The sequence below is a fragment of the Balaenoptera musculus genome, chromosome 3 (assembly GCF_009873245.2).
Source record: "Balaenoptera musculus isolate JJ_BM4_2016_0621 chromosome 3, mBalMus1.pri.v3, whole genome shotgun sequence".
Lineage (NCBI taxonomy): Eukaryota > Metazoa > Chordata > Mammalia > Artiodactyla > Balaenopteridae > Balaenoptera > Balaenoptera musculus.
The window spans coordinates 129722728-129792531 of NC_045787.1; the positions used below are offsets into that span (position 1 = coordinate 129722728).

At 49.5% G+C, this 69804-nt stretch overlaps 2 protein-coding genes across 4 annotated transcripts in view; one reads left to right on the forward strand and one right to left on the reverse strand.

Annotated features, from left to right (window-relative positions):
* The first annotated feature begins 2306 nt into the window (after positions 1–2306).
* LARP1 (La ribonucleoprotein 1, translational regulator) lies at positions 2307–57489 on the forward strand. Its single transcript, XM_036849139.1, has 19 exons — positions 2307–2701; positions 35678–35739; positions 36006–36071; positions 37014–37188; positions 38115–38243; positions 38321–38527; positions 38625–38787; positions 39616–39760; positions 43505–43679; positions 43782–43951; positions 46139–46531; positions 47337–47460; positions 47583–47788; positions 48251–48357; positions 49220–49371; positions 51888–52032; positions 53699–53808; positions 53985–54112; positions 55624–57489. The coding sequence occupies exons 4-19, from the start codon at positions 37065–37067 to the stop codon at positions 55831–55833; spliced, it is 2688 nt and encodes an 895-aa protein (XP_036705034.1). The 5' UTR covers positions 2307–2701; positions 35678–35739; positions 36006–36071; positions 37014–37064; the 3' UTR covers positions 55834–57489.
* Positions 57490–60535: 3046 nt separating this feature from the next.
* Positions 60536–69804, reverse strand: part of FAXDC2 (fatty acid hydroxylase domain containing 2) — a 25690-nt gene continuing 16421 nt past the window's right edge. For all 3 annotated transcript variants that reach the window (XM_036849140.1, XM_036849141.1, XM_036849142.1), the window contains 5 exons: positions 69745–69804; positions 64177–64382; positions 63579–63684; positions 63013–63179; positions 60536–62230 (listed from right to left, as the gene is read on the reverse strand). The exon at positions 69745–69804 is cut by the window's right edge and continues 62 nt beyond it. In XM_036849140.1, coding sequence (XP_036705035.1) covers positions 62074–62230; positions 63013–63179; positions 63579–63684; positions 64177–64382; positions 69745–69804 — 696 coding nt within the window. In that variant the 3' untranslated portion in view covers positions 60536–62073. The remainder of the gene's footprint in view (positions 62231–63012; positions 63180–63578; positions 63685–64176; positions 64383–69744) is intronic.

Consider the following 69804-nt stretch of genomic DNA (forward strand, 5'->3'; position numbering starts at 1 on the left):
AAATAAAATAAAAAATAGTGCATTCTGGTGACAATGTACAATAATTTACCTTCTGATTAAGGGTATATATAATGTAATATGAAGAATCCTGCTTTTAATCATCAAGATCCCTTAATCAATTTAATCATTAGCTTCCTTGGTTATCTCTTTTGAAGCACTGGCCTCAGTCTCTATAACATACACAGCATTTTGACTGACATTGTCTCACTTGACTCCCTCACAAAAGCTGAGATGGTAGAAAGCAATCAAGCTTAATTTACCCCCATTGTTTCCACCAGGGAAGGGTGGGTGCCCAGGGAAGTGCTGCAAGCTGGCCAAGGTGTGGAGGCCATGTTATGGAAGAGTTGGGATTAACATCAGATTTGCCTGGCTTGTGCCCAGGAGCACCCCCCCCAGCAGTCCTTGTTACAGCAACCCTACAACTGGCCTCACCTCTTGGGGGGTTTTCAGGAAGCCTTTTAATAAGCTTTATCCTCTATCCAGCAGGTCGTGTGTTTCTAATCCTTCTTTTGGAGATGGCCAACACTTTAGGCTGTTATGTCTTAAGCAGGTGGGATCACAGCCAGCCAGAGGCCAGGACTTCTCCAAGTGAAGTGTGGGACCACAAGCACCCAAGGGGTCTTGCTAGACATGCAGATTTCTGAGTCCAATCCCAGCCATGCCTGATTCCAAATGCTTGGAATCTGCATTCAGGTTTTTCCTCATCATCCAAAGTAGCTGATCTAGGCTTAACCTATGAGACCAGCACTTGTTTATCAGTAAAGTTGTTTTACTGTCTCTTTCTCCACCTTAGAATGTAAATTACATGAGGATAGGGTCCTGTAAGTCTGGTTTTATTTCCAAACCCTGTTTCCTAGAACCCCTACAAGTAAAGATTTATTAATTGAATGTGCACTAAAATTTGAAACTCCTGTCATACACCATTCCTTCATTTTTACACTAGGGAACCTGAGGCCCCAACTGCTGCAGAGTTGGTAAGGGCAGCAGAACCAGGGTCAGGATAAAATCTCAGATCTCCAGAGTCCCAATAGGGCATTTGTTCGTCTCCGCCCCAAGCAAGCCTCGTAAATGAAATCCACTTGAGAAAAAAGACATTTTCTGCCCATAAATACTCGGTTTCGGAGCTTGGCTTGGTTGGGGGTCTATTGGTAATTCCCCGTTCATTTTCGTAGGCGCCCAATGCCCCCAAGGGTTAAGGGCCCGCCTTCCAGGCCGGGCGTCGAATCCAACTCCGGGCAGTGTCCCGGCCGGGGCCGCCTGGGAGGAGCCGAGCACAGTCCGCGGAGGTGAGGCCGGCTGGCCCAAGGTCACTCAGGCGGGGCCTGGAAGGGGCAGGCCCACGGGACGCCAGGGAGCCGTGAGCACCCACCTCCATCATCCTGTAAGTGGAGGGTGACATTAATGGCTCCTTCCTCGGAATCTGGAGCACCCAACCTAAAGAGCGCGAGCAGGCCCGGCCGGCCGCGTGGCCCACTCCCATGTGCTCCACGCGGCGGCCCGCTCTCAAGCGCTGGCTCTTTAAGACACTTCCCCCTCTTTACCATCCCTTCTCTCCTGCCCGGCTCGCTGCCCCCCCGCCGCTCCCGAATTGCATCAGGCACGTGCTCGCCCCCGTCCGGTCTGAGTACCCCTCACCCACCAGCCCCGAGGTGCGCCGAGGAATCGGAGGCGAGGGGCGGGGAAAGGGGCGGGGCTGCGAGGCCCTGCGCGCGCGCTCCCGCCGCCTTCGCCCTCCCGTCGCCCACTGCCGGCCCCGGCGGGCGCGGCCCCGTTGCGCCTTCCCCTCCCCTTGCCCGCTGCGTCGCGAGGCGCGCGCCCGCCCGCCGCCTGCCGCGGATCGCGTGGTCAGCTCGGCTCGCCGCGCCTCTCCCCCGTCCGTCCATATTGCTGCAGCCCCCGAGCCGGGAAGCCCGGGCCGCCCCGGCGGCGGGGGGGAGGGAGGGACGGGACGAGAAGCCTGCCAGGCTCGGGGTGGGGACGCCTTGCGAGGAACGGGCGGGGGGGGACGCGCGCCGAGGAGGCCTGGACCGCATAGTGGGGGGCCTTCGCCCCCCCCCCGCCCGGCCAGCGGGCCTTGGATCTACGGCGGCTGCATCCGACCCGGAGGGGGGCCGCGCCTAGCGTGAACCCCGACCCTTCTCCGCCGGGACTGGGGGCCCAGCGCCCCGGAGGAAGGGCGTCGCGGGCGCTCGGAGAGCCAAGGTTCGAGGCGGGGGAGGCAGCCTCGGGCGCGCCCGGCTTCTCCGGGGGGGCGGGAGCGCAGATGGCCACTCAAGGTGGAGCCGCTGCTGACGGGGGCGCCCCACTCTTGCAGGCCGAAGAGCACGGGGGGCTGGTGAGGGAATAAGCCGCCGCCGTCTTCCGAGGGCAAGGCAGAGGCCCGGGGCGAACGAGACGTCGGAGGGGGGGAGCCGGACGGCGCGCCCGGAGACCTCGGCCGCCTGCGCCAAAGCCACACAAGGAGGGCACAGGGCAGCTGGAGCGCGAGAGCCCGCGGCCGCCGCAGCCGCCTGGCGCCGAGGGCCGGCCGTCAGCGACGGGGAGGAGGGCGGCGGCGGCGAGCCGGCCGCTGGCGAGGAGCTGCCGGAGCCGCGGTCGCGGGCGCCGAGACTTCGTGGAGGCCACTCCGCCCAAGTGAACCCGTGGACTAAGAACGCGTTGCCGCCGGTCCTGGCCACCGTGAACGGACAGTCTCCTCCAGGTGGGTCTTTTTTGCTTGGTATCCTGGGTCCGGGGGCCTCTTCCGGGGACATAGGCGTCCCCTCCCCCAGCGGCCTCCAGGGCCCGGGGGTCCGCACTGGTCGTGGTGACTCGGGATTTTTTTTTTTATTACTCCTGGGCATTCGGGTCGCCGTGCCCTGTCCCCCAGCACACTCAGGAACCTGCCCCTGCCAGAGGGCCAGGCCTCCGGGAGGCTACGGCCACCGCCCTGGGCCGCAGCGTGTTAGTGGGCAACGGCGTGGTCCGGGCCTACCTAGCGGGGAGAGGGTGGGCGCTGGTTTCGGTGAAAAGGGCCCTATATCACTACAGCATGTTAGTGTAAGAGACGGTTTCCAGACGAACCTTCCTGGGGAAGCCCCCTCTATCCACCCGCCACATGCTCCTCGGTTTGGTAGCGTTGGCGATCGTCCCCATGTTGTAAATGTTTAATGAGTATATGTCATAGGCAGCAAAACGCCGGCGATGAGTTCGTACCGCCCCACAGGGATTCGGGATTTAAAGTAACCCGTTTTGTTTCTCGAGTAGATAGTATTAGGCGGTAGATAGAAAGGTTAGAATGGCATTGGCGAGGTTCAGGGGTCGGTTACGGGCAGAATGGGGAGAGAGGAAACCCAACGTGTCATTGAATTCGGTGCTTTCCCTCCCTGTTCCCGGGGACCTTCCGTCTTGAGAGGGAGCCGAAGGGAGAGCGTGCGGGGCATCCAGTGAGGGGGAAATGTGAGGCGAGTAAGGGGGCATGCGGCGACGCGAGGGGCGTGTGGCGGCGGGGGAGGGAGTGGCAGGGCCGGGAGGGCGGGCGGGGGACAGTTGGGCGCCTTGCGCCGCGCCGCCGACCCGCGGGCTGGTCGCGACCGCTCGGCCTAGGCGTTCGGGGCCCGCCTCGGCGCTCGGGGTAGAAGGCGGGTGCGGGCGGGCGGCGCGGCCGGGAGTGTGCGTGTGCGCGGGTGTGAGTGCGCGTTCCTCCTTCCCGGCATTCCTCCGCAGCCGGGACAACGTGGTGCCACCCCGCGCGGCGAGTGGCATGTGACCGCCGACTGGCGCTCCCCGCGCCCTCCCTCTCCCTCCTCGGCTTTGGGTCCTTTTGGACCCGGCCCCTTGGGGAAGGTGGGAAGTCCCCGCAGAGCGTTGTCAGTGGCGCTGGGGGGAGAGAGGCGGTGCAGAATATGGAGGTTCGGCTCGGCCTTCCTTTGCAAAAATAGATCGTCGGCTTGGTAGGGGGCGCGCCCGCCCTGCTCCCTTTGCCGGCGCGTAGAGGCACAGTGGGCTGGATTCTTTGGTTCAGGGTCTTTTTGTAGTGGATCGGTGTTAAAACACGCTTGGAGCTATAACGATGGCCTGTGGCCATAGCCGTATTGCTTTTTCAAAACTCCTCCTCTTCTGTAGCGCTGGTTGAGGCTGACTGGTTTAAACCATCAAAATGGGGAAAGGGAAGCTTAATGCCTTCACATTCAAGGGAATAGAATCCCTTGTAGTTCTAGGGGAACCAGAACAGCGAATTCTGAAAATGGCATGTTGTAATTTTTCTTTCTTTTAAGGTTGCCTCATTTGGAGGAGGGGACATTTGGCGTTTACTAATAGTACCTCAAACCGTGTTCTCTTCCTTTTGCCCTCCTCCCCTTCCCCCTGTTCCTTCCAGAACCCTCTTATGCAAAGGGCAGTGCTGAAACCTCCATTTTCTTGCAAATCCCTCCTGATCCACCCACAGAGGGAGGAATTGCAACTTTAAGACACTCTTTGGTCCTTCCCCCCTCTTTAAACTCAAAGGGGTATAATCATGCCCAGGAGAGAGCACTCCTCAGAAGTTTAAATGGGGCTACTCACTCTGGCTGCTGCTGCTTAGCTAATGGTGAACCTGCCTTGTGGGTTTTAAATCAGCCATGACATCAGGTGGTATTGGGTGCTTGAGCTGGCATTTTGTGCAAGTCCAGGGGCCCTTGATAGGGTGCATCACCGGGGTTATTGATCGTGGGAAGAGGACAGCTTGGCTGGCATCTCGCCTTTACCTCTGAGTTCTTAGAAAAGCCAACTTGCTTTAAAGTGCCCACAGCAAAATTCTGAGTCGGGTAGATTTACTCTGTTCTTGTTAGGTAAGAAAGTGTCTTGTCTACTCATTGGTTTTGAACTTGCAGAATAGTCTTTGACAGACAAACTCTGAATTCAGTAGCTTCTCTGTTTAAGCCAGTTGTTAGGGCTTGGATGCTTTTTGAGGGAGAATTTTGTGGTCAGGGTAGATGGTGGCACTTTCTTTGAAGTTTACATGGGTCACTAAGGCCCTTTTCCAGCCCTGATTTTATTTACAGCTTGGACAAGTTTAAATGAGACACCAATGGAATGACAGTGTGGTCTTGGGAAATTTTGTGTTCTGTGATGCATATGTTTTGGGTGCCTCATAAGCAAGCCAAAAGCTTTCCAAAGCTTGCTGCAAATGCCTATTTTTAGCTCTCCTTTTGGCTCAGATGCTAGTATTTTAGTTCTTTAAGGGACACATGCAGTAACTAGCAATAAAAGATGTTTTGCTATATCCCCCCTTTCTTGCGGGGTTCTCTGGTCTGGTTTAAGCTTCTGTGTCTTAGTAGTTTTAAATCTTGGGATTTGCATTTTGGTTTTTTGTATTTTCCTCCCCTAGAATATTTTGAAAACATTAAATATTTTTTCCTTATCTTAGGCACAACGCTTTAAGTATGAGAGAGGCAAGATGTCTTAGTTAAAGAAGTGATACATAGCAAAGGTTCTGGGGTCAAAACTGCATGGGTTCGAGTGCCAGCTCAACCACTTGCTTAGCTGTGCCTCCTTCTGCAGGATACTTAACCATTCTGTGCCTCAGCCTCTCCATTTGTATTCTAGAAATTAAATTATTTATCTGCCGCATGTGGCCATTGTGAGCATTCACTGTGATGATATGTGTGAAGTATTTAGCTTGGTGCCTGGCATGTGTTTTCTGTTGTACCATGTCTGAGAGACTGAAACTGTGGGATTTTCTGGGACTTTTTCTGGGTCTCCGTTTTCTCCACCTGTAAGATGAGGGGGTTGGAGAGTGTTGTACTTTCCTTTTCTGGTATTGTATTAGTACTCCCTGAAACATATGGGATCTTTCTCCTTAAAAGTGGGCTTTTGCTTATCCACAGACATGAAGGGCATAGTATGGATAATCTTAAAGGTTGATGACCCAAGTAATTGGCTGTTTTTTCTTTGGAATGTGTTATGATGAATGTTTTAAAAATAAGTTTTAATGTATTTGCCTTTTGTAAAGATTACTTTTTGGCGGAGTGTTCATGTGCTCTCAGGGTTTGGGGAAAGGCGAGCCTAACTGAACTAAAAATTTGCTGTGGCTGGTGTACATGTAGTAGGTAGAGACTTGAGAGCATATCATCCCCACAAGCTTCCAGCAACCCTAGCAGGGAATCAGTGGGTTGATTGTCTGACACTTCTAATTTTGTGTAGTAAGAAAACACCAGTACTGTGATCTTTTTCTTCATTTCTCTTTAGAGGAAAGTCGGGGGCAGGGCCTGAGACTTGAATATTTATATTCTGGGCATCATTTTTTTCTGTCTCTTTGAAGTGCAGCTAACTGGTGACACAAAATAAAAAAGGGTTATAATCCCAGCTAACCCATGGCAACCCCAGGAATCTGCCACCACACTGAACTGGCCCCAAATAAACCTCCACTCCCAGTCTCAGTTTTCTTCCTGGGTTTGGGCCCTTTCCCATCTTCCCTCCCCCACCAACCCCACAACTGGTTGTACTCCGCGGGGCATCCATGTGGATCAGTCAGTCTTCATTGCATGAAGACCTCACGGTGTCAGAGCTACTTGAGACCCTGGCTCCTTCCTTCCTCACCACTAGAAGTGGACTGGGTGGAATTACACAGTATGTAATTTTGAGTCCCAGCTTTGCTTCTAACTTGGTGTGCAATCTTGGGCAAATTACTCAGCCTCTCTAAACCATTGTTCCTTCATCCTCAAAACGGGAGTAATGGTAGTAACTATTTCATAGGGTCGTGAAAATCAAGATGTTTAGCATAACCTTTAGCTTAATGCCAGGTACAGAGCATCTAATAAGTGCTAGCTATAATAAATGATCACCATTGTTAGGAGTGTTCATTTCACTTGTAATTCTGCTTGTGTCCAGCATTGTGGACACTAGCAACCCCCATACTTCTGTGTACCTGTGTTTCTTCATCTGTAAAATGAGGGAATTGGAATATGTTTTCAAAGTTTTTTTTAGTATCAAAAACGCTTTTTTTGGGCTTCCCTGGTGGCGCAGTGGTTGAGAATCTGCCTGCTAGTGCAGGGGACACGGGTTTGAGCCCTGGTCTGGGAAGATCCCACATGCCGCGGAGCGACTGGGCCCGTGAGCCACAACTACTGAGCCTGCGTGTCTGGAACCTGTACTCCGCAACAAGAGAGGCCACGATAGTGAGAGGCCCGTGCACCGCAATGAAGAGTGGCCCCCGCTTGCCGCAACTAGAGAGAGCCCTTGCACAGAAACGAAGACCCAACACAGCCAAATAAATAAATAAATAAATAAACAAAAAACACTTTTTCTCTGATAAACCCCTTCCCCACAAAAGAAACCAAAGCAGAGCCTTTTTTAAAATTATTATTATGTAAGTTTCAGGTGTACAACAGTAATTCACAATTTTTACGAAGCAAAGCTTTTTAAATGTGTATATTCATATCTGCCATAGTGGTTAAGAACTCCAGTTTTGAATCCAGGTTCTGTGAGTGCTAGAGACACTCTTCTGGCTTCAGGAACCTAAGCCAGTTGCTTGGGGGTTCATATCAGAGCAACCTGTGTAGCAGCTAGGCACTAAGTGCCTTACAATGAATGTGGTAATAGAAAGTACACAGTGCTGTCTATGAAAATTGCCTCCACCAAATAAAAATTGAACCCACACCTAATAGAACCATAGATCTGTGAGGTTAGAGGAACGCATTGATTGACCATGAGGTAGCAGTTATCCAATTTCTGAATGTGAGAAATTCTACAAGACAGGTTATCTTGTCAATAAATAAGTGGCGTTCAAAAAAATACAACAAACTAGTGAACATAACAAAAAGAAACAGACTCACAGATATAGAGAACAAACTAGTGGTTACCAGTGGGGAGAGAGGGAAGGAGGGAGGGGCAATATAGGGGTAGGGGGTTAAGAGGTACAAACTACTATGTATAGAATAAGCTACAAGGATATATTGTACAACACAGGGAATATAGCCAATATTTTATAATAACTATAAATGGAGTATAACCTTTAAAAATCATGACTCACTGTATTATCCACCTGTAACATAATATTGTACATCACGTTCAATTAAAAAAATAAACATTTTTAAAAGAGGGAACTGTTATGGATGAAAAGAGTTGAGACATCAATCAGATGCATTGTGTGGATCTTGTTTGAATCCTGATTCGAACAAACAGGCTATAAGAAGAAATTTTGGTGACAGTTGAGGATAACTGATCAGTTTAGATTATACTAAGGAATTATTGGTCAAGGGTGATAATGGCATTATGGTTGTTTTTTGTTTGTTTTAAACTCCATAGCTGGTTATATTGTGCACCTCTGGCAAAGAACTGTTAGGTTAGCCTTGATAAACAAGGGCTTGAAGCTCTTTTCCTGTAGTTCAAATCACTTTCTTCTCTTGTGAAGAAAGCACACAATTAGGACACCCTCTGAAGGGGAGAAGGGAAGGAGGCCTTCCCCAGGAACCTTCAGCTGCCTGCCCCCTGTTCTGGGCAGGGAGTTTGAGTTTTAACCTAACCGGGAAATGAGTGCCTGTTAGGGAGGGAGAGGTGCTTTAGAGGTGGTTCTAGGCCCTTGGCAGGTAGGGGGTAGTCTCAGCAGTCCTGAACTCTGAGCCTTCCAGGGTTGGGGGGCGGAGTGGAGGGGGGATTCTCTTGGCTGACCCAACCCCTGTCTGCAGTGGGGCCTAGGCTAGAGTAAGTATTTTAGAGCTGTTACTCAGCACTCTTTCCCTCTCTTTGGGAGTCGGGCAGGGGCAGGGAGAGGAGGCGGAGCAGTGGACCTGAAACCACAAAAACCTCTTTAACATGTAGAGCTTGGCAGGTGGGAGTGCCCCTGTTTGCAAAATCCAAGACAACCTAAAAGGGGGTAATTAGGCTGTTGGGGCCTCCAGAGGGCTCACAAACCTCCCTGGCTGGTCCAGAGTGATCTAAGGGAGTGGCCAGGAGAGAGGACAGTTTTCCTTGCTGGGGGTTTGTGAAAGAAAATAAGTTTTGATAACTGGCTAATGAAAGCACAGGAAACAGCGAGGTGAAGGAGCAAAGGGGTAGGTGATGGGATTTAAATCAGAACATGCTGTTTTTCTTGTTCCCAGAATGGGACTAACCCCTATGCTGAGGTTGTTTTGAGGGTCAAATTGATACCTTGTTTTGGGGTAGCCCAGTTCATGACTTAAAATGTCCCACACAGATAGATGTAAGTGGTTTAGATTCCAGAAGATGCATTCCAAAGCCAGGTTCAGTTGACCCTTGAACAACACGAGTGCATGGGTCCACTCGTGTGGATTGTTTTCAATAAATACTTCAGTCCTACACTCTCTCCACTGTTGGTTGAGTCCACGCTCGTGCAGAACCGCAGATAGGGAGGCACAGCAGATAGCCCGCACAACCCATAACGTTACACGTGGATTTTCCACTGAGCTGGGGGTTGGCGCCCTAACCCCGTGTTATTGAGGGTCAACTGTATATGTAGTTTGAGGTAATTACCCATTCTGAGGGGTTATCCATGCCTTTCCTAAGTGAGGATGGATAATCTGGAGTTAACTTCATTGTCAAGCAGTGCTATGTAATAGTTACCAGGGCCAACTGGCCAATTTTTCGTGGCGGATAGTCTAGGGTATCTCCATGAGGGACTTTCCCAGAATCAGAGGGACAGTCTTGATGTGGCACTTTTCCTTTGACTGCGCCTTTGGACTGGCAAAGCCGGTGTGGAAGGTGAGGTATGTGGGCTTTTATGATGAATTTTGTAAAGCCGGCCACATAAATCTGACCTACAGTGAGGGGTTTTACCACCTCAATTTGAGGTATTATTGGTAAACCCAGATGGCCCCTCCATCGGAGGCCTGTGTACAGGGTACTTTGTAATAACCCTCCAAGCTTGTTGTGGTAACCACCTTCCCGTCTGAACATACATTCCAGCAACTCCAGGTAGCCTTTTCTCTTCCTTCCTTTAAAATGAAGTTCTAAGCTTTTCAGAGGAACTGAATTCAGTCCCACAGTTGCCAGGAGCCATCTGGATGCATGGTCCACCTGAGCTCTGGTTTTTGCTCTCCTTTCCACATACCCTAGCTTATTGAAGCTCCTGATAACCCCACTATAAGTAATAGTGATATTGCAATTATCCTGTGTAACCTGCTCAGCAGGTGCTCTTTTTATCCCCTCTTCACAGATGAGGAAAGTGAGACTCAGGAGAGATTAATAAGCAGCTCTGTCCTTCTAATTGCTCAGACGAAAAACCTTGGGGTCATTCTTGGCACCTCTATTTCTCTGTCACCTTACATCTAATTTACAAGTACATCCTTTTTGGCTCCGAAAAACTGTGACCAAAGCTAAATGCTTTCTTTTTACCGCCTCCTTGGCTGCCAGTCTGGTCCACATACCATTACTACTCAGCTAGAAGGTTGCAGGAACCTCTGAACTGGTCTCCTGTCACTCCTGCTTAAAGTCCTCTCATGGCTTCTATAGCGTAGTAAAATTCAGAGTCCTTAGAGTTTCTTCTTGATCTGGCTCCCCAGACGTCCCCTTGCCCTGACCCTCAGCTCTGACTTCATCTTTTACCACTTTCCCCTTCCAACAACATTGGTCCGTGCTTTTCCTGGAGCATGTTGTGCACCCTCCTGCTTCAGGGCTTTTGTTCTGTGATGCTCTTCCCCCAGATAGCCGCATGGGCCACACCCTCACTTTCTTCAGGTTCCTGTTCCATTCATTGAGATGGAGAGGCCTTCCCCGACCACCCTATATTAAATAGCAAGCCTGCACCCCATACTGTCTATCCCCATCCCTTTACCCTGCTTCATTTTTCTTCTTAGCTTTTATCACCATTGGATGAGGGTCTTTGGTGTTTGACCACTGCTTTATCCCTAGCACCTAAGCATGCCTGGCACATAGTAGGCAGCTCAGTGAACATTTAATGAATTGAGTGAATGAATTTCATACTTTTAACAGCATCATTCACATTTTGAGTCTGGCATAGAGGAATACCACAGTGAATAATAAAAATCTGTGTTGACAAAGAACACACACACTCACAATCCATAATGGAAAGTGCTGTGTAAGAAAGCTGTGGGATTCTTTGGGAGTGCAGCAGGGAGCACCCAGTTCAGTCTAGGTCAGAGAAGTCTTTCTGGAGGAAGCAGTGGCTAACCTGAAATGGGAAGGACAGGTAGGGCTTATCTGAGCAAAGGCCTGGAAAGAGAGCTGTCTTGGTTGAGGAAAGGCCATGAGGTTCAGAGAACTGAGTAACTCCCTGTGGCTGTAGTATAAATTCTCATTTTAACTGGAAGGCAGTAGGGAGCTTTTGAAGATTTTAAGTGAGGGAGTGGCATGGTCAGATTTTTGCTTTTGAAAGATTGCTTTTGCCACGTGTCAGAACCTCTTAGGTTAAGAATAGATGATTTGGGGTTTCCTGTCTGATCCTTTGGGGCAAGGTTCCTGGATTACAAAGGGAGTAGACTTCCGAGTCATTCCTGAAGTGTATGTCTAGGACAGTTATCAGCTGTCATCCTTCAGGGGTAGGGAGCAGCTCCAGTGTATGGGATTTCTCTGACCTTTCAGAAGGCCAGATTATCTGGAATGCGTTTCAGTTCCTGGGAGAATCACAATTGCTGATGGACTGGCCTAGGCTGAGTCCATGCTTAAGCCAAGAGCCCCAGCCTGCTTGTGCTGCTGCAGCTGTTTAGGTGGAAAGAGGAGGCGGCCCTGGTAGGGGGACAGGCTTCCATACGGGAATCCCCACCTCCACCAGGGAAAGCACCCATGTGGTGGGACTTCTAGGTCCACATCTAGGCTGCCTGCCACCAGCCTCTCTGCAGCTTGGCTCTGTGGGCTTTTCCAGAGATAGCTATGTGCACAAGGTTTCCTTCCCATCAGAACTACCTCCCTTCAGCTGAATTCAGCCATTTTTACACCTGTGCTAACAGTGGGTTTGCATTTGCCCATAGATGGGCTGCTGTAGTGAGTTCCTGAGAATACTGGGCTTCAGAGAGCCAGGCTTACCCTGACCAATGCCCATTTATAACTCTGTTCCCATTGCTGTGCCCTCAGGGGCTTGGATTTCCTTTCTCTCCTTTCAGAGGAGAAGGAGTATTTAGAGCTGAAAGGGACCCCAGAGGTCATTGAATCTAAACCATTGATTTACAGGTTAGGTACTTCAGGCCCAGAAAGGAAATAGAGTTGCTCAAGATCACAGTCAGTTCAAGGCAAGGCTGAAACTTGAACCCATGTCTCTTGGATCTACTCCGATTTTGTTTTCACTCCTCTGGAGGAAGAAATAGCATTGGGTGGTAAAATGTCGACTTCGGAGTTAGTCATCCAGTTTGAGTTAGCCCAGCCACCTACCAAGTGAGTGCCCTTGGAAAGGTTGGTAACTTCTGGGCTTCAGTAAAATGGAGTTATATCTGGAGTAAGCACGTCGTAGGATCACTGTGAATGTGAGCTAGGGGAAGGTGAGTGCTCAGCCAGAGCCTGGCAAATAATAAGTGATAATCGTAAGAGTGTTGGTGGTTCTTCTTTCGAGGTCTTGAATTTGAAGGTGGTTCTTCTTTCGAGGTCTTCAATTTGCTAATAGAGCTCAAGTGCTAAAGCCAGGCTTCCTCTGTCTTCCTGGGTCCTCTCTGCCCCTTATCGCTGCTGTTTGGTCCTGAGCATACACAGGAAAGCAGCCCATGTCACTTAGAGCCAGTTCATCCCACCTTGCCCTAGGCTGTTAAACAACTCCATAGTGAAGGGGAATTTAAGGAATCACTGGGGCTATAATCCTGCATGAGAAGCCCATATTGTGGCACTTGGGAGTGCCCTAGTGGTAGAATGTCTGTGAGAGACCAGCTCAGGTGCTTTTTTTTTTTTTTTAATTTATTTTATTTATTTATTTTTGTCTGCGTTGGGTCTTCTTTGCTGCGCGCGGGCTTTCTCTAGTTGTGGCGAGCGGGGGCTACTCAGTTACGGTGCGCAGGCTTCTCATTGCCATGGCTTCTCTCCTTGCGGAGCACAGGCTCTAGGCACGCGGGCTCAGTAGTTGTGGCTCGCGGGCTCTAGAGCGCAGACTCAGTAGTTGTGGAGCACGGGCTTAGTTGCTCCACGGCATGTGGGATCTTTCCGGACCAGGGCTCGAACCCGTGTCCCCTGCATTGGCAGGAGGATTCCTAACCACTGCGCCACCAGGGAAGCCCCTCAGGTGCTTTGAAGTGAAACCTTCCTTCTCCATGTTTGTTATCTTTCTGCAGCTTTGGGTTTGCTTGGGGGAGTGGAGGTCTGCGCTTTTCCTGTTCTTTATATATCTTTACAGTGATACAAGAAAGAGAGGCCAATTATGTGGATGGAATAGCCCAGTTTAGGTTTTGTCCAAAGTGGAGCCGAGTGTAGGGGTGGAGTTTGGACATGGCTGGGTGTGGGAGGCTGGATGCTGCTTCCAGGGAGTGTGGGAGGGAGACGGGAAATCAGGAACGCACAAGAGGTGGCTGCTCACTGGGACGCATGCACCTTACTGTGAAGAGGGGGGGATGGTTGAAGAAACCAGGATTATTTTTCCCAGAGAATCAAAGCTTGGGGTGGGTGGAAATGCCGGTTGTTCTGAACTACAGCATTTGAACAGATCTGCTTCAAGTGGCCCTACAGGTAAAGCTCTGATGGCAAGTGGGAGGTGGAGGGTCGAGTAGTAACTTTGGCTCTGGTCAAGTAGTAACTTTCAGTAGTGCCCCCGACAGATTCAGCTGCCACAGGAGGTACTGGGTTCCTTGACATGGTGGTATTATTTAAAGAGTTTGGATGGCAGTTTCCTGTAGGGCTCTGCAGCTGTAAATTTGCAAAGTACTTTCCTAGATTTGTTCATTCCGAAATTTTTGAGTACTTGTTACATATCAGGCTCCAGAATTCAGGGGTAAATAAGACACAAAAGCCATGATGGGGCTTTTGTCCTGAAAGGTAGAAGTTACAAATGGGTATCCACTCCCTTTACTGCCTCAATTCCAGTTCAGCCTGCTGACAGCGTTTGATTACCCTTCATTTAAAAACAGTTGAAAGTAATCATCTATGTTTTAAAATCAAGAAAATGTATCTGGAAACCTGGAGATTTGCACCTCCTCTTTTAAAAGCCAGACTCTGAATATACCAAAAAAAAAAAAAAACAATAATGAATTGTACACTTTAAATGGGTCAATAGCATGGTATGTGAATAATATCAGTAAAGCTGTTGTGAAAAAAAATGAGAAGACCTGGCCACACTGGGCCTCTGTTCCTTTATGACTACTATCCAATGTCAGGATCTAGCTCCCTCTAGACGAGGATGCCTGCATTGGGCCTATGGGCTCAGTCTTTGTATGTTTTATCATACAAAGGAGAGAGGACAGCAGTCTGTCCGGCCCACAAGCTGAGAACATCCTTATTCGAGAAGAATTTGAGAGGAAAGGGTGGGGAAGACTTTAAGGCCGAGGGCAGGAATTGCATGCAGTCCCTGGAGGGGTCTCCTTACCCACCTCTCTTAGGGAGAGCAGGTGTGATGGGGAGACAGGACACCACTGGGCATTGTGGCCTGAGGCCCCAGAGCAGCAGTAGAAAGCTGTCTGAATGCTAAGGCGTGAGCTTGCGGGTTATGTTAGGCCCCAATGAGACTTCACTCCCCTCCCTGCATCTGTGAAATGGGTGTAACATCCTTGATAGCAATCTCTAAGGCCCTTTCTAGCTCAAACACCCTTCAGGTATGAGAGCAGCTAAGGCAGATGTTAGTGTGCTTCGGGTGGAAAGGGGAGAGATGCTGGCTAGAGGCCTTGTGCATCATGATCCTGCTCTTTGGGCAGTGGAACTAAGGCTCATTGGAGCGCTGAATTCTCTCTGGGGCAACAGGCACTGGAAAGAGGCTTCTCCACGGGTGTGAGCCCTAGGACAGAGAACTCTGGGCAGGAGAATTTGGGACCAGCCTTCTAGTCCCAGATGTTTGGCTCAATTGCTAAGACACCTTGGGTGACTGACTGAACCTCTTTGGACTTCTTTCCCTTTTCTGTAAATGAAAGTGGTCGAGCCAGAAGACTTTTCAAGGTCCTTTCCCACTAGGATTAAGTTCTATGTATCAAATCAGAGGTCAAGACTAGTTTGAGAAAGATTTTATCTAATGGGGATTGCTTTTCCCCACCTGATTGGACCAGCTTTAGAGTGTCATCCCCAAGAAGTTGGCCAAGGCTGTGGGATTCTTCTACCTAGGCATGGGGCATTCTGCCCTAGGCTTCTGGGAAGTTCTGGGCCGAGGTGAACTGCCCCAGAAAGTTGTTGAGTGCCCCCAGCAGTGTGCAAAAAGTGGCTCATTCCTTGGCAGGAATGTTGTTGAGGAGGTTCTGTACCTGGTTAGTTTGGGCAGTTGCTGAGAACCCCCTTCTGGCCCTGAGATTTAGAACCTAGGACTGGTGGAGGCCGGCGTCGAAGTATCAACTAGTTCAGTGAGAGGGGAAGCCAGCCCATCTTGGGAGATGGTGTTTTTTTGTTTTTTGTTTTTAAGAGGTTTATTTGAGCCAAACTGAGCACTATAGCCCAGGACTATTTCATTTAGAGTCTCTGTTTTTGGCAGGGGTGGGGCGGGGGGGTTGGCCACGTAGTATGCGGGATCTTAGTTGCCTGACCAGGGATCGAACCCGTGCTCCCTGCAGTGGAAGCGTGGAGTCCTAACCACTGGACCGCCAGGGAATTCCCCTAGAGAGATTGTCTTGAGTATTCAGAGTCCTCAGGCTTATCTAGAGAAGCACCAGGGCTTGAGCCTAACCTTTGTTTGCCTGGAAGGAACTAACTTGGCTGCCACCAAAGTGAAAATCATTCATTTAACACATTTATTTCAGTAACCTACTGTTAGACCATGGGAATACTGATGGGAATAAGACAGAAGGGGCCTGCCCTCATAGTTTACATTCTAGTGGGATGACAGCGTAAACCAGCAAGGTAGTTCTGCTTATCTATTGCTGCCTAACAAATCACCCCAAAAACAGCCTGGATCCTGGTACGCATGCGACCTTTTGTGCGCCCTCCAAGAGTGGAGTTTCTGTTTCCTCCAGCCCCATGGAATCCTGAGATCAAACCCCGCTGGCCTTCAAAGCCATGTTCTCTGGGGGCTCCTCCCATTGCCGGACTCCCAGGCTGCGAAGCCTGACGTGGGGCTCAGGACTTTCACTCTTACGGCAGAACTCCTGTGGTATAATTGTTTTCCAGTTTATGAGTCGCCCACCTGGCAGGTATGGGATTTGATTGTGTCGTGATTGTACCCCTCCTACCATCTCGTTGTGGCTTCTTTGTCTTTGGATGTAGGGTATCTTTTTTGGTAAGTTCCAGCGTGGTTTTTTGTTTGCTTGCTTGTTTGTTTTTGGTCTTTTTTGTCGATGGTAGTTCAGCAGTTAGTTGTGATTTTGGTGTTTGCTAAGACTGAAGATTAACTAGCCTGTCACAGATCTTTATTTCTTTGCTGGTTGTTGGGCGGCACCCTGCAGGCCTCCAAGGCCTCTGTTGCCCAGCTTCAAGACTGAAGGAAGATCCCGGAGTCAGCAGCAGAGTCATCAGTGGTTTAATGGATGGGGAGCTTACATGTCTGAAGCAAGGTCCTGGAGCGATACCCCACCATGTATGGTGGATGGGGGGCAGGACACATGGCCATCTTCACTGGGGGGGGGTTGCGGGGTGGGGAAAGGGAGGCTACTAGTTATATCAAAAACAGCCCTTTTATTCACTGATTTATGGGGCAGGATTTGGACAGGGCTCAGCCAGGTGATTCTTCTTTTCTTTGTGGTAGTGATAGAGGTGGCAGGCAGGTCCTGGTCTACATACAGGGCCCACCACAGCTTCACTCACATGTTTGGAACCTTGACAGGGATGGCTGGGTTCAGCTAGAACTGGAGTGCCTTCAGGTGCCTTCTCCAGCATGGTGATTTCAGAGTAGTAGGACTTACTACATAGTGGCTTGGGGCTCCCGGAGCGCTGTTCCAAGAGACAGGAAGTAGGTGTGGTCAGTATTCTAAGGTCCTGGGCCTGAGCACTGGCACAATATCACTTTTGGCATGTTATGTTGGTAGAGGTCACAGACCCTGCTGAGAACGAAGGGGAGGGGACATGGGCCCTGCTTTTCAATGGGAGGAATGTCGGTTTGCCACCATCTCTAGTACTACTTGGCAGTTTCTGATAGTGGTGAGTGCTGTGAAAGAAACAAGCTAACAGAGAAGTGTTGGGGGTCGTGTGGGTGAGGGTAGCCTCAATCCGGGCGTCAGGGAATACCTCTGAGGGTGAGCCAGGACAGGGTTGGTAGGCAGCCTGCTGACGCGCACGCTCGCTGGAGGAGCAGCAGGTACTAGGTGGTGATGAATTCAGAGTTCTCCAAGCAGCTGACACGGGAGGCTTTCGGAGGCCAGCTTAGGGAGTTTGGCTGCTGTTCTAAAGGCAAGGAAGGAGGTGACATGATCCGGCTTCTGCTTTAGGGTTTGTCCACTCTGTGGAGAGTGGACTGGGGTCGGGGCGGGAAGAGGCCCGGTGAGTTGCAGGGAGGCCCCTCGGAGACTTCGGCAGGCATCCAGGAAAGAGATGGAAAGGAACAGACGATGGCATAGTGACTTGGGCCATCCAACTAACTTAGTGCCCTGTCCTGTCCCCCCTCCTCCAGACTAGGCCACTTAAAGAGGACGTCTTCTGATTGCTATTTTTTACTTCCTCCTCTCTTCTCGTACTGTCCAGAGGTCAGATCAGTTGTATTGTGTCCATTAATCAGAAGGGTGGCCTGAGGCAGGCAGGTATATCCCCCCTGGATCTGGATCTCTTAGCCCCAGAGCCAGGAGGAGTATGAGTGTTTTCTCTGCTTCCCCTGGCCTCTCCCAGGTTCCATGCTCCGGGGTGGAGGTGGAGGGAGCGTGTGGGTGAAACAGCATGGCGTCAGGCACAGGGAGGCCTGGAGATAGGGAATGAGCCCGACATGGGCTCTCTTGGTCACAGTTTTCCATTCCTGACTTCTTATTGGAAACTTTCAGGTAAGAACTTCAGGGTGGGGTCAGAGCAAGCTGCCAGAGCTGGAAGTCTGGAGATCCATGTTCTGATTTCAGCCCCGCTCTCACATTTCTCCTGGCTGGACATTCATTTCTCACGACTTGTATGAAGGGATTGGATCCCATGCTCATGAGTGCATTGCTCATCCATTGCTGATGTGCCTTTATCTTGTCCCTGGGCTTAGCCAGGTGTCCTAGAGGCTGCCTCATGGGTGGCTTGCCTTGTTGAAGCCAGATGCCCCAGGGAGCCGTGCCAGACTGCCTGAGAGCTTCCACGTCTCCCGCGATTAGCAAACTTCTCATCCATCACACACATCTTGTTCATGATCTTGGTTCATTTTCACATCCCTGTGGGATCCAGCTGCTACAGTCATGATCCTCATTTTACAGACCAGAAAATAGGAGTTCAGAGAGGTTCAGTAATTTGTTCAAGGCTGCATAGTAGTTTGTTAGCAGCTGGGATTCCAGCTCACGGCAGACTGACTTACCGTCTGGCTTTGCATTCTCCCAGACCACAGAAGTATACATATCTCACCTGAAAAACTTTCTGGGGGAGAGAGGACCCACACAAATCTTCAGACAGCAGGAATCTGTGTGGGCCCCAGTGGCCCAGCCTGGAGGTCCCAGCTCTGCCTGCCCTGGCCACCCTCAGTGAGTGTGAGCCAGGCCCTGGAACTTCTGGTCCTGCTGGGGAACCCTGGCCCCTCTTCCCTCAGAGATGTTCCTCTTCAGCTCTGTCAGGCCATGTGCAGCCTGCTGGAAAGAGCCCTGCTGACCTTGTGGTTTCTCGGGCATGGCCTCTGGGCCAGTGGGAGGGGTGGGGGCTGCTCTCTGCTGGCATTGGGAGGCTCTCTGGCTCTGGGTTGTCAAAGCGGATGGAAAATACTATTATGTGTTGGGTCTTATTTATTTATTTACTTACTTATTGGCTGCATTGGGTCTTAGTTGCAGCACTAGGGCTCTTCATTGCAGCGCACGGGCTCAGTAGTTGCAGCGTGCGGGCTTAGTTGCCCTGCGGCATGTGGGATCTTAGTTCCCTGACCAGGGATCAAACCTGCGTCCCTTGCACTGGAAGGCGGATTCTTAACCACTGGACCCACCAGGGAAGTCGTTGTGTTCGGTCTTTTAACTTCTTTCGAAGGGGAAATCTTTTCAACTTATTCAAGCAGCACCAGTTCATTGTAGAAAAAACGTCCAAATGTGTTTTAGCGAAGAGAAAACAAATCCCTTCATAATCTGTTCCACCAGCCACCAGAAATACTAGTAAGCAACCATATCCTTTTAGATCAGTGCTGCCTAATAGAAATACAATGCAAGCCGTGTATACAATTAAAAATTTTCTAGTAACCATATTTTTAAAAAGTAAAGACAGGTGAAATCAACTTAAATAATATAACCCAGGATAATCACAATATTATCATTTCAGCATATAGTCAGTATAAAAAATTATTGTTTCTACTAAGTCTTTGAAATCTGGTATGTCTTCTACACTTAAAGTACTTCTCAATTCAGACTAGCCACGTTCCATGTGTTCAGTATCCACATGTGGCTAGTGACTACTGTATTGGACAACACATTTCTAGATTTTTCTTTGTGAGTCACACACACACACAGACACACACATATGTATATTTTGTATAGATACACACCTTTAAAAAAAATGGGATCATGATATTTTGTGAGCCAAATTTTTTCCCCCACTTAAAAACATAGGCTTTCAAAGTTGCTTATAACCCTCAGAGCAGCCTTGGTAAGGAAGGTTACATTTTCCTGGTGAGAAAGGTTAAGGAGCTGGCCAGTACTACATTGCTGCCTGGCAGACGCACACACCCGCTCTCTACCCGAGGCCCCTGCTCCTCCACTGCACCCTGCAGGCACCTGGAGTTGATCTGAGACCGCTGAGCCCGGCCAGAATTCACACGTACCCTGTGCACATGCGCACGCATACCACCCTTTTGCTGAGGGAAGCAGGCCCACGCAGGGGAAGCTACTGACCGAGGCTGTTGCACAGGGGTGCATTGTTTAAAATACAGGCACTCCGATGCCCGGTTCAGTGCTCTTTCCATCACTCTCGGCTGGTTTCCAAGAGCTTACTGCTTGGGTTTGCGACTAGCCAATGTACAAAGAGGAAACCCGGGAGGGGTGGGCAGAGCCCTCCACTTGGGTTTGTCCTGGGGTACCCCAAAGGCCACAGCACATCCCTAGTGGAAGCTGGCCAGCAATGGGAAAAAGACCAGCAGGGCCAGAGTGAGTGCAGAAAGGAACATGGGTTGGACTGGGTGAGGTCAGAACTTAGAAATCTCTAAATAATTGATTAGTGTGTCAAGCAGTGCTGTCCCCCTAGTGCAGGGACACATGCTTCACACCAGGCGGCTTTTGTGGCAAGAATCTCATTTCTTAGCAGGTCTGAGGTTTGTGGGAGCCTGGTGTCATTTTTTTCCTTCTTCCCCCACACCCAAATCTTTGCCTCAGTTTTTCAGCCTATAGAATGGGGCTGCGTTCTAGGCAAATCACTAGCCCTTCATAGGAGGGCTGGGTTGAGCAGCAGACCTTGGATTGGGCCTCAGGTAAGGTGATCAGATTGCTGATGACTGAGGTTTTGAAGACTGGGTGGATCCAGGGAATCCAGCCTTTCTCCCCCATCACTGTAGCATCCAGCAGCCCTGAGCCAAGTCTCCACAGGCTGGGAGGGGCCTGTTTCAGGTACCAGGGAGGCAGCTGGTTTGTACTCCTGGGTTTGTACTCTATTGCCCTAAGGCGGGACACTGCCCAAGGTGGCCTGCCAGAGCTGAGGAGTCTAAGCCGCCATCCTCTGATTACTCCTGGAGTCTGGTCTACTCATCAAGTCCTTAGATTGGAAGGGTTGGTACTGCCTTTGGGATAGCCCTTAAGACTTTACAGAACACTTCTTTATTCTTATCTCACAGTGCCCTTGAGGTGGGTGGTAATTGGCCCCCTTTTATGGAGAAATTCCTTCTCCATAGGCTCATGGAGATTAAGGGACTGCCCAGGGTCAGAGTTAAAAACTGGCAGAGCCAGTCCCCCTCCCCAACCCCCACCCCTTTAAAGCACAACTAATATGGAAGAAATTCAGGAGAGTAAAAAGAAGATAAGCATCAGTCTTCCTTTCTTAATTTTTTTTTTTTTTGATGTGGACCTCTTTTAAAATTTATCTTATTTATTTATTTTTGGCCGTGTTGGGTCTTCATTGCTGCGCGTGGGCTTTCTCTAGTTGCAGTGAGCGGGGACTACTCTTCGTTGAGGTGCGTAGGCGGTGGCTTCTCTTGTTGTGGAGCACGGGCTCTAGGTGCGTGGGCTTCAGTAGTTGTGGCACGCGAGTTCAGTAGTTGTGGCTCGCGGGCTCTCGGTAGCACAGGCTTAGTTGCTCCGTGGCATGTGGGATTTTTAAAAGTCTTTATTGAATTTATTACAATATTGCTTCTGTTTTGTGTTTTGGTTTTTTATCCCCGAGGCATGTGGGATCTTAGTTCCCTGACCAGGGCGCGAACCTGCACCCCCTTCATTGGAAGGCAAAGTCTTGACTACCAGGGAAGTCCCAAGCATCAGTCTTTCTATTAAGATATTGCAAGGGAGGCACTTAGCACAGTGACAGATCATACTGAAGGGCTCAATAGTAGCTGCATAATCATTTGTTTAGAAAGATACTTGACTTGATCAAGGACCTGTGGGGATAGCAATGTGTCTACTGAGCGGGAGGTTCTCTTGGGGAAAGGAGTGTGAGGGCAGTGGCAGCCCGGGGATGCCAGACTCCTGGCTGGGAATGGAGAGGCTGGCTGCTAAAGTTCTCCATTGGCTGCAGCTGGGCTTGCAGTTGCTCTGGGATGGTCTCTGCCATTCCAGGTCTTCCCTGTCCCAGCCCCTGGCTTGCATCATCACTGTCATTGCCCCTCTGAGGTGGCAGCTTTTTGCAGATCCTAGAGTTGAGGAAGGCCAGAGTCCAAAGGGACTTTTGGAAGCCATCTGGTCGCTACTCATTTTGCAGAAAGCTGATGTCATCTGTTAGCCAAAGTCTCCCCGGTGGCACCAAAGGAGTCAGGATGCCCATGCTAGTTCTCTCTTCCTTCTGCCTTGTTTCTTCAAGGATAGAGAAATGGGAGGCCCTTCGAATGGTTGGTGCTGTAGGAGTGAAGATTAGAAGAGGACTAGGTCTGGCAGCACGTGCCCCAAGGTGACCCGGTGCAGATGCTGTGACTCCTGTTCCTCCAGACACAAGCCTTCAGCTTTCTTCCCTCCCCTACACTGGGCCAGCGGTTGACACACCCTGAGCAGGCCAGGGAAGGCCTGCCCAAATGGAGGAGGTATTGCTCAGAAATGCTCTCGATTTCCCAATAACAGCAGCACCTGCCCCTTTCCACTCTACCTGACTGATGAGCTCTTCAAGATGGAGCATAAAGCGCGTAAAGCATGGTGCTAGGAGGGGTGAGGACACTCACACAGCCAGGATTAGGTAACTAACAGGCTCACCAACGAGTGAGATGGGCTGGAAAAGTTTGCCAGTGGCCTTAATCAGAGATGTGTATGAACTTCCAAATAATAGCCAACAAGTAATGAGTACTTCCTGTGTGCTTCCCCAAGTGCTTTACAAATATCAACTCATTTAATCTGCAGAATCCCAGTAGGTTAGAAACTCTATTCCCATTTACAGAAATCCAGAGTCGCTGAGGTAGTATTGGCAGAACCAGGACTCTGGAGCCCAGGCTCTTTCTTAACCATTGCACTGCCCTGCTGGTAGTGAAGTGGGGTGATCCGGGCTGACCTTGGGGAAGTAGCAGCCAGGTGAGCTTTCCACAGAGGCACCCATTCCGTAATTCTCACTTGTGTTTCTGCAGTTTGTTCTTCCTGAGCCTTGCCTTAATCTCTCTGGGAGAGGCCAGGCCTAAGGGTTGCAGGTCTTACCTGGGGGTGAGGACAGAGTGGTCCCTGGAGGGAAAGTGCATTGAATCCACCACCACCCATGTCAGCTCTCATGTCAGTCATTAGTTTCATGGGCTGGACCCTTGGCAGTCTTACCCATTTCTGTATCCACAATACATAGTATGGGCTAAATGGTTGTTGAGATGAAGAGCATTTTTCAGTTGTTACCAAACTGGAATTATAAATACGTTTGTGACTGCTGCCCCTGCTCATGCCCACAAAAGACATTGCTAATTGATCACAGGCTTTTCCTGAGCCTGTTTACTGAGGATCCTCCGTACAGCACCCCAGGCAGTTGAGATCAACCAGTTACAGGTGGAGTTAAGATTAAGACTTTATATAAACTGAGCCCTCAGAGGATAGGGCCTGTCTTGTTTACCATTACTTCCCCAGTGCCTGGCACTCAAAATCCCTCATGTCAGTGGTGACGTTTCATGATAAGAGCGGCAGGAGCCTCGGGCTGGCATCTTCAAAAACAAGTTGATATTGGGACAAGCCAGGAAGCTCACTGTGTCTCAGTTCTGTCTTATTGTGTCATCTGGGGAGAACCATGTCCACCCTTCCTACCTCAAACTGAAATTGTGACATTTAGATGCAGTGATGGTTGAGGTAGACCTTATGAGCTGATTAGCCCTGGTCACCAACGATAAGGAAAGGTAATTTATCTGAATGGCTGGTTTATGCTCTCTTCAGCTCTCCCCTATGCCCTGGTGCAGAGCCTACATAAAATCTCTGCTTTTCTACCTCCCTTTCTCCCTCCTGTCTGTCCTTTGTCCTATGGGGGGCTCTGCAGTTTCTTCCATTCTGTCCGTTCTGATCTGCTGGAGGAGGCAAAGTTCTCCTGGGCTTGGTGCAGGCAGAGCCCAGGCCTTTGGGTTGCAGGCCACCCTAGAGCGTTGCCTTCGCAATAAATAGTGCTTTGATTGCTGGCTGTGCTTTGCTCCTGTCCCCTGTGCTGAGTGGCATTATCCTCGCCTGGCAGGTGAGCTAATAGGCTCAGAGAAGTGGATTCTGGTGCTGATGGCCTCGGTCCCTTGTAGGGTCAGCTTGAGCTGGAGCCCTTTGGGACCTCAAGAACCTTGTGTCATCTCCTGCAGTGCTGAGAGGGCTAGGGTAGCCTGAACTTTCAGGTCCGTGGTGTCAGCTACCTTCTCACTGTGTGACCTTTGGCTAGCCACCTAGCCTCTGGGTCTCCTCTAAAACTGGGATAGCTCCGCCCTTGCGAGGATTAGAAAATGCACAAAAGGCCTGCAGCAGGAGGCCTGAGGTAAATGCTTAGTAAGTGGTAGCCATTATTATTTAACAGATCCAGACCTCAGGGCCTTGGGTGTGCAAACAGCGATGTGTAGGGGAAGAGTGGAAGCTATTTGCTTGTAAGGAAGAGGCAGACAGGTCCCTTCAGAGCCTTCATTCTTCTGGCACAGCCATAGTCGGGAGCTCACTGTAAAACTCAACCTCAAGCTCAGCCCAGACTGATTTTTTGTGAGCTCACGTCTGTCAAGACACTCTGCTTGTGGCTTCTTGGCCTGACCAATCTTTGCTCTTGACGCTGGAGATTGGATGGTGGTGAGTTCCCCATACATCCCTCCTCAGGCTGCTGTCTGTGTGTGTAATTAAAACACGTTCCCCAAAAAAAAGAAAAAAAATAAAACACGTTCCCTTCCTGCTCTTGTGAGCCGGTTAATTCCCGTCTGCACTTCCTGTCCATAAATATGAGACCCTGGACTGGGGCTTGGAGACCAGGGGGGCCCTTACCACCAGTCTCACTCATTGGCAGCTCAGTTCTCAAACATTAATTGGCACCAGCGTGGCACAGGAAACTTGTTAAAAAATGCAGATGCTCATGCTCTGCCCCTCTTGGCGGCAGACTGCTTTCTGGAGCTTGGGAGAAGGCAGGAATCTGCATTTAACCAAGATCCCCCACCCGCACCTCCTCTGGTGTCCTTAGATTGTGGAAGTGGTGTTGCCAGTCTTCTAGCTTACTGGTCCCAGTTTCCACAGCCCTGAGGTGAGGGCTTTTCATACAGCCTTCTGCTCAGGGACTCCAGCTGAGTGGGAGGTATAGTGGGAAGGGGGCTTGGGTTCCATTTCCACCAGAATAGTTCTTTTTTTTTTTTTTTTTTTTATAACTTTACTTATTTATTTATTTATGGCTGTGTTGGGTCTTCATTGCTGCACGCGGGCTTTCTCTAGTTGCGGCGAGCGGGGGCTACTCTTCATTGCGGTGCACAGGCCTCTCATTACGGTGGCTTCTCTTGTTGCATAGCACGGGCCCTAGGCAAGTGGGCTTCAGTAGTTGTGGCACGTGGGCTCAGCAGTTGTGGCTCGCGGACTCCAGAGCGCAGGCTCAGTAGTTGTGGCGCAGGGGCTCGGTTGCTCCGCGGCATGTGGGATCTTCCCGGACCAGGGCTCGAACCCGTGTCCCCTGCACTGGCAGGCGGACTCCTAACCACTGCGCCACCAGGGAAGTCCCAGGATAGTTCTGCAATTTATTTTTCTTTTCAAGAAAGTATTATTTAATACAAAAATGTAAAATAAAAAGGGAAACATTGAAACGAGGACCCATGTACCCACTACCAGTTCTTACAAAGCACAGCCCTGATTTTAAAATACTAATTGGGTAGATCAGTTTCCCAAGGCAAAAGAAATAAAAGCAAAAATAAACAAATGGGACCTAATCAAACTTAAAAGCTTTTGCACAGCAGAAGAAATCATAAAATGAAAAGACAACCTATGGAATGGGAGAAAATATTTTGCAAACGATGCAACTGACAAGGGGTTAATTTCTAAAATATACAAACAGCTCATACAGCTCAATATCAAAAAAGAAACAACCCAATCAAAAAAATGGGCACAAGACCTAAATAGGCATTTCTCCAAAGAAGACATACAGATGGCCAATAAGCACATGAAAAGATGCTCAAAATCACTTATTATTAGAGAAATGCAAATCATAACCACAGTGAGGTATCACCTCACACAGGTTAGAATGACTGTCATCAGAAAGTCTACAAATAAATGCTAGAGAGGGTATGGAGAAAAAGGAACCCTCCTACACTGTTGGTGGGAATGTAAACTGGTGTAGTAGCCACTACAGGAAAACAGTATGGAGGTTCCTTAAAAAACTAAAGACAGAGCTACCATATGATCCAGCAATCCCACTCCTGGGTATATAGACAAAACTCTAATTCGAAAAGATACATGCACCCCAATGTTCACAGCAGCACCATTTACAACAGCCAAGACATGGAAACAGCCTAAGTGTCCATCCACAGATGAATGGATAAAGAAGATGTGGGATATATACAATGGAATATTACTCAGCCATTAAAAAAAGAAGAAATACTGCATTTTGCAGCAACATGGATGGACCTAGAGATTATCATACTAAAGTGACATAAGTCAGACAGAGAAAGACAAATATTATATGATATCACTTATATGTGGAATCTAAAAAATAATACAAATGAACTTATTTACAAAACAGAAACAGACTCACAGATATAGAAAACAAACTTGGGGGAAGGGGAGGGATGAAGAAGGAGCATAAAATCAACAGATGCACAATGCTATACATAAAATAGATAAGCAACAAAGATTTCCTGTGTAGTATAGCACAGGGCACTCTATTCAATTTCTTGTAATAACCTATAATGAAAAATAATCTGAAACATATATATATATATATATAAAACTGAATCACTTTGCTATAACCTAAAACTAACACAATATTGTAAATCAACTATGCTTCCATAAAAAATTTTAAAAATACTAAATGTGGTGTTGTGGTTCTGAGTAACCCCTATCAAAATTAGCAGGTGAAACTCATTTGGTCTATCAAGATAACTGCAAGTGTGTCCAGAGAAAACCTCCCTTAGAATTACTAAGCAGATTCCTGGCTCCACCATTCCTGAGCAAGAATCTCTGGAGGGTGGGACCCAGGAATCTGCATTTTGACAAGCTTCTCAGAAGATAGATACATTTTTTGCATCCTGAAATCTTAGAGTCCAAGTCCTTTGTAGCAGTAGTTTCAGAGGTAGCTTGTACCCCTGGAAAGCTGGTTTCATCTAAGGTTGTGGTTAGGGTGATCAGTGAGTGTGAGGGTAGAATTAAAGGGCGTTAGAACTAAAGATGACAAGATCCCCACACCCCAAGAACAGACCTCTGAGTAGAGAAACTGAAGGCACCCAGAGGGGAATTCTTCCAAGCTCCAATAGCAGGGGCTGTAGTGCCGGCACCAGGACTGGCGTCAGTCTCCCAGCTACTAGCCCCATGTTCTGGACACTGACTCACTGTCATGGAACATGGGGCAATGGTCCTTCCTTCCTACTGTGGCCAGATTGAGCAATTAAAAATACACCATGCCCAGTTAAATTTGATTTTCAGATAAGTAGCAAATAATTTTTTTAGTATAAGGTGTCCCAAATACTATGTGGGACATAATCTAAAAAATTAGTGTTGTTTATCTGAAATTCGCTAAATCTGGCAACTGTAATCCTTAAAAATTTTTTTGAAGCACCAGACAGATTCAAGAATTGATTCAAAGAGATTTTAAAAAATAACTGTAATGCATTTATGGTACTTTTCTGTTTAACTCTGCCCACATTTAAGCTGTTGAACAACCCTGTTAGCTAGCAGCCGCCACGAACCCCTATCATAGTTTCAGAAAATGAGAGGTTAAGTCTTACTCTAGGATCTTCCGTGCAGGGTGCCTTTCTGCCTCCTGGTGAACCTGCTTGCTTGGCTTTCATTCCTCTGTGGCCCTGTTAACGCCTATCGAGTTACAAGCTGCATGAGGAGTTGGTCAGATAAGACCGTCTCCCCTGGCCTTATGAGTTACTTATTTGACGGCAGCTGGTTGTTAGAGCATTCTCATGTGGACTCCAGAGTCTATGCTGTTAACAGCTGCTCTGTCCTGCCTCTTAGCCCAACAGCCTAATTGGGGTGGGGTGGGGCGGGGAGGGGGGTGGGTAGTGTAGGGGTCACATCCCCTCTACATTTGCTGAAGGGGGAGGGAGTGAAATAGGGCACCAGTGAGCAAGGGCGGGGAGCCTCCTGGTGGGGCAGCTTGTCTCCATATCCATGGCGTCCCAGGGCTCTTCTCTTACCCAGCTGGGGTATAATAAGTAGCACTGAAGGGGCCTCCAAGCCTTGCCCAAACTCAGCAGCAGGGACAAATCAGCGGCTTTTGGGGAGCAAGGCCAATCTGGCTGAACTGGATTGGGGGAACTAGTCTTTACCCAAGAACTCCAATTCCCCATGTGCTTCTGGGACACTTGGCAAGTCTCTCCCATTTCTGCTGGAGTTTTCCCTGTTACTGAGTGTCCCCAGCCTGCAGGGCTGGAGCTGTTAGGACCCGGTCATTGGAGAGAGCAGGAAACTAAGGGTTAGTGAGGGTGCCCAACCTGTCACACTGGATAGATGGCTGGTTAGGACCTCTAGAGCCTGCCTGCCCCACGTCCTCCAGATGCAGCCAAAAGCCTTCCCTGGAGAAGTGCGAAGAAGTTAAGTCGCTGGTGGAAGTGGGGCCCCGCTCCCAGATCCACTTCAACCTGAGCACCCCTCCTTTTCTGTTATGTATCCCAGCTCCATGTGAGAAGCCGTTCTTAAAAACGGGGACTTTCTGGGACTCTGTTATAGGCACCATCAGTGGTTGTGGGGAGTGGTACCTGGAATGCTTGGGTCCCTGAGGCCCTGCCCTCCAGCCTGTGAGTGCATGTAGTTGTGCACAGGGCATATTTCGTTGAGTGAGAAAATTGGCTTCCTGACCTGTGGGAAAAGCTCTGGATCACTAGGCAGAAACTGGGTGTTCAGTGTCAGCTCCACAACAATTCACTGGTCACTTTGGGCACAGCCTGGTCCCTCCTGGGCCTCAGTTTTCCTATCTGTACAATGGCATGAGTTCTCAGGTCCCTTCCAGCCTCTTCACTCCAATAACAGGGATAATCCAAAGTAATTTCTTGGAGATTCAGAAGCCTCATGCAGCAGAGAATGCCTTAGACTTAGGACAGTAAAAATGAGTTTGCATTACCTCAGGTGTGGTGGGTGACCACAGGGACAAGGGAAAACCAGCTTTGATGTCAGCAGCCTCCCACAGAAGGACAGTGGAGTCAGTGGGGCAACAGAGCATTGCAGCCTGCCCGAGGACTGGCTCCGAAATCCAGGGCCCAGCTGCTGGGTGATGAGCCTGCTCCTCCGGCAGGGCTTAGGAGAGCGTGCAGGAGCCCACAAGCTGGATATGGCTTGAAGAAGGGTTTTGTTTTTTAACGTGAATTCATTAACAGTATTTAGAAAGCAGAAAATGTCCCTTCCATGTCAAACTTATTTTTCTACCTTTCTTGAAAACTCGGAAGCTCTGGCAACATAAGCTTGTGTTCATGGGTGGCCTTGCGACTGCGCTTGAGTGGGTGCTGCCCTCTTAGCTGGTGTCTGTGCTTCCCAGCTTGCCATGCCAGCCAGCCAGCCAGCCAGCCTTGTGATTTATGGTGTAGCCCGGGGCCTGGCGGCTTAAGTCTGGGACCTCTGGGGAGTTCCTGTGCTGTTTTGTTTGCTGCACACTCTCTCTGTTCTGTTTTCCACAGCCGACGTCTGGTGTTTGGGTTGAAGCACGCTGATTACAACTTGAAGGAGAACAGGGCATAGGTCTAGACTCCAAAGGGGTTGCAGTTGCCAGACTGCAGAGCTGTGCTGTTCAGACATAATGCAAAGGGGTAATTAACCTCTTTTCCCAGAAAAGAACGCTCTGGAAAGTCCTTCAAGAAGCACCCATCCCGAAGTAAATTTCTTATTTCAGCAAATATTTACTGTGGGCCAGCCATGTACAGGCTGCAGTCCTGGGTTCCAGCGGCCAGTGAGAAACGCAGGAAAGATCCCTCCCCTTGTGGAGCTCCCAGTCGTCGTCCACACATCCAGCACGTTGCCGGCTGGTGAAGCCCAAGGTGGAGTCAGGCTGTACCTGGGTTTCAATCCATCTCTGCTACCTACTAGGCAGGTGGGCTCTCTGAGCCTCAGTTTCCTCATCTTTAAACTGGGAGTCTTCATCATCTTACCTGCCTCCTAGCTCCTAGCGTGGTTGTGAAAAATAAATGAGCTACTGCATGTGAAGAAGAACTTTGGCATTTTGCATGGATAGTGTATGGACTCAGCAATTGATTAGTCTAGTGGGGTTGAGATGCACAAAAATGCAACCATTTCGGGGGCTAATGAGTACTCTGAAGATCCCACGTGATAGACTGAATTAGAACTTGATCCAGAGTTGCTAGTTGGGCAATTAGGGAAGGACTTGAGAAGAATTTATGCTGAGATCTGTGTGTCACACAGAATACATACTGTGTGACCCTGGGCAAGTCTCTTCCGTCAGTTTCATTTTCCGAACAACTGGAATGTCTTTCTGAAACAATTATGTGAAATTACACATAGCAAGTTAAACCAGTTCTTGGCACTTAGTACCCAGTAAAAGGTGGTTATTACGATCACCATTCTAACTAGAACCAGATGTGCTCTTCGGAAAGGCTGGGTTAGGGAGCTGGTGCTCGGAGGCCAGAGGCTTCACTGCCTGCTGATATATTTCAGCTGTGATGATGATTAGTTAATTAGCTTTGGGGTGGGACTTCAGGGACTGGTACCAGTAGTGGGAGTGACCACAGCCACCCCAGGACAGCAGAGTCCGTGTCTGGGCAGGGAGAGTCACTGCAGGCTATAGATAGTTGACTGGGGCCCGAGCCTGAGCTGGGCTGGGCCAGGTGGTATCATGTGACCAGAGCCCGCCGCCCCTGCCCCTCCTCCCAGGCCAAGGGGCGCAGACTCTTCAGAAGCTTCCTTTGAGCGGAGCCTCAAGATGATCGGACCTTCCGAAGGTTTCTTCTCTCTGTCCACTCCTTTCCATAAGGGCACCCTTCAGCCCCCTCCCGTGTTTCATCTGCAGGTCTGGGGGAACTTGGGGTGGGAAGGCTGGATAGAGAGAGGCTTCTGAGAGGTGGTGGCAGCGGTAGGAATCAGTGAAGAAGGTGAAGATGGTTAACACAGCATTTTTTTTTTTTTATTCTGTAAAAGAGTGTTCCTGCTGGGGGTGGGGGTGACGTTGGGATCAGTGAGGATGGGATGAAAAGACCAGGGTCCCCAAGCTCCTCCTCTGTGACTCCACCACACCCCCAGGCTGGATGACAGCTGAAAATACATCAGGCTTTTCTGACTCTGTCCCCAGGCTGTCCTGGGAGGGACGGGCACAGGTGGGTGATGTAATCTAGACTCCTACTGGCCTCTCTCCCTGCCCTTAAATGGTGTCTCTGCCTTCCACAGTGAGGGTCCTGGGCTGTAGCTCAGGCAGTGGTGGGGGCAGAATCCATGTCAGCTGGGGGCTTACCCCCGCCCCCACCCCCCATCCTCACTGGGGCAGATGCTGAAGTGGAGGGACTGGGAAGCGGGCCTGGAAGCAATGCCTCTTTCCTCACGGGACTGGGGGGGGTGCCACATGTGGGGCTTCTTCCGGGCCGGCTTGGTGGCAATTTCCCTTGTCTCTCTCTGGGTGCAGGAGAGGGGATTGTCAGGTTGCCAGTGTCCAATCCTAGGAGTGTCGCTTGCCTTGCTCTGTGACCTTAGGTTTCCCTGCAGTGGGCCTTGGTTTTCTCCAGTGTGTAGAATGATACCCTGCAGCCCAGCCATTGAGGGCCTGCCCTACTGGCCACGATGAGGAGGTAATTTGGACCGTCCTCCAAGTGGCTGAGAGCACAGGATTTAGAGTCCGATTGCTTAGCTTCAAATCCTGTTCTGTTCCTTGCTGGCTGTGATCTTGGTAAATAACCTTTCCACCATGTACCTTGGTTTTCTCATTTGTAAAATGAGACCAATTAGAGAAACTAACTCAGCATTAGAACAGTGCGTGGCATCTAGTAAGTGATCCGTTAATATTAATACTAACAGTGTTGGGCTTCCCTGGTGGCGCAGTGGTTAAGAATCCGCCTGCCAGTGCAGGGGACACGGGTTCGAGCCCTGGTCCGGGAAGATCCCACATGCCGCGGAGCAACTTAGCCCGTGTGCCACAACTACTGAGCCTGCACTCTAGAGCCCGTGAGCCACAACTACTGAGCTTGCGTGCTGCAACTACTGAAGCCCGCGTGCCTAGAGCCAGTGCTCCAAAACAAGAGAAGCCACCGCAATGAGAAGCCTGTGCACCACAACGAACAGCAGACCCCGCTCGACGCAACTAGAGAAAGCCCGTGCGCAGCAACGAAGATCCAGTGCAGCTAAAAATTAAAAAAAATAAATAAATTTATTAAAAAAAATATTAATACTAACAGTGTTAATATTAACAGTGTGTGGCATCTAGTAAGTGATCCGTTAATATTATGACCACGGCTTGTTGCTAGCATCTCTTCTGCTTTCATGAGAAGTCTCATCGGTTGAGATCTTACCTTTTCTTCCCTCTACCTCTAGATGTGAATTCCCTTTGTTCAGTTGAGGAAGGTGAGGGAGGCCCCAGGAAGGGTGGTAGGTAGTGTCTCCAAGGTTATACAACTGGTGAGTATTGGGGTCTGGACTAGGACCCAAGACTGATTTCAGGTGATCAGTTGCCTCCGGAGTCAAGGCAGGGCTGGGGCCTGGGTTCCCCTGGGATCCAGCAGTGCCTAGGATACTTGTTTCTCTGCCGGGGGGAAGGCTCCGGCTGAGGGTTGAGGCCACAGACTCAGGAACTAGCAACTGGAAAGCAAAGCTTCTTTTCTTCTCTAGTGTGAAATCCTAGAGGAGATGGGTGTGTGAACTCTCCATTCATTAAACAAACGTCAGCCGTGTTGCCAGGCCCTGAGCTAGACTCTGGGATCACTGCTATGAAAGCACCCTGGTACCTGCTCTTAAGGGCTGGGGTGGGCTGAATGGTAGATAAGTAACCAGGCACCTAACACAACGCAGTGAGAGTGCAGAGCCAGGGCACTTGGCCTAGGATCTGGTTGGACTCCTCCAAGGAGGTCGACCTAATGGCCAGGTATATGGCAGCAGGTGGGTATGAACTCCAGTAATGCAGCCCCTAAGCCCCTACAAATTACCTTGTTTCCCAAGGTAGAAGTTCTTTGCGATCAGGGTAAATTCTGTCTTTTTAGATACTTTGCTCATCTCTAGGAGATGATGCCAGCCTCACAATAAATATTTGGCCTTCGCCTCTTCTCCTGGCACTAAGGCCTGAAACCTAGTAGTTCCCTCTGGCCAGCCCCATCCTGCAGGCCTTCTCCCATCTTACCCGGCCCCATCTCACTTCACCTGCACTCATCCCTGTTTCATTTCCAGCTTTTCCTTTCCTCTTACCAGTTCTTTTTACCACAACCCGATGAGGTTGACTCACCCACGTGCCTTCTCCCCCTAAACCTCCCCTAGTTTCCCGCTTCTTAGACCTCGTAGATCTGGCCCTTCTAGGTAGCTTTTTTTCCAAAAGATCAGCAGCTTTAGGATCTTTCTGGAACAAGCAATATAGAAAATATAGTTGACCTTTGAACAACACAGGTTTGAACTGTGTGGGTCCACTTATATGTGTTTTTTTTCAATAGTAAAAGCAGCCCCACATGATGTGCGATTGGATTTTTCGACTATGTCGGGGGTGGGTGCCCCTAACCCCTGTGTTGTCACGTTCCCCTGGTCAGCTTGGGATTGTGGGGGAGTAGGGAATCAGTGGGCTCTTTCGGTGGCAGTAGGGCACTCCCATTAATTGGAGACTGAAGTTTTAGTACTTTACCATGTCCCTTTGTGATCTTGGTGAACAGAATGTCAGGCAGGGTGATTACAGGATCTGATTCCTCCCAATTTTGAAGGAGTTTTTATTAGAGGAAATAGACAGTGACCTGAAAAACTTTGCCTTAAACCTTTTCCAGTAGTTTTCAGGAACACCTTGCCCTCTGACTGACCCCCCTTTCCAACTTTGTGTTGATGAAGTTGACGTTGCAGGCCTTTTGGCGTGCTGTTGTACTGGTAGCATGCAGGCGGTGCTGTTGGAGTGTGGAGGCTGGGTCCCTGGAGAAGTGACTGCTGCCACAGCTCGTGTGTAGCCGAGGGAGGTGATCTTCTCGTGGCTGCCCCTGCTGGTCCTAGTCAGGGAACTAGGTGGTATTAGCCTTCTCTGGGCCAAACCAGAATTAGCAAGAAAATCAGTGTGGACTAAGTAGTTCCCTGGGCCTCAGGGCTTCATCCTCTTGGGACTGAGAGGGGTTTTCTGGTTCTCCACTGCCCAGCACTGGGAATGGGGGATGCTGTGGGTTGGGTTACAGAGCCCCAGCTCTCCTGTGGCATGTGGGGTGTCTTGAGGGGGCAGTGGCTCCGGTATGGGGTGGAAGCCAAGAATGCAGTGGCCTCACAGTTAGGAGTCAGGCAAGGACTCTCTCTACTCGTTAAGGGAACACGCGTCTGATCAAGGCGTAGAACATTCCTTTTGAGACCAGACGGACAAATTTCTCTGCTCAGGGACTGGGGGCAGCTCCTGACCCCTGGCATGGCTGGCCAACAATGGAGGCAAAGTGACGGGTGAGCAGTGGGTGAGCAGAGCCCCAGGGTATGTATCTTTTCCCGTGGATCTCTGGGGGAGGAAGGGTTCAGAAACTCTTGGTCTTCAGAACCAAGTTGGAAAAATAAGTGTAGGTGTAGGAAGGATCAGACCTATTAGAGCCACTGCCTTAAAAAAATTTTTTTTTCTTTTTAAAAAGCCCCTGGACTTCTCTGGCAGTCCAGTGGTTAAAACTCCGCACTTCCACTATAGGCGGCGTGGGTTTGATCCCTGGCTGGGGAACTAAGATCCTGCATGCTATGCAGTGCAGCCAAAGAAAATTAAAAAATAAAAAATAAAAATCCCCGTCTGCCCTTGTTGAAACTACTGGAGAACCCCAAACAAAATTAAATCACTGTAAACATACTACTTAACTCCTGGTAATACTCGGTTATATCTCCTTCTAGAGTTTCTACTGTGTGTATGTGTACGTATACGTTTTTTACTTACTTTACAAAAATAGGGTTATAACTTTTCTCATTTATTGTGTTTATCTTTTCATATCAGTAGAGATCATTATCTTTTTATGACCATTCTAAAAGTTGTTGAACTTTTATTTAGCCAGTTCCCTGCTATTGGACATGTATTGTTTTCAGTTTTTTTGAAATTATGAATAGCCCTTTCAACATCTTTGCACATAACCCTAAACACTTGTCTAATTTGTATCTTTAGGATAAATCCCTAAAGGTGGAACCATTGAGTCAAATGGGGGTCTCACTTTTTCTTTAGAAACTTGGAAGGCAGGCACATCTTCTCTGAATGGCTCAGTCTTCTGTTGACCACAGGTCACTGAGGACAGGGCTGGCCCTGACATGTGGGGCTTAGAAGAGGTCCTTGGATTGCCCACTTAGGGTTTGTATCTTGCCTTCCTAAGTCTGCTCACACACAGACTTCTAGAATGTTAGAGCCAGAGAGGGTCTTTCAGATCCCTTTATGGAATCTGGGGCAATTCAGGAGCCCTGAATTACAGAGCAAACCCTGGCATGGACTCAGGTCCCTTTTTCACAAGAGGGTATAGAGCTGTGAGAGTCCTCCGAGTTGAGTTCTTGGGGTTTCGGCTGCTTGCTCCTTCCATGATCGCACTTCCCATGATTTCTTCAGAAAGAGGTGTTTGAGCATGTGTCCTTCCCATCCCCACCACGTCTTCCTCCTTTGGGAAGCTGCAGGTTGCTTGGTGGAGTTGGGTAGTGATGAGGTTGAGGAGCTGGCCGTGGGCCCCTCCCATGGGCTCTGCATAACTATCTCTCCCTTCTTGTTCCTACAGAACATGCTGCTCCGGCCAAGGTGGTGAGGGCAGCAGTTCCTAAACAGCGCAAAGGTAGCAAGGTAAGAAATAGGAGTTGCCAACCCAAGCAGGGACTTCCTGGAGGTGGTAGCCTCTTTTCTGTTGTAGTGAGTGCTTCTGGGCTGCAAGGTACTTCTGGGTTCTCTCTGAATAGCAGGGGCACTTTTTCTGGGTCTCTACATTGTGGATGGTCCTCGTGGACAAACTGATTTTGGCCTCTGATCTCTCGGTGGAGCTGTATTTTGGATGAGGGCCTGAATGGTGGAGGCAGGGTTACCCTGGAGCCCTCATAGAATATGCCTTGCAGGTTGGTGACTTTGGAGATGCAATCAACTGGCCAACACCTGGAGAGATAGCCCACAAGAGTGTGCAGGTGAGTCTGTGGGGAGGGATGGGCAGGTTTGAATTCTGTCTACATGTTCACATTTGGCCTCAAGCTTTCAGAGCCTCAGGTGTTACCTTTCTGTTTTTTTAAGAGGCGTGGTTGGTACAATATGGGCAACATTGAAATAGCTAAGAATCATTCTTTGCACCCTAGCTGTGTGTCAGGGACTGCCAAGTGCTGTTTTTTCATCATTTCATCTAACCCTCAGTGACTCCTAGATAGGTCCTTCAGTAATTCCCATTTTACAGATGAGGCCACTGAGGCTGGGGAAGGTTAATTATTGGCCCTTGATGGCCAAGTGGGGATTGGAAGTCAGGTGTGTTGTATTGTTCCAAAGCCTGTGTTCTCCATCGCTGCACTTGGATTGCCTGTCAAGTGGTCATTAGGCCAGGTACCCGCCTCCAGACCACAGGTCACGGGGAAGCTTATATAACTTTCCTGAGCCCTAGCAGAAGATGGACTCCTGGTCAGTCCTCTCCTTCCCAGCACTTTCATTCTGGGCTGACAGCTAGGTCCCTCACCAGCTCTGGCCACTGGCCTTCAGTTCACAGACAGGGTTGGTGTGGACAGACCAGGGGCCAGCATCTCCTCTGTCCCACAGGTGACCTGAACTATGTGGTCCTGTTGTAGGGAGTAAAACAATTGTTTGTTGCAGGCTGCAGCCCCGGCCCTGGGGGTTGTCTCTGTCATTTAGACTTAAGGAAGCTGGAGAGACAGGTTGTCCTCTACCTCCTGCCTGTTTGACTACTCTTCCCAGCAAAAGCATCTCAGGCATGAAAGTAGGACCTTAGAATACATCCAGCCCAACCTGCCGTCACATGCTCCAGCTCCTCAACCCCGTCCTTCCAGTGACGGGGAGCTCCCTTCTTTCCCATCCCAAGAGGCTCTCAGACTCACATCACCTCCCTGTTCCTCTGCTTCCCGCTGCAGCCACAGTCCCACAAGTCTCAGCCTGCCCGCAAGCTGCCACCCAAAAAGGACATGAAGGAACAGGAGAAAGGAGAGGGGAGTGATAGTAAGGAGAGCCCGAAAACCAAATCAGATGAATCGGGGGAGGAGAAGAATGGGGACGAGGACTACCAGCGAGGCGGGCAGAAGAAGAAAGGTGAGTGACTTGGAGCAGGACTCGGGAGAAGGTGGTAGGGCAGAACCAGGAAATGTCAGAACGCCAGGGCTGCTGGAGCAATCTCAGGAGCCCCCCGCAAGAAGTCCTTGGGAGGCTGATGGGTGTAGGCCACTGGGTCAGCAAGCTTCACTCCAACTATCTGTCCATCAGTTCCTTTTCTTTAACAAGCATTTGGTAAGCCCTGTCCTCAGCCCTGGGGCTCTAGCAGTGCAGAAGACGGGGGCGGGGGTCTCTGCCTCAGAGTGTTCTTTGTGTGTCTTGATGTATTGCTGTCCCATGTTAGATTTCATTTAAAGACAGGAGTTGCCATTGCTCTGGCTGAAATGGCTAGAGTACAGGTTTGGCTGCTCTCATACATATCCAAAGGAACAGTGGTTTAACCAGGATGGAAGGTAATTTCTCTCACCTGAGAGCTGGGTGGAAGTAGGCCAGGTGCAGCTCTTTGATTCCTTTGTCTTGCTGTGTGTTGGCTCTTCTCATTCCAGGTGACTCACTCCACCTAGCAGGATGGGGAAAGGGGGGAGTAGCTCCCTGCCTTTTAGGGACTCACCCTGGAATTGACTGCTTCCACTCAGCTCCCCTGGGCAGAATTTTGGCACGTGTCTAAGGGAGGCTGAAGGTGCAGTCTTGATTCTGGGCTGCCATGTGTCTGGTTCCAGAGGGGGTTCTCTTGACGGTGGAGAAATTGATATTGGGAGTCAACCAAGAGTGTCCATCACAGTGAAGTCCACCACCTTCTTATTTTAGAGATGAAAATGAGGTCCAGTGAGGGAAAGGAGTTTGCCCAAAGTCACCAGATGGTGATTCAGGCCTGAAACCCCAGACAGGGACAGAAGTGTTGGGGGTAGGGATGGCCAGGAGGGACCTCTCCTTCAAGCCTTTCTTGTACCCATGCTGTCCTCCAGGGAACAAACACAAGTGGGTTCCGTTGCAAATAGACATGAAGCCTGAAGTGCCCAGAGAGAAACTGGCCTCTCGCCCTACTCGCCCGCCGGAGCCACGACACACACCTGCCAACCGCGGGGAGATCAAAGGTATGCGCCTCCCACTATGGAGGGCCTGGGCATGGGGCTCCTCCTCAGGCCTGACCCGGTGCCCTCTCTCCCCATAGGGTCTGAGCCTGCCACCTACGTGCCCGTGCCCGTGGCCCCCCCCACCCCAGCCTGGCAAGCAGAGACCAAATCGGAGCCTGCCTGGCACGACCAGGATGAGACATCGAGTGTGAAGAGTGATGGGGCTGGTGGGGCGCGGGCTTCCTTCCGTGGCCGTGGACGGGGGCGTGGTCGCGGCCGGGGACGCGGCCGGGGTGGCACTCGAAGTACGTGAGGCCCCTTTGGGCTCCGGGATGTCCGAGGGAGTGCGGTGGGGGGCGGGCAGGGATCTCCTCTCCCTCATGACGCCCGTTTCCCCCTTAGCCCATTTTGACTACCAGTTTGGCTACCGAAAGTTTGATGGTGCAGAGGGGCCGCGCACCCCCAAGTACATGAACAACATCACCTACTACTTTGACAATGTCAGCAGTACTGAGCTTTACAGCGTGGACCAGGAGCTGCTTAAAGACTACATCAAGCGCCAGATGTAAGTGGACAGGCGCCTTCCTCCTGGAGACATGGGTAGGATTGGGGGCTGCCCGAGGATGGTAGCCTGGTAGAGTAGGGCTGTGCAGGCCCTTCTGGTGCTAGCAGCAGTTGCTGCCTCTGGCTGGAGCTGAAAAAGGTAACTTGAGAGAACTATACTACTATTTAAAAAATTAATTAGTTAATTTTTTTAAAAGGAGAGAAAATGTCTAGATTCTACTCCGCTTTATCCCTTTATTTGTAATGGCAGCATTGTCAGAATGCTAGCATTATTGGTGAGGCTCAGTGCTCAGTGCTTTATAGGCATTCTCTTATTTAGTCCTATAGTTGTCTATTTAATTTTTATGAGCTGGGTTTTATCCCCTTTTTATTGATGAGCATACAGGCCCAGTAACTTGCCTAACTGGTAAGTGACAAGGCACAGATTTGAGTCCATTTCTGTCTGATTTGCAAAACCTTAGCTCCTAGCCTCTCTAATATGTTGTTTCTCAGTCCAGTGGGGGAGCCATACAAGGAAACAGATCATTGCAGAAGAGTGTGATAAGTGGCTTAGGAGCAGAAGAGAAAGTGACCAACAGTATTGGGACTGGGTTTTACAGGAGGATGAGGAGCTTGTCAGGCATACAAAGAGGCTGAAGGGCAGAGAGCAGTTTGACCCAAGGTTAGGGAGCCATGAAAGGGTAACATCATCTCTTTTCAGCCTTTAGGACTGTAAGTACAGTAGGGACGGGGTTGGTCAGAGGCTGTGTGAGCTTCCTGGAGTGTACAGAACAAGGAAGGCATGTTCACAAATGATGAAGCAATCACACTTCTTCTCCCCTCCACCCAGTGAATACTACTTCAGCGTGGACAATTTAGAGCGAGACTTCTTCCTGCGACGGAAAATGGATGCTGACGGTTTCCTTCCCATCACACTTATTGCGTCCTTCCACCGAGTACAGGCCCTTACCACTGACATTTCACTCATTTTTGCGGTATGTCTCCCTCCCTGGGGCTGGGGTGCAGAGGAAAGAAACATCCTTACTTAAGGAGCTGGAATTTGGGCCAAGGCAGAAAACCCTGGAAGAGTCCCCATCTCATTACTTATGCTAAGATTCTAAGGCTCGGCCAGCCTCTCTGTCCCTCCCCCTTCCCCTTCTCTCTCTCTCTCTCTCTTTCTCTCTTTCTCTCTTTCTCTCTTTCTTCTCCCCCCACCCATCCCTTTATTATGGAAAATTTACAAAAGTAGACACAATGGTATAATGAGCCCATCACCCAGCCTCAGCATCTATCAGCTCATGACCAGTCTTATTCCATCTGTCTCCTCATGTTTCCTTTCCCAAATTACTTTGAAGGAAATCTCCGGTAATCTGACATTTCATCCATGTTTCAGTATCTGTCTCTAAAAGATAAAGGCCTGTTTAAAAAAAAAAATCAGTATATCATTATTGCATGTAAAAATATTAACAGTTCTTTAATATCACCAAATATCTGGTCAGTTGCAAATTCACCCCACTTGTCAAAAATGTTTTGTTTTGGTAGTTTATGAGAATCAGGATCCAGATAAGACCAATATATTGTCTTATTAAGTCTCCTCCTCTCCCTCTCTTTTTCCTTGCAGTTTATTTTTTGAATATGCTAGATTGTATATCTTGTAGAATTTTCCATAGGACAGAGTGGTATCATTTCACATGTTCTTCTGTACTCGAAACTTTTTTGTAAATTGGTTATTGAGTGGCCTGATGAGATTCAGGTTTTGGTTGTTTTTTTTTTTTTCCCCCTCCTCGTCAAGAATACTTTATAGATAGTGATGTATTCTCTCAGATGGCACTTAATGGTTCACTTGGTTCTCTTTTTTGCCATATAAGCTGCAAATCACTGCCTGTTACTTCATTAGGGACTACAAAATGTTTATATTCTATCAATCTGTCTTTATTTGTTAGCTGGAATACCTCTTTAAGGAGGTACTTTGCATTATCAAGTATTTGGTTACCAAGAAGTATGTACTTTGTACAGGAAGGGCAGGTAAGTGCTTGATCTTTTCCTTTGTTAACCAGTTTTCAGAATTACGAGCTGATCCCTAATAACCTTCAAAGGTGAACAGTGAGTTTCGAGTTTGTTTTTCTTGTATTAGTATCATTTAATATCATTACAAACTTGTAGATTCAAACATTTTGTTTATTTCAACTTATTGTAGTTATTATGCTGAATCAAATTGTTGCATCTTTGGCCAGTGGGACCCTCGTTCATCTTGTACATTTCCTGTCCCAGATCTGAAATTGGCCGTTTTTTTTAAGGAACTCTAGGTCCTCTATTTTGGGGAAGTGGTATTTTTGGTATTTAGATACCACAGTTTGAGTTGTAGCGGTGTTCATTGCTACTTGATTGGTTGTTGTTTCTAGAGGTTTTTGTTTGTTTTAATAAAATACATCATGAGGTTATACTGATATTTTCTATTAAAATTTCTATAGGGTCTGTACATAACCCCAAGTATCTTATTTGTAACTACTACTTTCTCCCATGCCAAAAATCCTAATTCCTAACAACATCAACATAACTATTCATTTGTTTTACTCTACAGTTTATGTACATTATACTTATAGTACCTCTCCTACTCCTAAAAAGTTTTTTTTCCTATTTATACAGTCAGTGACTATTTTCAACTTGAAATAATTTTTGTGTGGTTGTTTCTTTAACTTAATATATATTAGTTTCATTAGTTTCACTTTGCTTTCTTACCCCTAATTTCTTATTTGTTTTACGTTTATAGAAAACATTTATGTGGTTCTAAAGTCAGATGGTATGTTCATAGGAGCCCAACTTAAAATTTTCTTACTTACACCTTTTTCCCTTTCTTTTACTATAAGCAACCTTTTTTGAATCTTTCCATTAAAAAAATTAAGTAATGCCTCTGTGTGTATTATATACTTCCCCGTTCTTAGATGAACGGTAACATAAAGCACATGTATTTCTTCACGTTTTTTTTGCTTTCACTTAATATATCTGGGAGCTGACCGTGTAGTAGTAGTAGTAGTAGAAGAAAGGTACTACTCATTCTTATTTACAGGTATATATATATATATATATATATATATATATATAATCTTTTCATGTTTTAGCCAGTGTCTTTGGTGTAGATTTCTAGAAGTGGGATGGTTGAACTGAAAGGCAAATGCATATGTAATTTTGCTAGCTGTTACCTGATTCCCTTTCTAGTGGGTGTGCCTTTTGCATTCTCACCAGCAGTATATGAGAGTGCCTCTTCCCCAGCCTCACCAACAGAGTATGTTGTCACATGTTGAAATGTTTTCCTCTTCCATTTAAAAGATTTTTTTTTTTTAATTTTAATTTTTTAAAAAATAAATTTATTCATTTCATTTTATTTATTTTTGGCTGCATTGGGTCTTTGTTGCTGTCGCGGCTTTCTCTAGTCGCGGTGAGTGGGGGCTACTCTTAGTTGCGGTGCGCGGGCTTCTCGTTGCGGTGGCTTCTCCTGTTGTAGAGCATGGGCTCCAGGCGCACAGGCTTCAGTAGTGGCTCGCGGGCTCTAGAGCGCAGGCTGAGTCGTTGTGGCGCACGGGCTTAGCTGCTCCACAGCATGTGGGATCTTCCCGAACCAGGGCTCGAACCTGTGTCCCCTGCATTGGCAGGCAGATTCTTAACCACTGCACCACCAGGGAAGCCCCTAAAAGATTTTTAGAAGAAAACTCTTCTCCCCCCTCCTTTTTTCACCCTTTTTCCCAGAGATAAACACCTGTAGCACTTTACCTGTGAATCCTAGAAAAATTTGTGTGCATTAGTATGTTTTTTCTTAAAAATTCAAACACCAATGGGATCTTTTTTTTTTTTTTTTTCCAGTCTTTATTGAATTTGTTACAGTACTGCTTCTGTTTTATGTTTTGGTTTTTTGTTCTCAAGGCATGTGGGATCTTAGCTCCCCCACCAGGGATCGAACCCTCACCCCCTGCATTGGAAGGCGAAGTCTTTTTTTCATTTTACTTACTTAATTAATTTATTTGGTGGCGCTGGGTCTTAGTTGCGGCAGGCAGGCTCCTTAGTTGAGGCAGACGGGCTCCTTGGTTGCGGCATGTGAACTCTTTAAGTTGCGACATGCATGTGGGATCTAGTTCCCCGACGAGGGATCGAACCTGGGCCCCCTGCAGTGGGAGCGTGGAGTCTTACCACAGCGCCACCAGGGAAGTTCCTGGAAGGCGAAGTCTTAACCACTGGACCGCCAGGGAAGTCCCCCAATGGGATCTTAAACTTACTGACCTACACCTGCTTTTTTGTGACTCTTACCACCTCAGCACATTTGAAGCTGATTTTTAAGCCTGAATGGTGTTCCATTGAATGGATGTGCCATAATTGGTTTAAATTGCTTATGTGGTGGCAAGCATAGTTTCCAGTTTTTTCCTTTTACAGACAGTGTTGCTGTGAACAGCCTTGTATCCAGATCTTACACATGTTGTCACCTGTTTGTGCAAATATTTCTCTGGGGCTGATTCCTGGAAGTAGAATGGCAGGGTCAAAGGGCAGGTGTGTTTTTCATGTTGGTACCCTCCTACAAGTTTGAACATCTCACTCGTCCGCTGGTCGTGGAAGATGGTACCAGTTTTCTTATACTCCTGCCAGCACTAAACTTATCCCTGAGCTCATGGGGCTCAGTCATCCACCAGCTTCCAGGATCTCAGTCTGTCCATGTCTTTCCTCTGCATCTTCTCCCTCTTTCTCCCCTGCAGGCCCTAAAGGACAGCAAGGTGGTGGAGATCGTTGATGAAAAAGTCCGCCGGAGGGAGGAGCCAGAGAAATGGCCTCTTCCTGGTCCCCCAATAGTGGATTATTCCCAGACTGATTTCTCCCAGCTTCTCAACTGCCCAGAGTTTGTCCCCCGCCAGCACTATCAGAAGGAGACAGGTAGGTACCCTGCTGGCATGTGGATGCCTCCCTGTTGCCCTTGTCCTCTGGCCATCAGGAGGAGGGCTGGAGGGATGAGGATCTCCCCTTTCCACCCTTTAGAGTCGGCGCCTGGCTCTCCCCGTGCTGTCACCCCAGTGCCAACTAAAACAGAGGAGGTCAGCAACCTAAAGACCCTGCCCAAGGGCCTGTCTGCCAGCCTCCCTGACCTGGATTCTGAGAACTGGATTGAAGTGAAGAAAAGGCCTCGGCCCTCCCCAGCACGACCCAAGGTGGGTGAGGCCTGCCACCCACCCTAGGTTCTAGGGGCCTGGCCTGGAGTGTGGGGAGGGGTGTTGCAAAGGCGCAGAGCTCTGGGCTTGTAGGGGCTGGCAGGCAAGCTGGGTGGCTCAGGGTTGTAATGCGAGCTGGAGGTCACCAGTGACTGCAGGAAGGCTGTTATGGCCTGTGTCCATTTCCAGTGGCGATCACCCCTCAGGGCAACCTTAGCTCCGTGAGATCCTGAATGGCATTTTTCACAGGAGGAGATCATGCAGCCTCTGGCAGCAGTGTCTCATTAAGTATTAAGTGTTTCTTAATACTTGCCTGTTCTTTTTGTTTTTGGCCACTCCATGTGGCATGCGGGATCTTAGTTCCCCGACCAGGGATTGAACACATGCTCCCTGCAGTGGCAAAGCGGAGTCTTAACCACTGGGCTGCCAGGGAAGTCCCTTGGCTGTTCTTTTGGCCCCATCTAAATCCCTGGGGCTGCATTTTCAGTGCCTTCCCCCTGAATCTGTCCTCACTGTCCCATATATAAGCCCCTCAGACCTTCTGAAGAGGGAGGGAGAGGGAGCAGACACACGGTCTGGATAGAGTCTAGACTACAACACAGGTCTCCTGTCATTGCTGGCTGGTGACCTTGGGAAGCTGCTTTAATATCTCAAGGCTTCATTTTCTCCGTCTTCGGATGGAAGTAAGGAGGGATTAGACTGCTCTAGAAATAGTAAAGCAGTATACGAATAGCTCACATTTAGTCCCTGTTAGAGAAGTGTTTCAACCTCAAACTAAAATTACTGCCCTTTCCCAGGAGCAGACTTTTGCTCCATTCACCTGCCCATTGCCATCCCTTTTTTGGAGACCTTCTTGGTCTGGGGCTTGTGAGGAGGCCTCAGAGGTGACCTTGGACTTTGGGTTTATGGAATTCTGTGCTCCCTTTTCCATTTTGACCACCTCCCTCAACTCCTTCGTCCTCCCTTCCTGTTTATATCCCAGCTTCCCAGTCTGTTCTGGCTGCGGTCTTCCAGAAAGTGTCAGAGGTTAGGCTGGAGTCATGAGGAGAGGGTAGTAAGTGCACAAGGACCTGACAGAGTTCAGTTCAGTCCTGCAGACTGCAAAGGCTTTGGAAAGGTGGAGCCACGCTTAGCCCGCATTCCAGAATTAGAGCCCCTACTCCCACCTGACCTATCGTGAACCTTCCAAAAAAGAATAGGGTTAGAGTTTATACAGAAAGCTCTTTGCACAACAGGGAATTGACGTTTAGATATATACTGTGGGGTAGACAAATGCTTTACCTCCAAAATTTCAGGTAAATTCAGCCTATCAACACTCTGAAATACTTTGTTTTGGCTGAAAGCAGTCTTGTTTTCTCTTGCCTTTGGGACATGCTGTGTTTTTGTTTGTTTTGTTTTTTGCCTCTCACCATCTTTGTCCCTGCCTTCATCTGGCTTACTTACGCGCGTCCTTTCATAGTCACTTCTTCTGGGAAGCCTTCCCTGACTGTCCCCACTCCCACCCCCAACTGGTTAAGTGCTACTCCCTATGTACTCCCACAAGACCTATTTATAGTCCTTACCGTAACACACTGCAGTTGGTTGGTTGGTTGACTTTTTCTCCCACTAAACTGAGAACTCCGTAAATTCAAGGACCTGGTCTTGTTCATTATTCTGCTTTCAGGGTCTTCGTACAGGGCCTGGTACCAGTGGGTACTTGCCCATTTATCAAGTAGTTGAACATGTGCTGTTGCTAGATCCCAGTCTAAGTACTGGGGATATAATGGAAGGCAAGGCAGCTGTTGTTCTTGCCTGATGAAGCTTCCAGTTTATTGGGAGGTGTTGGGGATGGACAAATGGATGAATCAGCCTATTGAACTTGTACCCTCTCTCAGGCCAGGTGCTGTGGAGGATACATATTTAGGTAAATGAGAGTGCAGTTCCTACATGCAGGGAACTTGTTATCTCAGTGTTTGTGAATGACTGTGATGTGAGCTGTGAGCGGAGAAACCTGGACTCGTATGGGACATGCTTTTTCCATGAGGCTGACTCTGAGGCTGACAGCTGTGACTTGCTGGCATTATCAGGGCCGCAGTTGTAACAGTCCCATGTGGAGGGGTCAGGGCTTCTCCCAGGGGACAGCGACAGAGCCTGGTATAAGGTGATTCCCTGGTGATTCCCTTTCTCCTCGGTCTGCCCCCATGTTAGAAGTCAGAGGAGCCCAGGTTCCTCCACCCGACCACTCTGCCTCAGCAGCTGCCCTCTCAGCAGCTGACGTCCAAGGATCAAGACGAGCAAGAGGAACTGGATTTCCTGTTTGACGAGGAAATGGAGCAGATGGATGGGCGGAAGAACACCTTTACCGCCTGGTCTGATGAGGACTCTGACTACGAGATTGATGACCGGGATGTCAACAAGATCCTCATTGTCACCCAGACACCACCTTACATGCGCCGGCACCCGGGGGGGGACCGCACAGGCAACCACACCTCGCGTGCCAAGATGAGCGCTGAGCTGGCCAAGGTCATTAACGACGGGCTTTTCTACTACGAGCAGGACCTGTGGACTGAGAAGTTTGAACCCGAGTATTCCCAGATCAAGGTGAGTCTTGGGCGTAGCAGTGGTGGCGGGGCCTGGGGTGCCTGTAGCGTGTGGAAGAGGAAGGCTGACGAGCCCTGTGACCTTGGGCACAGAGCCTCAGCATCCTCATCTAACAGAAGGGGGTGCTGCTCGACGTGAACACTGTAGACTGTGCCAGTGTAAGAGGTGGTTATTCTGCTTCTTGAGCATCCATGGTTAATGTCTTAAGTTGGCTAGACACTTGTGTGAGGAATGGAATAAGGATTGGATTGTCATTTCTGTTCTTAAATATTTAGGCATATAAAAAAGTTTAAAAGCCTTTTGAGGAACTTGCTTTGAGTGTGAAATATGGAGGAAAGGTAGGTCTTTTAAAAAATCACTGCTACCTGGAAACAATCAAAACTGGTGTAGTAGCTGTTTACAGAGTGGGTATGTGTGGTGGTCGGTTGGCCTTTGGTGAGCCTCTGTTGTGAGTAGTAGTGTGTTTGGTGGAGTTAAGGAGAGAATTGCAGGAAGAGAATCGGGGTGGGGGAGTCTACAGCACGTTCCTGGGGAGCCGGAGTCCTGACCTCAGTGCTGCTGCAGAGAGGGCTGGGCAAGTACTCCCCCATTCTGGGTTAGCACACTCATGCCTGGGTACCTGGGGTTGAGGCATAGTGATGGGGCAGCTGAGAGCCTGGGGACCAGAATTCCATGTATGTGGTCGCGGGAGCTGCCCTCTTCAGCTTCCTGCATGTCTTGATCCCTAAACAGGCTAGGGCAGTCTTCTTACCAGCATCTCCCCCTACCTCCCCGACCCCCACCCCCCATCTCATATCCTCTGCAGCAAGAAGTCGAGAACTTCAAGAAAGTCAACATGATCAGTCGGGAGCAGTTTGACACACTAACCCCTGAGCCCCCTGTGGATCCCAACCAAGAGGTCCCTCCTGGACCACCTCGCTTCCAGCAAGGTGAGAGGTGACACCTGCGACCCTGGCCTGGGTGGGAGGGTCTGGAGCCGTCCGACGGGGCCCTACAGGGACAGGCATTCACCGGCCTACCTCTGCTTACCGTCCCCGCTCTGCCTCTGCAGTTCCCACTGACGCCCTGGCCAACAAGCTGTTCGGTGCCCCCGAGCCCTCCACCATTGCCCGCTCTCTACCAACCACTGTCCCAGAGTCGCCAAACTATCGCAACGCCAGGACCCCTCGCACTCCCCGGACACCGCAGCTCAAAGACTCAAGCCAGACGTCACGGTTTTATCCAGTGGTGAAGGAAGGTCGGACGCTAGATGCTAAGGTGAGGCGTTCCTGCTGAGCTGCTAAGAGTCTTGGGCTCACTGCACTGCATTCCAGGGCTCTGCTTCTCTCTCTTGCCTTGAGCCAAGCAAGTGCCACGTCCCCCACCTGCTCCGTATTCTTAGGCTGGTGGGCTCACCAGGATTGAGTGACACATCTGCAAGATGGACTGGGCGTGGGAGTGGTGGCCGCATGTAGCCATGGTAAGGCCTAAGGAGGACTGACCAGGTGTGGGTCCTTGAGCAGATCATGTCACCAGCAAGCCTCGATCTCCTCACCTGTGACGTAGGTGTGTCAGCTCCTAGCTTACAGCTGTGGACATCGTGTGAAAATAGACATGAAAATGCTTTATAAATTGTGAGATAACTCACACCTAGGAGGGAATCTTAGTCCTGCAAATGCTTGATGCTCCTCAGAGTTGGATGAGTACAATTAGTAACAAGTCCCGGACTGACCTTTGCAGATGCCTCGGAAAAGGAAGACCAGACACAGCTCGAACCCACCCTTGGAGAGTCACGTGGGCTGGGTGATGGATTCCCGCGAGCACAGGCCCCGGACTGCTTCCATCAGGTATGGGACAGTGGGGAGGGGAGGTCAGGCTGACTGCAGGGCAGGCAGCAGAGCCATGACATTGATGGGACCAAGAAGAGAGAACCTCTTTGGTCTGCAAATTAAAGAAAATTTAAGGGAGGGGCCCTCATCCAAACCCAAAAAAACAGGAGTAGTCTAGAGAGCTTAATCCAGATCCCAGGAAGAGGAAGGCTGCCTTCTGAGGTGTGGCGGCCACGTGGCATTCTCTCAAGAGGATAGCTCAGTTGATTTCAAAAGTGGGTGTCTGCTGCCTCCCTCAAGATAGCTAGGGAGTTGAATAAAGATACAGATTCCTGGACCCCACCCTAGATCTCCTGACTGAGCTTCAGGGAGTGGGGCCCAGATTCCTTTTTTCTTTTCCTCAGGAAAACTACCCCAGTGTTCTCAGTTCCAAAGCAAGATTTGGGAGCCACTGACCTATGCGGTCTATTCCCTGCAAAGATAGGCATGGTTTTAAGAAAAATATGTTTGGGTTAACCCATTACAGCTCATTAAGGAAAGTTAAATGTTAACACGGGATAAGTAAATGGCTAAAAGCTCAGCTTTGGGCATTGTACAGACCTGGGAAGTTAAATATTAGCTCTGTGACCCAGGGCAAGACTCCCAGTCTCTCTGAGCCGCAGTGACCTCTTTGTTAAAAAAGCATCCAAAGGTTGATACAGAGAGTGAGACCCATGGCTATAATAAGTTACGGGCCTAGCACAGTACCTGGGCCTCTCTGTTTGTTGCACCGTGAGAGGCTGGATCTTGGCTGCTGGAAGAGACCAGAGAGGCCCCTCCTATTTGATGGCTGGCAGCTCTGAGGAACCCGGTGACACTCTCTGTTTCATGGTCTCTATAGCTCCAGCCCCTCAGAAGGCACGCCTGCGGTTGGCAGCTATGGCTGTACCCCTCAATCGCTGCCCAAGTTCCAGCATCCTTCCCACGAGCTGCTCAAGGAAAACGGCTTCACACAACACGTCTACCACAAGTATCGTAGGCGCTGCCTTAACGGTAAGAAGCACAGAGGGAGAGGGCTGAGCTTCCTGGACCACCACTTAGATCCGGTGTAAGGGCTGGTGGAGCAGGTGACTATTTTCTCTAACCTCAGAGCAAGAAGTGACATGACATAATGGCCAGGTAGTTTTGGAATACAGGAGGCAAAAAGAATCTGGTGCTTAGAACATTCCTGTTCCTTGATCTTTCTCTATTTATATAAAAAAATATCAGGAATTTTCCTGTGTCTGGCAAGACCACCAGTGTCACAAAAGGGTGTGCATGAGACAGCATATATTCTCTAGAACAGTGACAGCCTGTGGACCAAATCCAGCCAGCAGCCTATCTTTGTATGGCCCTGGAGCTGAGAACAGTTTTTTACATTTTTGAGTGCTTGTGGGGTGGGGAGGTAGAGAATTTATGACAGAGACCATATGTGACCTGCAAAGCCTAAAATACTTACTCTCCAGCCTCTCACAGAAAAAGAGATGGCTGACCCCTGCTCCAGATGAGACTGCAAGGAGAGATCCTCTCTAGACGCTCTCACATGTTACCTTTTATCACAGAGGAGATAGCTTTTAACTGTAGGTTTCTGTCAGGTTGTTTCTAAAGATGCTCAGAGTCGATCTTAATGCTCACTTAGAGTTATTAAGTCACTCAACCCCCTTTTATTCAGCAAAACAAGGCTGCTAAATGCTTGGTTCATCTACCTTACTTCCCTCTTCATGTGTGCGTGTGTGTGTGTCAGTGTCTGTGTGTAATTTATGGAGATAACAATTTACATACCATACAGTTCATCCATTTAAAGTGTACAGTGCAGTCAGTGGCTTTTAGTATATTTAGGAGTTGTGCATCCATCACTAGAATCCATTTTAGAACATTTTCATTACCTTAGAAGTAAACCCTGTGCCCCTTACTAGTCACTCCCCATCCCCCCACCTCCCCAACTCTTCCCAGGCCTGTGCAACCACCACTCTGCTCTGCTCTCTGTCTTTATGGATTTGCCTGTTCTGGACTTTTCATATACCTGGAATCATACAATATGTAGTCCTTTGTAACTGGCTTCTTTCCCTTAGCATAATAATTTCAAGGTTCATTATATGTTGTATCATGTATCAGTACTTCATTCCTTTTTATTATCAAACAACATTCCACTGTGGATATACCACATTTTGTTTATCCATTCATCAATCAATGGACATTTTGGGTTTCTGCTTTTTGTCTATCATGAGTAATGCTGCTTTGAACATTCCTGTACACGTTTTTGTGTGGACATAGGTTTTCATTTATCTTGAGTGGAAGAGGTGGGATTCCTGGGTCATACCATAGTGTAACTCTGTGTAACATTTTGAGGAACTGCAAGACTGATTTCCAAAGTGGCAGCACTATTTTATATTCTTAACAGCAGTGTGTGAGGGTTCTGATTTTTCCACATCCTCCCAAAACTTGTTATAGTCTATCTTTTTGAGTATAGCCATCCTAGTGGGTATGCGGTGATATCTTTTTATGGTTTTGATTTGATTTGATTTGATACGGTTTTGATAGCTAACAATGTTGAGCATTTTTTCATGTGCTTATTGGCCATTTGTAAGAAATGTCTTCTTTGGAGAAATGTCTATTCAGATCCTTTGTCTACTTTTTAACTGGATTGTTTGTCTTTATTATTAAGTTGTAATGATTCTTTATATATTCTAAGTACAAGCCCCTTATCAGGTAACATAATTTGCGAATAGTTTTTCCCATTCTGTGGGTTGTCTTTTCACCTTGTTGATCATGTCCTTTTAAGAGCAAAGGTTCTTAATTTTTAGACTTTTTTTTTTTTAATATTTATTTATTTATTTATGGCTGTGTTGGGTCTTCGTTTCTGTGCGAGGGCTTTCTCTAGTTGCGGCGAGCGGGGGCCACTCTTCTTTGCGGTGCGCGGGCCTTTCACTGTCGCGGCCTCTCTTGTTGCGGAGCACAGGCTCCAGACGCGCAGGCTCAGTAGTTGTGGCTCACGGGCCTAGTTGCTCCGCGGCATGTGGGATCTTCCCAGAACAGGGCTCGAACCCGTGTCCCATGCATTGGCAGGCAGATTCTCAACCACTGCGCCACCAGGGAAGCCCTACATATATTTTTTAATGGTACCATTTTTACTCGTTAGTATTGTAGGACTGCTGAAATAATCGGTACTGATGATACAGTGAAGAATATAATTTGTTGCAGTGCACAAATTATTTGTTCATGCTTTTCCTTGTTATAACTACACTGAGAGCAGTTAACGTTTGAGGTGGAGAGCTAGACCAGGATGACCTGGTTCAGAAGCTGATGCCACCTACTTCCTTGGGTGCTCAGGCCCAGTGCCCAGCAGCAGAGCCTGACGCAGGGCAGTTAGTCCTCAATAAACACTTCCCCAAAGACTTAAGGGGGCAGGTGATGAGGAAGGGAATTGGGAGGAGAAAAGACTGATGTCTTTGAGCCCCAGGATCATTTGTCCCCTGAAGCACAGGCAGCCTGACTCCAAAACACATCTTTCCTCCTTCCTCCCCAATCAGAGCGGAAACGCTTGGGCATTGGCCAGTCTCAGGAGATGAACACTCTCTTCCGCTTCTGGTCCTTCTTCCTCCGAGATCACTTCAACAAAAAGATGTATGAGGAGTTCAAGCAGCTGGCTCTGGAGGATGCCAAAGAAGGCTACAGGTGAGTGGGATTGAGGTGAAGGCTCTGGCTGGGGCTTGGGGGCGTGGTGAAGGTTCTCTGTTGGGTCTACTTCCAGAACTGTAATTGGAAATCTATTGTGTATATATTTCATGTACTTCGTAAAAAAATTATTAGTTTGAATGAGTAATATATTCAAAATTCAAAGAAGTCGGAAGGGTATATAGCGAGTGAGGAGTCTCCTTATCCTAGTTTTACAACCGTCTAGTTCCTTTCCCCACAGGCAGCCAGTATTGTTAGACTCTTGTGAGTCCTTTCTAAAAATACTTTGCTTATGTAAGCAAGAACAGACCTATGTAGTCTCCCCACACACCCCTTTTGTTTACACAAGAGATGGCCTCTATTAGATATTATTTTGCACCTTGCTTTTTTACTTAAGGCTGTATTTTAGAGATCATTCTGTATCCGTATATAAATGGCTTTCTTGTTCTTTTTTATAGCTTGTATGGTCTTACACTGTATAGATGTACCATAACTTATTTAACTAGTCTCCTATTAGTAGATACTTCGGTTGCTTTCAACATTTTGCTATTCAAAAAAAAAACCAAAAAACTTTGAAGGGACACTTTTTTTCCCAAGTAAAATGTTTTCTCTGTAAGCAATTTGAAAAGGACAGAAATGTTTAAAGAAGCAGGGGGAAAATGTCCTTCAGTCCAGAGACAACCAGTGTTAATGTTCTGCCATATTATATATATTTAGGTCATGCAAGGAATGCCTTTTTATGTCTTATTTATCATTTATAAGTATGAGCATTTTTCCATGTTGTTAAAATACTTAACCTTTTTGCCTTCTTGCAGAAGTTGTTACATGAGACAAGATCATTTGAAAATCCCAATTCCCAATTCCCAAAGATAACCAGTGTCAATATATTTAATATATGTAGTCTGTGCCCTTCCAGACTTTGTGTGCATGTGTAGATATAAATTTTATATATTTATTTACAACAGTGGGTTCATTCTACATATAACAGTTTGAAACGTGTCTTTTCTACTTTATAATATATTGTAAACATCTCTCAGTATCCATGAGTGTATATTTACATTATAATTTTTAATAGATTATATTATTCTGTTGTACAAAGTTACCATGATTTTTCTTAATCGCTTCTCTAAGACATTTAAATTTTTCAAAATAATGCTGCTATGAACAATTTTGTACATCTAAACAATCTAAGTCTACATTTTTGGTCATTTCCCTGGTATATGTTCCTAGAATTGAAATTTCTGAGGTAAATGAAGAAACCTACTAATTGGCATGGTCAAATGGCTTTGCAGAGAGTTCATGCCAGTGATTGACAAACTTTGCATAAGGGACAGACAACAAATATCTTGGGCTTTGTGGGACATAAAGTCTCTGTTGCAACTACTCTGCTCTTGTAGCAGAAAGCAACCAGTGATACTTCATAGGCAAATGGGTGTGGGCAGGATGCTGTCGTTCATTCGGCCTCAGTTTGCTGACCCTTGGCAAACATTTAATGCTGGACTCATTTAGACTAGCATTAAATGTTAGCCTTCTCAAAGTATGCTTACCATTTTCTCAATAATCCATGTGTTTAAACTGTTTCATAGTTCATCGATCATCCAGGTGCATTTCCTGTTTTACAGATAAAGAAACTGTCCCAATTTCACTGGCTTGTGTTCTTCTACAGATATGGTTTGGAGTGCCTTTTTCGATACTACAGTTATGGCCTGGAAAAGAAGTTCCGGCTGGACATATTTAAGGACTTTCAGGAGGAAACTGTGAAGGACTATGAAGCTGGTAAGAGTCAAGAGTTGGGGCCCTGCGAGCCCTGGTCATCTCAGTCTTCTCTTCTCAGGCCCTAGCTCTGCCTGGGCTTGTCTGTATCATGTCGTACCTCCCTCTCCTGAGCCTCTCTATTCTCAACTTCTTAGCAGCCAAGTCTCTCTCTACCTCTTTCTCCTCTTTCCCTGCAGGTCAGCTGTATGGGCTGGAGAAGTTCTGGGCCTTCTTGAAATATTCCAAAGCCAAAAATTTGGACATTGACCCCAAACTTCAAGAATACCTCGGCAAATTCCGACGTCTTGAAGACTTCCGAGTGGATGTGAGTGGATGTCTCTCGTCTTTCCCACCCTGATTGTCCTAGAAAGAAAACTGGACCAGACATCAGGATACCTGGATTTTGATCCCAGCTGTGCCACTAGCTCAGGGACCCTTCCTGCCCCCATTTGGGCCTTAGTTTCTTTGTTAAACAGGGTGTGAGAAGTTGGGCAGTGAAGGCTAATTGGAGGGTGTATGGTTGCTCCTTCCTCCCTTTCCCACGGTGGATGTGGCTAAACCGTTGTAATGCTCTTTCCCTGTTATCTCTAACCCTCCTTGCTGCTGTGCCCTAGTTAGAGGTGATCAGGATGAGTACCCAAGGTAAATGTCTTTCTGGGAGAGGTCAGTTCTAACCCCAGAAGTTTATAAAATATGTCCCGATTCTTCCCTGCTCCACCCACTTCATCTTCTTGGAGCAGTGACTCAACAGTGACATCCAGTGGTGGGTCAAAGTTATTACTACTGGTTCCTCTTCTGTGCTAGGTGCTTCAGGGACTCCGGAGATAAGTAAAACTTTTTCCTTCAGAGAGTTTATAATGTAGTAGGGATATGCCAGTCATCTTATTCCCTTGCAACCTTTTAGCAAAAGGGCAAATAGAAGTAAATAATAGTCCTCACATTTATTTAAAAATTGACACTGGTTGTGCTAGGCACTTACACTGACCTCATTTAACCTTTATAATATGAAGCAAGCAGGGTTACTGTTATCACTATAGCAGTGGGTGAACTGGAGCCCATGGCTAGCCAGTGAGATAGTGGCAGCGCTGCTCAGGTGTCCTGACAAAAAGATGAGTCCATTGTCTTCCATCCTTAAGGTCTTCCTCCTTTCTGGGCCTGGAGCAGGGAGTACATGTGCAGAGAATGGGGAGACCTGTTGGGAGTAGAGCAAAAGGGCTCCACCCTTGGCACCCAGAAAGGGAAGGAAGTGTCCTCGGGGTTACAGGACCTTTGGCAGTGGTGAGGCTAGACTGGATCCCGGTCTGACTCTTGAGATCAGTGTCCTTTTTAGGGCCTTGGGGGGCGTGAGGCAGTCCCCAGGAGCATCTGGGCCTTCTGAGCAGAGGCATTGCAGCATACTGCGTGCCACGTTCCATGTACCATCTCCTGAGCAGTGACCTCTTCTCAGAAGGGGAGCAGAAACTTGTGTGGATAAAGGCCTGGGCTTCAGAGGTAGATGGGCCTGGTCCAGATTTTGTCTTTACCAGTTAAAAGCTCTGGGACCCTTGGCAAATTAGTTTTCTATGCTTCGCTGTCCTCGTCTGCGAAATCAGATGGTCATGTCTACATCAAAGGGTGGTGTAGACCACAGGAGTGAATGTGCATAAACCAGCACAAGGCTTGGCCTCTTGGCATGGAGATGTGCTTAATAAAACGGGTGACGAGTTTTTAGGGTTATGAACCTCTTCATCATCTACACTGGGAGGTAGGAAGTTAGGGGGTCTCTAGACGGCTCTGGCAAGGAAGGGGGTGTGGGTAGTGCTGCCTCATCACCTCTGACTCCCTCCTCTGTTGCAGCCCCCCATGGGTGAGGAGGGCAACCACAAGCGACACCCAGTGGCAGCAGGAGGTGGCAGCGGCGAGGGCAGGAGGCGGTGCCCCTCCCAGTCTTCCGGCAGGCCCTCCGCCGTGGTCAGCCAACCCCCCACACCAGCTACTGGCCAGCCCATCCGAGAAGACGCTAAATGGACAAGCCAGCACTCGGACACACAGACTTTGGGAAAGTGAAAAACCCTTCAGCCCTGGGGTTTTGTGGGGAGAAGGGATGGAAGGGGTAGGTGAGAGTCTGTGGGGGTGCCCAGTCCCAGGAGAGGGGACAGAGAAGGGACAGGCCAGTAGTCATTAGGATGGGCCTTCGTGCTGAGTAGCAGTGTGTACACCATTTGGGCTCTCAGAGGCGCCCCTGGGCAGGAGCCTCCACACACCCCCTCCCTCTTCTCTCTCCATGGCTCTTCTTCACATCCTAGCTTCTTCTGAGGGGTGGGGGGGGGAGGGTAAGGGGGGAAATTTTTTTTATATATATATATATATATATATATATATCAAGTTTTAAATTATTGATAGTTCGTCTGGATTACCAAAATCACTCTGCAGCCCTGCCCGCGGCTGGTAGGCCCGCAAACCCTGGTCCCCATCCACAGCTGCCTCCTGCTCCCCCTCCAGCCAACTATGCAGCCACAGAAGGCCCTGTGGGCCCCATTGCCCAGCACTGTTTCACAGAAGGCTCTGGCAGCGTCCCTGGGCCCACGAGCACCAGCCCCTTGATCTCTGGGCTTGCCATCACCTTGTTCTCTCCCTGCTCTCCCTACCACGCCCTCCTGCCATCTTCCGGGAGAAGGAAACCAAAGGATCTAGAAGTGGGGGTGGGGAAGGTTTCGGCCTCTCTCCACTCCCCTCCCCCCATGCCCCTTACTCCCCAGCCCAGAGAGACGCTGCTCATACCAGAAGAGACTATTGAAAGATGATTTATTTTATTTTTCTCTGACCTTTCCATCCTTGGGAAAATGGAAAAGAAAAAAAGAAAAAAAAAAAAGACAAAATCGACCATAAAAGACCAAAAAAAACCATCAGAAAACCCCCACCTAATCCACAGAAAGTGATGTCTTTCCCCTACCCTTGGAATTTTCTTGTTTTGTTCTTGGAAATAGTATTTTTTTAAAAGTTGCCTTATTGTGGAGTGGGAATCTGAAATACCCAAATGCCTGTTTTCCTCGGTGGAGTCAACTCGAAGAGCTCCCACCTTCTCTGGATGTGCCTGGGCTGGATTGACTAGAATCTGTCTCTGGATTGAGTTGCATGTACAGTGCCTCCTGCCTGTAGGCAAGAGAGTTGGGGGCGGCTCAGATCGGAGCCGTGCCCAAAATATCTCCGCTGTTGCATCATTTGAAGCTGACGTCCCGTGTCTGTACACTGCTGCCACTGTCGTGTCCTTGCTCTGCTTGCTGTTGCCTCACGCCAGGGCCCGTCCTGCCGTGACACTCTTCATCCTACCCTTGGAACGCCAAGGCCAATTTTGCTTCAGACTGTTGGAGGACAGCATTGGCCTGGGTCTGGGACACACTTGTGCTCAGCTTGACTGCCTCCCCCACCACAGAGGGGAAAGGTGAACACTTGGCAGCTGAGGCTTGGAAACTTTTCTTGCGTTCCCTTGATAGATCTCTGAGACCTCAAGGAGGCTTTGTCTCTTAAAAGGTGGAGAGAGATGCCATTCTCCTCCCTTGGGCCGGGTGGGTATCCCCATCTTGCGTCCCCCCTCTGCAAGCCATCTCTGCCCACCCTCCAGTTGACCCCGCCTGGGAACGAGAGATTGAGGAGGCTTTGAGGGTGGGGGGAATCCTGCCAGTTGGAGAAGCCCTGTGGCAGGAAGGTATATGTGGACATAGAGTATACCTGACTTCTCCAGCCACTGACTGCTTGACTTGGGCTGTGAATGACAGTGGAATGGCTGGAGTCTCCTGGCATCCAGAGCTCGGGAGGGTGACCCAGAACTGACCCTCACCAACGGGGCTGCGTGTGGGTGTGACAGCACGCTCACCACGGTGGTGGTGGTCATGTGCTCACGCCTCTTGGCCCTTTTCCACTGCTTCCTCTGTCGGGCCCTAAAGTTGGGAGTCGGAGACAGTATCTCAGGCTGGCTAGGGCTTGCCCTCTGTCTTGGGCACCTCATTGCTTTGGCCGGTGCCCTCCCCCATCTCTGCCCTCCCAGCAGTTAGTATGGGGAAGCCCACCTTAGTTCCTGTGAGCCGGTTGTCTCGAAAGCCAAGGATGAGTGTCTGGTCTCTGCTCTGACAGTGGGGTTTGAGGCCCCCCCTGCCCAATCTGGTGCCCGCCCCCCAATGTGCCAGACACCGGGCGCCCTCCTCCTTCCCTTCATTGCCTCTTTCTTTCCTTTGGGTTGCTCGGCCCTGTACTGTATCCAGCACCACAGAAACCTCAGTGTTTGTCCTCTGCTGAGTTTGGGGGCACAAGGAAGCCTTGGGAGTGTGGGGAAAAGCTGTTCTTATCTAGAGTTTACTCCCAGGCCAGGGGGCTGCCATCCTCTCCCTGATCCTCCCCACAGACACCCCACAAAGAGGAATCCCCTTTTGAGTGGGGAGGTGAGGACGTCATCTCAACACAGGCTGGGGTTGGGGGGGCTTTTTTTCTTCCTTTTTTTTCTTTCTTTTTTTTTTTTTTTTTTTTTTGTAACATGTTCAGAGTTAATGTTGCAAAGAGTAGTTTACATCTTCACTTTCTGAAGACACTTGAATTTAGGACCGATGTATCTGTGACAAGCACCATCCTCCATGGGGATCCAAGATCGGAGACACAAAGCAACAGCCTGCCCAAATGCTTCTGTTCATCCTGTACCCTTCCAAGATTGGTCCATGCCAACACAACCTTTGGGCATCAAACATCAGAAGGTCTGTGTACCTCGGCCCTGCTAAGGGGCAGGTTTCTCTCGTGCTCTCCTGAATCCGGGAGTAAAGGCACTACCAGTAGAGAGGGGCTGCCCGACCCTGCCCCAGCCTGGACCCCTTGGGCTCAGATCCAGGTGCAGAGCCCCCATGTCAAAGTTGTTATGTTTTTGTTTTGTTCTATTGTAGCTCTTTTTTTCCCTTTCCTGATGACTGATTTTAAAAAAGAAAGTTGCTCAGAAAGCCCTGGCAGTGGGGAGGAGGGGCAAGAAGGACGACTAGCTAGGGAGGGTGGGGTGGTTTTTTGCCAAAAGCCTGGGTAGAGCGGTCTGGATCACCTGGTGCCCTCCTGAGCGGGGCCCCAGAGTCTCTCCTGTGTGCACGGGGCCCTGGATGTGCCCCAGCCCCACCCTCTCCTTCAGCCGTGTTGATAGCAGAGGCAGAGAAGATCAGAATGTACAGCCCGTTTCTGACTGGAGAGGAAAACTCGTCACCGGCTTTGCGGAGAAGGTTCCACCTTATGCTCATAGTACGTTATCTTTACCATGTGCTAGGATATCACACTTAAAAGGACAAAAAAATGTAAAATACTTGAATGAGCTTGTATTATAACATTAATATTATTGAGAGTATCTGCTTTCCAGGCTGAAGTGATTCATTCATTATTCTAGTCCTGCTTTAGTCGTTTGTAATTTGTGGTAATTATGCTTTTCTTTTTAATACAAAAAATGTATAAAATAAAAACTTGAAAAGGCAAAAGCCTGGCTGGTCTCCCATGAGGGGTGCAGCTGCTGGGGGTGTGGGGTGGAGGCTGGCTCGCCTTCCGACCGCAGATCCGGAGGAGCCTGTGCCCGGGGTGTGCACGTGCAGCCTCTGCGGGGCTCTGCCACCGTGCTGTCGGGGCGTCTGCCCAGGGCAGGGGCTCCCGACACAGCTGCTACGGCTGCTAGCGCTTCCAGGTGGTTCCTCGGAGATCTGGAGAGCTTCTGCCAGCCTTGAATTCGTGTCCGCCTTGTGTCTCAAGTGAGATGGGGGAGCTGTAGGCAGTGCCACAGACCAGAGCGACAGCAGTCCAGCAGCTGGAATTCCGGGACTTCACGCACTGGCTGTGGCTTGGCATGGTGTCGGGGCGCAGCCAGGAAGATAGAAGTTGCTGTGACTCCTCACTGGACAGACTTCCCTGTGGGGTATAAAGGAGGGACCAACACTCTGGCCCTATGGAATCCAGGTCGGCCGCTGAGCCCTGAGGATTGACGCCGGGGAAGGAAGGATGAGCGCTCCCACCGGGACTGGCCCCTGAGCCGCTGGTGCCTTTCCCTGGCCCATGAGGCCAGGCACCAGCGGTGAGAACAGTCTGAATGCCGGCCTGGCCTTGGGGTGTCATTACAAAACTGAAAATGAGCCTCGTTTACTCATTCACTGACAGCTATTTGTTTCCTGGGCCTGGCACTTGAGCGTCCCATCAGAAATGGTTTTCCAGACAATTCCACCTTGTGTCAGGTGAACAGGAACTTTAACAGCACCGATGGCCTGCAGGGGCCAAAGGTGAGGCTAGGAGACAGTGGGCAGGGCTTCTGCAGGCCGCTCTGGGAAGAGGAAGACATTCATTCAACCTTACTTCCACGGCTTGCTGGGAATACTCTGAAAGAAGCCACAGAGTGTTTCCTTGTGCTGCTGTGGCGCCCAGACACCATGTGGTCATGATGCTGGAACGACTCACGTAGGGAGAGAAAAACCCAAGTATCCACTGCAGTCAAAGGAGACCGGTTTGTTTTCCATGCTTTCTCCTTTCACATTCACATTTTCTGCTGCCAGTGTTGAGACCTCGACCTTTCCTTGAGGCTATTTGGTAACCAGTGTCGGGGCCAGGCCCAGCGACCTGCCTAAGAAAAAGGGTGAGAGAACGAGGCCCCTCGTCCCTCTGCGCCCCAGCAGTACCTCCAGGTCTACAGATGTCAAAAGGAGAAAGACCGCCATTCTTCCTCTTTCTCTACGCCCCTCATTCCCGACCCTCGCTCAGTGCACTGAAGAAGGACTGTTTTCCAACTGTTTGTTTATTCGTAGGACAGGTTGTGGGTGCAGGTAAGCAGCTATGAGCACGTCCAGCACTGATGCACCAGGAGCGGTGCTCAAGTGAAGGGCGTGCGGTCCCGGGGAGGGGGCTGGGCCCACCCAGGCCCAAGGAGGACGCCGCCTGCTAAGCGCCTGGTCGGCCTCCTGGGCAGGTCCTCTGGGGAGCTAGGGCCCGTGGCAGGAGGTCGTCCTCTTTGATAGCTCTGCCTGGAGATGTGGCCCTATCAGATGTTAAAGTATTTTATAAAACTACAGCGGGTGGTTTTCTGGACAGAGGAGAACTGAATGTTCAGGAAAATATCAGACTTTGGAAACTATAATGGTGGCCTTGCAAATCAGAGTGACTTCACGTTGATACTGGGAGCCACAGGATTCCTGGCAATGTCAGAAGCAGCTGAGCGAACCCAGTGTGGGGACTGCTTCCACCTGGGCAGCTCTGTGGTTTTGTTGTAGACGATAAGGTCTCATTGGAAAAGGCATCACTGCTAAAGTCATCCTGTGAAAATGGTGCTGAAACAACTGGTTCATCATTTGAGGGGGAAATAAGGATTTTACCCTCTGGTCAGCCGTGTGTTTCTTGCCTTAGTGGAGGAAGAGAGTTCTAGCTCCTTTGGTCCTGCTTCAGAGAGCCTAATAAGGGGCCTCCGTTGGGTGTCCCCAAAGGTCAGCAACTCTGACCCTACCCTCTGTGGCTTAAAGGGGGCCCCAGCTGAGCGGGGCCACAGGGTTTGGCCTTTGGTTTCCGCCTGTGGCTGCAGGTATTGGGGTTTGGTCTGCGCCTCTTTTTGGTATCTCAATTGTAACCCCAGGAAGAGCTCCTGCGATTGGTATTTTCCTTTTCAGAGAGGGGTGATGTCCAATTGCAGTGGGGCAGAGTTGAAGTGGGGTCTTTATCACACTGCGTGTCTGTGCGTGTGCGTGTACGTGCACATGCGTGTGTGTGTTGGGAAGCAGTGGGGACTTGATCCCAGAACCGTTGCCAGGGTGTCCTGGCCCTGGCCTGAGTAGAGAATGAGAGAGGCTTTTGGGGACAGGAAGGGGCAAAGCAGTATCTTCTGGTTCTCCCACCCCCTGGCATCAGGAGGAGCTATGGCTGGAGCCACACGGCCTCCTGCCACCTTTGTCATTCTCTGTCTTGCCAGGGCTACCAAGGAGTCATCTGGTGTCCCTCTCCCCTTCCACAGCAGAGGACCAGGGGGACCCCCCCAGGAGCCCTCTCAAAGTGGCTTCTTCCCTCTGACTGGCCTCCATTCCAGGGAGCTATATTTTTTCGTTACGCCAATCCCTGGTCCCCTTTGGGATGATAGGGGCAGTTGGGGGAGCCCTGGTCCCCTCCTTGGGCCTGCTTTTCCAGGAAGCTGACCTTCCCCCTGCCCTCGTGGTTTGTCATCAGAGTGTGTGCCTGAAGGAGCAAGTTGGTAGGTGCGACCAGGAGGCCTCAGGCCACCTTAGCAGACCTCTGCAGAGGGCACGGCTAGGATGGCACTCGGGCCGTGTCTTAGTCCATCTTCTTCGGGGGATCAGGGATGCTCTCGGAGAGCGGGGTGAAGCCCAGCAGGATCGTGTGTCTCTCGTAGGCCTTGGTCTTCTTAAACACAGTGTCAGTCCCGTGGAGGTGGTCCAGCACCCCCAGCACCCCGTAGCACTGGTTGAACCTGGAGGAGAGAGGAGGGTGCTGGAGGCGGGCGAGCTCACGTTCATTTCACCTGTGCCAGCCTCGCACACATTTCTGAGCCCTCCTATCCCACACCCATCCCCACCATGCTGCCCACCTGCTTCAGAGTAACCCAGCCGGTGGTGCACATATTCCTGGGGCCATTCCAGACTGAAAAGCTATGCTCTTCCTTTGAAAAGCTCTCTGTGATTTCGATGCACACAAGTCAGAACCTGCAGCAAAGCCAGCTTGTTCAGGTAGGTTCTGGGACCACCTCCATCAGAATCCCCTGGAACACTTAACTAAATGCAGATGCCAAGGCCTGCTCCCCCAGATGCTTTGATTCAGTGTATTTGGAGTGGAACCCAAGAGGGTGCATTTGAGGGAAAGCATCTCAGGTGATTCTGGTGCAGGAGTTTCCTAGACCACGCCGACGAGCCTGGAGGCTTTCAGAGCGCGCACAACTTCTACTGAATTGCCTGCAGGAATTCTATGCATGTATGCATCTTTCTGGTAGTGCCCATGGCTTACACCAGATCCTCAAAGGGTCTAGGACCTAAATGCAGGTTAAAGACCCATAGTGGCAGGAAGATCCAATATCAGACAGAAAGAGAATGGCAAGGTGATCTGGGTCCCAGGATGGTCACCTTTGTCCCCACCTGCAGACCTCTCCCTCCACTAGACCCACATTTAAACTGAGTCACCAGTGTCTGCTGTCAGGAGCTCTAGGAGTAAAGGTGGGGGTTACTGCCCAGAGACCCACAGTGGGGAGGGGTGCCTTACTTGAAATGGTGGTAGTCATGGAATTCAGGTGAAGGCAAGAAGGGTAGGTGGTAGCCACAGTGGGAGATGATGGTGATGATGAGGACCAAAGAAAACCAGATGGTGATGGAGGACAAGTGGGAACCCATGACTATTGGACCCACCATCGCCGGCAGCATGTTGGAGACCTGCAAGGAGAGGGCTGTTTGAAGAGGGGCCCAAGGGGATGGAGGGGACGCAGGTGGGTGTCCGGGAAGACTTCTTGACACAGATCTGGGGAAGCTGAATGAGTTTCTGGACTTGATTTGCTGGACTCCTTCAGATATGAAACTTAGGATAAGTTATTAACTGTTTGAACCTCAACTTCCTCATTAGCAAAATGAGGATTTAAACAGTTGTTGGGAGGATTAAATGAGATAACTTACGTTGGGCATCTAGCATCGCCCGGCATATGCCAACAACAAATGGTAGCTGTTGAATGGGCAGAAGAAAGAGCCAGTGTGATCCCGTTCTGTGCAGGAGACTAGCTTAGGGAAGGGGGTTGGCGCCCGCTGCCCTTTCCTCTGGGGGAGCCGAGCTCTACTCACCACATGCTCAATAGGATGTGCATAGAGAGAGATCACACCAATGGGAGCTGTCCACTCGTGGTGTTTCTTGTGGATTTTCTTGTAGAGTTTTGGGTGGTGAAGGAGGCTGGGAAGAGAGTTAACAGTTGATAAATCAGCCAACCTCCCTCTCCCCCTCCCCCACCAGAACACGAGAAACCAAAGGTAGGAACTGGGGGTTATATCCATGGAGCAAAGTTTCACATCCAGTGAAAACACACTGGATTGGTGCTCCGACAGCCCTGCCTTGTGAGTTCTTCTGGTGACGTTGCCTCTCTCTACCTCAGTTGTATGAGCTGTAAAATGGGGATGATGGCCAGAAAGGATTCAATTAAGGGAATGAATGGGAAACTACCCCGCCACACACAAGAACGGAGATTCCAGACACTCATAGGTGGTCTCACACTGTCGGCTGTGGAGCGAAGAGTCGTCTTCGTGTTTACTAGTTAGCGGGAGGCTCTTGATGCCAGGTGCTGTTGGTCGCACCCCTACAACTCCAAGGAGGCCAGGTTTCACCCTCACTGGTGGGTGAACCTGGGAGAGTGAGGAGCTGGCTGGGCTGAGGAAGGAAAGCTCTCACCGGTGTGCGTAGTAGAACAGCACTTCCTCAATCAGCGTGAAGACTGCCAGCTCCAGGAGGAACCAGTGGAAGGTGGGTAGCTCTCGGCGGCAGGGGTCTCCCCGCAACTTGAGGATGGGATAGAGCCAGACCATCATGGGGAAAGAGATCACCAACTGGTTGAAGAGAACCGTGTGGATAGCCTGGCGTAGTTTCATGGGGTCCACCTGCCCGGGGGGAAGAAGGAAGAAAGGAGGTGGACGAGAGTGTGGGAAGCAGGTCTTTCCCTTCTAGGAACCAGGCTCCTCTGCGACCAGCTCTCGGGAGGCCCTCGCTCGGGGTGGATGCTAGGAGTGATGTCTGGCTGTAACCAGCAACCCCCGAGTGCTGCGCAGCCCAGGGGCGGAACCACCTGGTAATGCCCTGCCTTTGGAAACGCCCCTCCCCCGGCCTTAGTCTCTGCCTGAAGCTGCGTGCTCCTTCCTGCTTCTGCAGCTTCCACCACTGTCCTCCCCATTTCTCTGGCCAGGCCCAACCCCACGTACTCCCGACAGGCATCTTGGGGAGCCTCCAGGGTGCTTGGAGAAGGCTCCCAGCCTCATTCCTTCTTCAGCCTTTTGGTCCCTGCTCGTCCAGAGAGCCTTGACCAGGATCAGGTGCAGAGATCAGGGTCGCCTTCCTCCTCATGTGGTCCAGCCTCACTGGACGGGAGCCGGGGAGCTGCTCTCTGGCCTCTCGTCCCACTTGCTGTGAGCAGGTCTTGCTGGTTTTCAGGGTGGGGCTGTCAGGATGAGGGGCTGCCTGCGCATTCTCCCCAGATCGCTGTGGAGAGCTGGCCCCACGTGCTCACATCCCTTTGAACCTCAAGACTACAGCCAGCGTTTCCTTGGGAGACAGTAACCCCTGACCCTTCCATTTGTCAGAGCCCTGGAGCTCCTGGGAGTAGCCCCATGACCACAGGTCACTTGCTGGTCCTCCTGAACTGGTTTGGCATTCTCAAAGGGGATGCCCTCCTGAGAAATGTCTGCAAGCTGGAGGGTTTCTGCTCCAAGGTGAGGCCGGGTTCAGCATGGTCCTCATACTTTAGGCCTGCCTGTTCCTCTGGCTTTTCCATGTCCTGCGTGTATTGATGGACCAGAATTCACTCTCTAAACCTTCAGTTCCATCCCACGGTGAAGCCAGGTCTGGGCAGCCTTGGTTTGAGAGCACCACAGAGGAAGCCATACACCTCTTCTGGCAACCTTGACCAGGAGGTGGGTGTGACATATGATCATTCATTCAGCTGATATTTATTGAGCACCCTCTATGTTTCAGGCAGTGTTCTATGTGCTGGGAAGGAAGCAGTGAACAAAACAAAGATTCCTGCCCTCACTGAGTTTATACTCTTATCGTTTTAAATAGAATGGTCAGGGTAGGCTCCATTGAGATGGTGAGATTTGAACAAAGATGAGGGAAACCGGTATCTGGGGGAAGTGTCTTCTGGCAAAGGGAAGAGCTGGTGAAAAGGCTCTATGACAGGCCACACTCCTGGCGTACGTGGCTGGAGAAGAGTGAGGTGTGAGGTGTGAGGTGGGGAGAAGTGGGAGGGGAGGTCAAAGAGGTAGGGAGGAGCCAGTGCATATAGGGCCCCGTAGGCCACTTTGAGGACCTTGGCTTTTATTCCAAGAGAAGCGAGGGTCATCCCGAGGTTGTGAGCAGAGAAGTGACAGGATCTTACAGGGCTACTCTGGCTGCTGTGTTGGGAATAGACAGTAGGAGACCAAGAATACAAACGGGAAGACTAGAAGTGCTAAAATACGCATATGAGAGGATGGTGACTCAGACCAGGGAGGTGGCGATGGAGGTGGTGAGAAATGGTTGGGTCCTGGATCCATTTTGGAAATTGAGCCAGTAGGGTTTCCTGATAGATTGGATGTGGTGTACGAGGGAAAGAGAGTTGTCAAGGGTGACTCCAAGGCCTTTGGACTGAGAGGCTCCCCAACTGAGACTGGGGAGGCTGTGGATATCAAAGGTTTTGGGGGCTGGGAGATCAGGAATCCTCTTTGGTTCATGTTGGATTGGAGATGTCAAGGAGGCATTTGGATATTTAATCCTGGATCAGGAGAGAGTTCTGGGCTCGAGAGGTAAGTTGGTGAACTGTTGGCGTTGAGGTGGTTGTTTAAAGTCATGATGCTGAGTGGATGAGGACGGAGAAGACGACTGGGGCTGTGCCCTGGGTGTCAACATAAAGAGGCTGGGGAGGTTAGGTTGAGGAGGAACCAGAAAGGAGACTGTGAAGGGCTGAGTGGTGAGGTGTGAGGACAGAGTGGGGCCTTGGGAGCCGGTATAAGAAGCTACAACAGGATGGGGGATGAGCAACTTGTGGAAACAGTCCTGGTAGGTCTAATGAGACAGGCCTGCGACAGGAGCACTGGTGACCTTGCCCTGGACAATTGTGGTGGAGCGGTGGAGGTGAAGGCCTGATGCGAGGAGGTTTCCAGAGGAGGTGAGATGATTGTTTTGTGATTATTTTCGGAAGTGCAGGCTGAAGGATTTAGAGTTTCATGATGTCTGAACTTAGTTTCAAATGATGAAGCAAAAAATTATAGATGCATAGATATTTATATTTTTATATACAGAAAAAGCACATGTTGTAAAATGTTTAAGACTGGAGAATCTAGGTGGTATATAAATGAGTGATCAGGGTACTACTACCTTTTCAACTTCTGTCTATGTGTTTTCAATTTTTCATAATTATGAAATTTTGGGAAAAGACAGTGGACAGAGAGAAATCAGAAACTGTATAGACAAGCCTTTAAAGAGCTTTGCTGCAAAGGGGGGCAAAAATATGAGTGGGAGTGAGTATGGGAGATGGACGCAAGGTTTTTGGTTTTGGTTTGGTTTTAAGCTGGGAAAAATTACAGCAGGTTTGTAATAAGCCAGAGAGTAAAATCCAGAAGAGGAAGAAAAAAAAGGACAAAAGAAAGAGAAGGAAGAATTGCTGGAGCAACTTGCTGGAGTAAACAAGAGGTGGTGGGTGTAGCGTGCAGACAGTGGAGGAATGGGCCGGAGTGGGAGCAGAGAGAGGCCACGGGCCACAGCAGGTGGGCAGGCAGAGCGTGTGCGCAAGTGCTGCCCCCCGGCTGCGGTGGGGCACGGCTGTGGGAGCTGTCTTCTGCTCGAAGGCAAGGCCACCCTCTGGAGGAGGTGACGTGACGGGAGGAGGTGTTGAGGATCTGAGGAGGGAGGAGAGGTGTGAGCTAGCCATCCAATCCGGGAGAGTGGGAGGGTAACGAGTGCGGGGCGGCGGGGCTGGGTGCCGGTGTCTTGTGAACGCCGTTGCTTTCAAGTCCCACTCGATGACCTGTTTCTGATGTCTTAGGTCAGGGGTCAGACCTTCTTGGAATGGGCCAAAGACTAAATGGCGTCTGGGGCTTCCTTCTTCCTTGTGTGACTATCTGAGGGTGCACACAGTGTAGGAGCAGATGAGACGAGCCCTGGCTCTCTTTCCAAGAACAGTCTAACCTTGAACTAGTCAGCACACCTTTCTGAACCTCAGCTTCTGCCAAATGCCACGAGACCTTCTCTGTGTGGCCCTCCATTCATTGTAGACTGTGAAGTTGATTGCGCTAGGTGATTCTCTTGAGAGCTGATGTGCTAGTGGTTCAGGGCACAAGCCCCAGTGTCACAAAACTTGAGTGTGAATCATGGTTCTAAGCCATGTCACATTTCAAAGCCTCTGCTTTCTCTTCTGAATGATGAAGATGTTTACAGTACTTGGCCTTGAAGACGTACGCATTTAGTCAGTGGTGCCTGGTAAGGAGATCTCCGTGGTCTGACAGGTGAAACATTCTCAAGGAACAAGCCCTGCTTTTAACCCTTTGGCTCTGGTCCCTGCCTGCTGAGCTGCACATGGAGGAGGCCCCTGCCGTCTCAAGTGAGGGGACCTGTGAGCCAGGCCAGTAGCTCTGGTTCAGGAAGGGACCGTTCTGAAAGCCTGGATCAAGGGCACTGTTTCTCAGCCACTCTACTTTCTAGAGTGCTGGCCTGGGTAGAATTCCCTGAGAGCTGAGGTGACTCACCCAGGCACCTGGACAGATAATTAAAAATAATTATCTGGGCTTCCCTGGTGGCGCAGTGGTTAAGAATCTGCCTGCCAATGCAGGGGACACAGGTTCAAGCCCTGGTCCGGCAAGATCCCACATGCTGCGGAGCGACTAAGCCCGTGCGCCACAACTACTGAGCCTGCGCTCTAGAGCCTGCGAGCCACAAATACTGAGCCTACGAGCCGCAACTACTGAAGCCCGCGTGCCTAGAGCCCGTGCTCTGCAACCAGAGAAGCCACTGCAATGAGAAGCCCGCGCACCACAACGCAGAGTAGCCCCCACTCACCACAACTAGAGAAAGCCCATGCGCAGCAACGAAGACCCAACGCAGCCAAAAATAAAAACAAATAAATAAATTTATAAAAAAAAAAAGGGGGGCTTCCCTGGTGGCGCAGTGGTTGAGAGTCTGTCTGCCAATGCAGGGGACACGGGTTCGAGCCCTGGTCTGGGAATATCCCACATGCCGCGGAGCAACTAGGCCCGTGAGCCACAGTTACTGAGCCTGCGCGTCTGGAGCTTGTGCTCCGCAACAAGAGAGGCCGCGATAGTGAGAGGCCGGCGCACTGCGATGAAGAGTGGCCCCCACTTGCCGCAACTAGAGAAAGCCCTTGCACAGAAACAAAGACCCAACACAGCCATAGATAAATAAATAATAATTAAAAAAAAAAAAAAGAAAAGAAAGAAAATGATTGACTTGTCTGGGAAAGAAGCCAGGATGTGGTTTTGGTGGAGCTGGGGTAAAAAAAAATCTGGGTTTAAGAATCAACTTCTTCCTTGTTGTGTAAGAAAAGGCTTCTGAGGTTGTCAGAGCACTAAGCAGGCAAGCCGGGCTCAGGGAGCAGTGAACAGTGCGGCTCACTTCCCCGGCCTGTGTACATCCAAGATGTGTGCTTGGCTTTTTCTCTCCTTCTGGGCCAGGAGTTCCTTGTCAGCAAGGTCCAGGCCTTGTTTACCATGGATGACCTACGTACTATTGGTGGTACTGAATAATTGGGAAGGAGGACCTGCTTAAAAAACAACCACCACCAACACATTCACAATTAATATGATAGTGGGGTTATCCATTGTTTCAGCAGCTGTGTCCCTCCCTCACAAGGACAGCTGTTATCTGTGTTTTCAGCATCTAATTATTGCTGTCCCTTCTCCCATGGGTAGGTGGAGACCTACCTGACATATCTGGGACTCGGTCCAGTGCTGGGCTGAGACAATCATTTCTGTTCCTAAAATGCTGACCACAGTGCCGTAGGCCAGCACAGGCAGGTAGAGAGCCAAGCCTGGGAGTCAGAAGATTAGTCTTGACTGACATTAGTCTTGGCTGGCTGGCTCTGAGATTCAGGGCATATTATTTCCTCTCTCTAACCTTCTAACCTGGGGGAGCCTTGTACAGAATCACTTGGCTCCCACTGGCCACGGTCTCTCCTGGGCCAGCCAGCAGAATTTGGAGAATGTGGCTTTAGCCCCTGCTTTCTGTGCTTTGACCAGGAGAAGCTGCAGCAACACTTACAGGGTCATTCTTGCCGACCTGAATTCGGTAGCGGGAGATGAAGTTAGGCTTTCCAGTTGT

Bases quoted from the DNA above. Each gene is read 5' to 3' on its own strand.
- LARP1 (XM_036849139.1), top strand. From the start codon at position 37,065: ATGAAGGAACAGGAGAAAGGAGAGGGGAGTGATAGTAAGGAGAGCCCG. The intron at 43,952-46,138 runs GTGGGTGAGGCC...CCCCCATGTTAG, and splicing joins CCTCCCCAGCACGACCCAAG to AAGTCAGAGGAGCCCAGGTT. The intron at 54,113-55,623 runs GTGAGTGGATGT...CCTCTGTTGCAG, and splicing joins TTGAAGACTTCCGAGTGGAT to CCCCCCATGGGTGAGGAGGG.